At 55.6% G+C, this 60954-nt stretch overlaps 4 protein-coding genes across 6 annotated transcripts; 2 read left to right on the top strand and 2 right to left on the bottom strand.

Moving 5' to 3' along the window:
* The first annotated feature begins 5958 nt into the window (after positions 1-5958).
* On the top strand, positions 5959-9726 carry KRTCAP3 (keratinocyte associated protein 3). Of its 2 annotated transcripts, XR_013836591.1 has the most exons (7): positions 5959-6266; positions 6566-6750; positions 6851-6910; positions 7081-7278; positions 8245-8373; positions 8527-8695; positions 8726-9726. XR_013836591.1 is itself a non-coding variant. In XM_079969029.1 (6 exons), exons 1-6 carry the CDS (start codon positions 6263-6265, stop codon positions 8629-8631), a joined length of 681 nt encoding a protein of 226 aa, XP_079825155.1. In that variant the 5' UTR covers positions 5961-6262; the 3' UTR covers positions 8632-9726. The 2 variants fall into 2 exon arrangements, 1 of the variants encoding a protein (XP_079825155.1); XM_079969029.1 differs by having other exon boundaries at positions 5961-6266; positions 8527-9726.
* Positions 9727-10444: 718 nt separating this feature from the next.
* IFT172 (intraflagellar transport 172) lies at positions 10445-35069 on the bottom strand. Its single transcript, XM_079968412.1, has 48 exons — positions 34923-35069; positions 34594-34737; positions 33366-33478; positions 32962-33001; positions 32385-32450; positions 32077-32156; positions 31858-31945; positions 30938-31152; positions 30712-30835; positions 30487-30582; positions 28477-28638; positions 28172-28225; positions 27860-27963; positions 27681-27766; positions 27462-27574; positions 27182-27349; positions 26958-27094; positions 26156-26263; positions 25699-25783; positions 25400-25492; positions 25230-25307; positions 24889-25137; positions 24367-24445; positions 23912-24032; positions 23566-23710; positions 23387-23476; positions 21316-21413; positions 21076-21211; positions 20886-21002; positions 19046-19188; positions 18693-18786; positions 18545-18609; positions 18249-18429; positions 17987-18096; positions 17291-17420; positions 16933-17031; positions 16697-16806; positions 15559-15622; positions 15124-15210; positions 14595-14711; positions 14090-14200; positions 13423-13542; positions 13031-13126; positions 12297-12356; positions 12108-12206; positions 11799-11952; positions 10678-10769; positions 10445-10595 (listed from the first exon to the last, which is right to left on the bottom strand). The coding sequence occupies exons 1-48, from the start codon at positions 34959-34961 to the stop codon at positions 10506-10508; spliced, it is 5250 nt and encodes a 1749-aa protein (XP_079824538.1). The 5' UTR covers positions 34962-35069; the 3' UTR covers positions 10445-10505.
* A 215-nt stretch (positions 35070-35284) lies between these two features.
* Positions 35285-39542, top strand: LOC307211843 (low density lipoprotein receptor adapter protein 1-like). 2 transcript variants are annotated; one of them, XM_079968942.1, is made up of 9 exons: positions 35288-35454; positions 35657-35799; positions 36812-36924; positions 37447-37561; positions 37764-37836; positions 38096-38217; positions 38380-38438; positions 38634-38665; positions 38887-39128. In XM_079968942.1, exons 1-9 carry the CDS (start codon positions 35364-35366, stop codon positions 38994-38996), a joined length of 858 nt encoding a protein of 285 aa, XP_079825068.1. In that variant the 5' UTR covers positions 35288-35363; the 3' UTR covers positions 38997-39128. The 2 variants fall into 2 exon arrangements, with proteins under 2 accessions (XP_079825067.1, XP_079825068.1); XM_079968941.1 differs by lacking the exon at positions 38634-38665 and having other exon boundaries at positions 35285-35454; positions 38887-39542.
* Positions 39473-46844, bottom strand: FNDC4 (fibronectin type III domain containing 4). The gene is made up of 6 exons (XM_079969033.1): positions 46526-46844; positions 43117-43232; positions 42753-42957; positions 42352-42441; positions 41499-41632; positions 39473-40974 (listed from the first exon to the last, which is right to left on the bottom strand). Exons 1-6 carry the CDS (start codon positions 46602-46604, stop codon positions 40936-40938), a joined length of 663 nt encoding a protein of 220 aa, XP_079825159.1. The 5' UTR covers positions 46605-46844; the 3' UTR covers positions 39473-40935.
* Positions 46845-60954: the final 14110 nt, after the last annotated feature.

Genomic DNA, 60954 nt, shown 5'->3' with positions numbered 1-60954 from the left:
TGAGGCCTCTCCCCTGTCCATCCCACTGCGGGAAAGGGCTTGGAGGGCTCCTGTTGAGCTGGAGCGGCGCAGGAAAGGCTTTCCTTTTTTCTTCTTTTAAATAATATTCAGGTTTTAAAACATTACAACGTAAAAAAAAAACAGAAAACACAATACAGAAAAAGGGGGGCCACTAGGGGGCGCATCGGAAGATGGCTGACAAGAACATCTCTCCGACCCACACGAGGTAGTTTGGAGGCTATGATGGGGGTAATTAGCCTCCTTAACCCCCCAGGATTATGGGGGGGGGACGGCCCTTGCCTGCTGTGCCCTATACCACCCCCGAATTGGTGGGGGTGGGGGCACTAGGCACAAAGCCCTCCTGGGGGATTTTCGGCACTCCTCGACGCCGTCCCCGATTCGCGCCGCTGGTTGCAGTGATCTTTAAAAGAAATAATTTGGACATGATTAATTGCACATACATCAAGGAAAAAGGGGAGTAAATACTGCTGACAGAAGAGATCTCTGATAACAAGACAACAATAAAATACGAGAAGAGCGTCAAGATACGGTAATGACTGAGGGGGGAGGGGGGGAAAACGTGCCTCTACCTCTTTATGTGATTTAACAAGAATCCCCCTCCCCTAATGAGTCAGAAATTAAGGACTTAAGCTGTGGATTTAAGGCTGTGTGGAGATAAACTTTCGATCCATAGCAATGTTTCAAGATGAAGCTGGAAAGGTAAGAGTTTTGGAGTGTCGCACTCAGAAAAAAAAATGCCGTCGCCATTTTGTGAGGCATTGTGGGAGCTCTTGGGTCTGGGAGGAGAAAGAGAGAAATAGAGTTGTTTACATATCGTGAATCCACTTCTCGGTGGGACTTAAGAGCGACAAATGCCAAAATTTACGATGGAAAGAGTGATGTTATCTACGAAGGAGATATATGGAAACCATCTGGACTTAGTGGAGGAACGGGAAATCCACACAGGATTATTACACTTGCTATCGGCTTAAGGAGACTAACAGAAGAGATCGTAAAGGAAAAAGAGAAATTATACGAACAAGATATGATGTGGCAACACCAAGATAAGACTGGATAGAATTATGAACTTTGTTTGGACTGATTGGGACTGATTTGGACATTAACACAGTAATAAGAAGATGATCTGAATTCCCCTTTGGATCTTGAAGTATGGGTTCCCCCAACAAAATTTAAAAATTTGGCTTTGTAATTCGGAATTTATATGATGTGATTTAATTTGATGTGATTGGCCAGTTAATAATTTTTTTTAAAAAAAATAGAAAAAAGAAAACACAATACAGAAAAAAACCGAAACATTTCCAAGAAAAAATGCAAAAAATAGAAAAAGCAAAAAAAAAAAAAAAACAGATAAAAAATACAATCAAAACAGAAAAAAACAAGTTAAACCTTTACATAATTTTTTTTCTATGACTTATTTCCTTGACCTCCTCACACCTCCCCTCTTTGTTTTCTAGTTCAAATAGATATTTCAGCAAATCCTTCATCTTTATTTTTATCCTAATAATTTATCTTAATATACTGTAATTTTCCATTCTCTCTTTCACCAATTAGCCATCCACTTTTACTTTATTTAATCTTATTTCTCATTAAAACTGATATATTTAAACCTATTCTCTTAAGACATTTCCCCTAGGGTCATAAAAATTCCATTCCACGATTTCTCCATCTCTCATTAAAAGCAATTAAAAAAAATTTATTCTCAATATATACACTTTAAATTCCCAGTTTTCTTTCACCGTCTCCCCTCCCCGGTCTCGGCCGCTGCCAACAGTTCCATCAGCTTACAGCAGTCCATCAACCTGGAGATCTCAAATCCGAGGCTCTTAAGTCTTTTTCATGTCCCATCTGCCAATCTTCTTGATAATCTTTAATATTAAGAAACAGTTCTTGGGGGAGCTCCAATCCAACGATGGTCATATTCCTTCTTATCAAGTCTGCCAGATTTCCATAATTAAAAATAGGGCCCATAAAGTATTCCCGATCTTGTTTCACACTTCTTCCGAGTCCAAAGGCCCCAGAAACTTCGGTTCCCTCCTGGCTCAAATTCATATCCCAAAAGTCATTTGATCCCCACATAGGCTGATCTCTCCACTTTTCATTTTCCAAATCAAGCCAGGCTCCCATCTCCAAAAACTGGCTTCTCCTAATTACAGTCGTGTAAGGCCTCAACTTGTAATCCTCCAATTGTCTCTGTAGGGTTAAAGCTCCCCCTTGCCTCACTTTAACAACAACTTTGTCCTTCCCTGCTTCTTCAATTTGTTCAATTGAGAAAGATTCTTGTGCCGGATTCTTGTCGACTTCTTTACTGATGCCTACTTTTGTTCCCAAAATATCAACGCTGGTAGCCATGGCATCTATCTGTTCATGCAGCTTTCCCAACAGATAAAATGTCCTATTCAATTCAAGCATGAACTTTTTCTCCACCGACATCCTTGAAATGTCCAGGGTCAAAGCTAATTTCTCAGAGTTTTTATCTTTCTAGCTGCATTCTTATGACCATGTCCCAAAACTCCCTCTAGCGGAAAGCAGTCTATCAATCCTTCCAGCACAGTCCCAAAAGTCTCAAAAGTAAATTAATAACAATTCCAGTTACCTTTCCTTCTTTTTAGATGCAAAAATGGACAATGGAAACAAACTCTTTCTTTGTATCTTAACAGCTAGCTGTCAAATTTGACAGCTGTCAAATTTGACAGCTGTCAAACCTTTCTATTCACAGTCGATGGGCTCCTCACGGACCTCTCCCGGGTTTGGAGACATGACGCTTCAGTTCCTAAATTTTACTTCTTCAGCAGGCTTCCCCTGCTTCCAAAAGGAGTGTAGATAATAGTTTCAATCAGTGAAGTTTTAATCCTTTACGTAGAGCTTTCCAAGACCTTAGTTAACAAACTCTTTGCTTCAGTCTATTTACAAAAGGGGGAGGTGGACTTCCTGTTTAGACCTTCCCCCGTTCCTTGCCAAATTAAATTGTTTTAAAAACCTAATTTCCCATTCTACTCACGGGTTGTTATTTGAAATCCAATTGTCCACAAGAAGAAGTCAGCGCTCTCCGGCAACGGCTGTGCGGCTTCACTCCGTAAAAATAGCGGTCGATTCAAAACACCGCGCCGCTCACCCCACGTCGTTTCAAAGCCCCCCAAAAGGGGTTTCCCTGCGGGTAGGGGGGCGTTCCTGGTGTCAGCCGAATCCCACGTTCCCAGGCTTCCTCCGCCTGGGATTTTTAAGGGGTCTCCACCTTCGCCGCGGCGGCAAGACCCGAATTTCACGGAGCGGGTTCCTCTTAACCCGGAAGTCCGCAGGAAAGTCTTTCCTAGGCGAGGATCCCGCAACTCAAGCAAATAATAATAATAATAATAATAATAATAATATATTGCCCTATACCCATGGGTCTCATGGTGCTTTATCTATTTTTAGGATCTGTGGGATTAGCAGAAAGGACTCAGCCAGGCTATTGGGAAAGGTTTTATCAAGAACATCTTGCTCTCCATACTATTTCAGCTCAGGTTTTACTGGTAAAAGTGATATTTCATCAATAAATTGATGGATCCCTTGATAAAACGGAGCTAAGTGAAAGCATCTGCTATAAATAGGCACATCTGGCTACTTTGTTACCATTTTAACTGAGATGTTGCCATGGCTATTTGCAGAAGGGCTCCTACTACGTTACTATCCCTGTGCATTGATAGTGATATGTCATTATATTTCCATAAGAGTTGGAATCAAATGAAAAATCCATGGCAGATGACCACCCAACCTCTACTTAAAAACCTCCAAGCAAGGAGAATCAGCCACCCTCAGAGGCAGATTTGAAGATTACTGACATAACCTCTCAATCTTCTCCAGGCTCACAAATCAATTGTTTCTTTACCTGTTCTAGGACCCTTCCTGGTATCAAGCTGACTGGTCGGTAGTTGCCTGGATCTTCTCTCCCTTTTTGAAGAGGGGAGAACATTGCCCACCTCCAGGGACCTCACCTGTTCTCCAAGGTTCTAAGATTACACCTGCAAGTCTCTTCAGCACCCTTGAATTCTGCTCACCAGGCCCTGGAGGATGCAATTCATTTGAAGTCTCCAGATGTTCCCTTTCCCCCTCTTTTCCGATCTTGCGCTGCAGCTCCCTCTTTGCATCGTTTACAGTGGTACCTCGGGTTACAGACGCTTCAGGTTATAGACTCCGCTAACCTGGAAATACCACTTCGGTTTAAGAACTTGGCTTCAGGATGAGAACAGAAATCGCGTGGCGGCAGCAGGAGGCCCCATTAGCTAAAGTGGTACCTCAGGTTAAGAACAGTTTCAGGTTGAGAACGGACCTCCAGAACAAATTAAATTATTAACCCGAGGTACCACTGTATTCTGGGACGCGGGTGGCACTGTGGGTAAAACCTCAGCACCTAGGACTTGCCGATCGTCAGGTCGGTGGTTTGAATCCCCGCGGTGGGGTGCGCTCCTGTTGCTCGGTCCCAGCGCCTGCCAACCTAGCAGTTCGAAAGCACCCCCGGGTGCAAGTAGATAAATAGGGACCACTTACTAGTGGGAAGGTAAACGGCGTTTCCGTGTGCTGAGCTGGCTTGCCAGAGCAGCTTCGTCATGCTGGCCACGTGACCCGGAAGTGTCCTCGGACAGCGCTGGCCCCCGGCCTCTTAAGTGAGATGGGCACGCAACCCTAGAGTTGGACACGACTGGCCCGTACGGGAAGGGGTACCTTTACCTTTTTACCACTGTATTCTGTTATGACCAGGTTGGGCATCAGTTTTATTTTGGGTGAAGACAGAGGTGCTGAGCAGTTCCGCCTTCCCTCGATCACCCAAAAACCTTTATCCTCTTTTAATAAAAAGGTGGACACTGGGTGATAGAAGCTAGCTGGCCCCTGTCATCCTGGGCAGAACTGTTGGCGCTGTGCATTTCTTCCTTAAATCAGGTAGAAGGGAAGGAAATTCAGTGGTTATTTAATTTAAGTTACTAAGGAGTAGACCTTATGGAAATCCAGAGTGGAGTTGCTAAGACGGTTGAATAGCATCTTGTATGCCTCTTTCCTGCAACTCCTGGAGCCAAGCTGGTGTCAGACAAATGCAGGAGAGAACCTGTTTCAGACCAGAAACTGCATTCTGTCATTGACAGCCTGGGGGGGGGGCACATGCCTGCCTGGGTGGGGCTAAAGGCCAGGATGGGGAGGGCAGTGGATGTGGCTTTTGTACACCTGGCTGCCTTTCAGCCTTTCAAGTCAGAGGATTCTGCAGACATCCTTCTCTAGCCAGCAAGCAAGAGACATTATTCAAGGGTGATGTAGGTTCCCTCACTGGTCCCCGCAATGTCCCAGAGGCCCCACTGGTCTCTGCTGGAAGTTAGGCATTTGGGGTCCTCCCTCCCTGCAATGCAAAGGAATCCTCCCTCTTTTTTATATAAACAGTCATAGCCAATCATACAATTATCTGCATTGTTCTTTGTATCATTTTATTTTATGTTCCATGTTCTAACATCACAATAATAATAACAGTAGTAAAGTGCCCTGAAGTTTTATGATCTAGCAGTTCAGAAATACTTTTATAAATGAACAAGAATTGCAGCTCAAGGACCCATTCCAGCCAGGGGGAAGCAGGGGCGGTGGGAGCAGAGCTGGCCAGTGCGGAGAGAGGCATGCAGCAGCAGCCAGTCTGGCACAGGAAGAGGCCTGGGGGCCATATTTGCTCCCCAGCCCGGCCCGAGGACACCCCCGCTCTGCTCTAAGGCACAGCAGACCCAAGAGGTCAGCAGCGGCCTCTGTGGCAGAGAGTCGGCCTTTGAAGCGACGCTGGCCGCTTCCAGCCACCGCCTGGTTGCAGCTCTGCGGCGCCACAGCGGCTGCCTTGCAAGCAGAAGAGCAGCTGGTGGCCTCCCTCGCGATGTGCAGTGGCCGCCTCTCGGCGCCGGGGGTCGGTTCTGTTCCTCGTCCACCCACTTTCCCGTTCCCGCTGCAGCTGTGGCCGGCGGGATGAACCAGGCAGCCAAAACACTGGGAGGAAAGGAAGGCTTTTTCTGTGCCACCTGCCGCTTCCCGGGCAGGACAGGTGTGCGGGACCTTTGGCCCTCCAGGTGTCGCTGAGCCACAACTCCCATCAGGCCCAGCCAGCTGGCTCCGTGGCCGGGATGGCAGGAGCCGGAGCTGAGCCGCACCTGGCGGGCCAAAGGTCCCGCGCACCTGCGGGAGGAGCCGGAAGCGCAGCGCTGCGGGGCCAGCCGGGTCTCTCCGGGGCTGAGCGAGAAGCGGGATGGGTGAGCGCTTGGCCTCGCAGTCCCCTCTTTCCCCCACCCGCGGCCGCCGGCAAGCAAGAGCCAATACACTCCAAGTCCCACCCCCGAAAAGAGGCGTCTCAGCTCCGGGGTGGCTGCAGCATCACCCCATATCCGCCGCAGGGGCCCCTTGAGGAAGCCGGGCGCCTTTGCGCGTGGTGGCTGGGGCGCGGGGATCCCACGCAGCCCAGGGAGACTCGGATCCCGAGCTGCGCCCCCCGCTGCGCTCCTCCTCCTCCTCCTCACGTCTCTTTCTACCCCCCCCCCCATCCCCTCCGCAGATGCGGGACCCCGCGCGCGGCGCCTGGTGCGCAGCGGCATCTCGCTGGTGGTGCTGGGCCACCTGAACCTGGTGCTGGGCGCCATCGTGCACGGCTCCGTCCTGCGCCACGTGGCGCGCCCCGCGCGCACCATCACCTCCGAGTACGCGGTGGCCAACGTGATCGCGGTGGTCTCGGGGCTGCTGGTGAGTGAGGGGCGTCGGGCGGGCGGGCTGGGGGCGCAGGCGAGCTCCTTTGGGGCAGGAGCAGCCGAGAGCCACCGCGTGTTCCCCGTGTCTCCCGCAGAGCATCGCCGCCGGCGTCGTGGCCATCCTGGTGTCGCGGAGCCGCTCCCCGCCTTGGCTGGTGAGTGCGCCCTGCGAGGAGGAGGAGGAGGAGGAGAAGGGGCCAGGCGCCGCCGTGGCTCCTTTCCCGGTGTGGGCGGGAGAAAGGGCGCCCTGGGCGGGGGGCCCCAGGCTGGGCTCGGGGCCCCCAGGGCTCGCTCACCCGTTGCCTCCCTCCGCCTCCCTTCTCAGCGCTGGGTGCTGCTGGCCGCGGCCCTGGTCAACGCGCTGGTGTCGGGCGCCTGCTGCGCGGGGCTGCTGCTCGCCGTCTCGCTCACCGTGGCCAACGGAGGCCGCTTCCTGCTCGCCGGCTGCAACCGCTCGGCTCTGGCGACCGACGCCCGCACCGTGAGGACCGACGAGTGTCCCTTCGACACCACCCGCATCTTTGTGAGTTGCTGGTACTATTTTCCCCTAACAGAGATTCAAGGTGGCTAATAGCTAAAAACACGGGGGGGGGGGGGAGCGGTAATTAAAAAGCAATTAACAGTAATTGGCATTAATAGAATAGAGATATCAAAACTTGTAAAAAGTATTAAGAAAATTTCAGTTGTACAAAATAAAGTGAAAAAGGAGAAAAATAAAAAGTGCAAAGAAAAATATAAAAGGAATATATGTGCATGTTACACTTCCATCTATTATCTATATAATGTACTGTTATTGCCCTAATACATATATGATTGTGGATAACCTGCTATATTATGTATAAATTCATTCTAAATGTCAATATCCAAAGTCTTCATCTCTCTACAATCTGTTCCTCTTTTGCAAGGACTGTCATGTCTTCATTCCTTGAATTAAAGAGGACCAGATCTTTATTCTTCATGTTCATCCATACCAGTCTTTTGGTCATAGGGTTTTAATTGTTTTTTTTTGTCAACTTCCATACAGCAGGTATATAATGCAAAAGAATATATACTTCTGAAAATTTCATTTTTTTTCTGCCCAGTCATATTGATACAGTCCAGCACTTTCTCCCAAAACTTAGGGAGTAAGAACAAATGTTTCAAAGAAGCGCTGTCTTTATACATCTTCAACAAAAAGCTGCATTAGACAGTCCTTTTGTATACAAATTGTATGGAGTTCAATATTATTTTCTGTTGTATAAGTCGTAATTCAAGATCCATCAATGTCTTTGCTACAGAAACTGAAACACTTTCCCACTATCAAACAGTATAGGAGCATCCAATTCTTTCTTCCAATCGATTCTTAAAGTCTGCATCTCAAACTAGTAAATAACAAATATCTATAGAAAGTAATTGTCTGTTTTCAGTTTCAAAAGCTTTGACCAGTTCTTCTGATGAGGTCTTGGCCGCTCCCCAGCTGACCTTCTCTGCCTGCCTCTTCCCTCCCTAGGACACGGCCCTGGCCCTCTGGCTCCCTTCCTTGGTGATGGCAGCGGTGGAGGCTGGCTTGTCCGCCTGGTGCTGCGTGGCGTCTTTCTCTCTCTCGGGCCAGGGCCCCTCCTCCTACAAAGTGGCACTGGTAAGAGGGCACCTTTCTCCCTCCCCCCACATCCTCCCCACCCCGGCACTTGCAGAGCGACCCCTGGGGGCCACCCAGTGCGGCCCTCTTGCTCCCCGCTTTGCCCCAGACCCCTGGGCAGTTGAAAAGCTTCTCTTTGGGCTCCTTTTCCAGCTTCAGGAGGCTGTCCCAGGAAAGGAGGCGGCAGAGGAAAGCTCCGGAAGAGACCCTCATCACCAGCTCCTGCTTGACATGCAAGAAGAGGAGTGCAGCCTTTAGTGGGGTGGGGTGGGGAGAAAGAGCCTGCCCCACTTTTGCTGCAAGAGGCCCATGACAATGGGCTGTGCTGGGATGGCCAGACACAGAATGATAGAGTTGGAAGGGACCCCGAGGGTTGTCTAGTCAACACTGCAGGAATCTCAGCTGAATCATTCCTGACGGATGGCTATCCAACCTCTGCTTAAAACTTCCAAGGAAGGAGAGTCCACCACCTTCAAATGTAGCCCATTCTCCACTGTCAAACAGCTCTTACCATCAAAATGTTCTTCCTGAAGTTTAGTCCTTATCTCCTTTCTTGTAACTGGAAGCCACGGGTTCAGGTCCTCCTCTTTGGAGCAGGAGAAAAGCAGCTTGCTCCATCCTCTGTGTGACAGCCCTTCAGATATCTGAAGATGGCTCTCCTCTTTCAGGCTAAACATCCCCAGTTCCTTCCACCATTCCCTCATAAGGATTGGTTTCCTGATCATCTTGGTCGCCCTCCTCTGCACACAATCCAGCTTGTCAATATCCTTAAATTGCGGTGCCCAGAACTGGACACAAGACTCCAGGTGGGGTCTGACCAAGGCAGAGGAGCGCGCTACTTTACTAGCCAGGCAAGAATCTTCTCCTGGCTCAACTGGCACCCCTTTGCAAGGGGGGGGGGGAAGAGATGCTTCTTCCATACTAATTCCCTGCTCCCCATATTGCAATACTTCCTGTGTCTGGGGCTCCTCAGTGCAGCTGTGTGCTCCTTGGGAGTAGCTGCAGAGCGACTCTGTGACCCAGCCTGGCACTGTGAAGAGCAGCACTTGCACCTACTTTGCCATCAAAACTGCCCCCCAATGCCCAGATGCAGAAGGGGCATGTTGCAGCCATCACTCTAAGGAGAGCAGCACAGAGATGGGCATCAGACTAGAGAGAATTGGTTTGTGTCCCTTTGCTCTGGGGCTGGCCGGTGGCCTCAAACCCCATTGCCCAGCAGAACGTGGCTTCCCACACACCAGGAGGCCCTTTGACCAGAGCTGGGCCCCTCCGGCCCCCACCCAGCCAGTTGTACTGGACTTTGAGAACTCAGAATCCAAGTGCTGTGGCAGAATTAAACTGTACAGACTCAGAGTGGACAGTCCTTTCCTTCACATGACCCCCCCCGTCTCTGCTGCTCCCACTGGGACCCAAACACCCTCGCTTGGGGCTCTGGCAGTGCCATATGCTCCCCGGCTGCTCACCCTCCCAGGCCCCCAGAGGGCCCCTATCTGTACCTGGAGCACCCGCATGAGAGTTGCCACCTTCCTTTTAGGGCTGCTCAGCTCTGAGTGCTGCTTGCGCCACAAGCCCCAGACCAGAGGCAGCACACATGGCCACCCCCTTCCAACCTTGCTGGGGTGGGGGAGTGTCACATGTCAGCCATGGATGGGGCACCAAAAGCATGATTCTCCAGACCAGCTGAAAACCAGCTGCTGGGAAGTGCCAGTGGGCAGAAGGCTTGCAGGCTTCCCTTGCGGCATCAGGTTGGCCACTGCAACTGGGCCCAGCGCTTCGTATCTGAGAAGAACACCCCATCTGTGCCCAGAGACAGGGTCACCCTCCTTGTATACCAACACGCACACAGATGGAGAAGATGGTCCCTTTGGCGAGGGAGGGAGCGGTTTCAATCCTGAATGTGGTGCTGGGGTGGACAAAGGGGTTTCAACATCCCTGCCCAGCCCAGCCCCAGGATCAGCAGGAATGTGACTCTCTCCAGGTAACGGACAGAGTGACCCCTCCAACCCTCTGAGAGTTGCTTCGGCTGCTTCCAGTTCTTCCCTTCAGCTGGTTAGAAAGATGGCAAGAGAGATGTAGAAACGATAGCATTTAATTAGAAAGGAGGAAGGCTCCAGGGTCAGGTCCTGGCTGCGTCACTGGAAGGAGAAGTTGGTGCCGGGCAGCCCCCCGCACCACTGGTTGATGAACTTGAGCACGTCCTGGCACGAGGGGTTGTGGGACATCTGCAGGAGAGGGCGGGAAAGTCAGGGCAGGGTAGGGACCAGGCCAGACTCTGGACCCCCCCCCCACCACTCTTCCTCTCACCTTGACCGCCATCAAGAACTTGTTCCAGCTCTCCTTGTTGGCCTCTTTGCCAGGGCGCTTGAATTCCACCTTGTTCCGCAGCACAGGGTAGCCTGGCAAGGGGCATGGAGATGAGACCAGTTGGGGGCGCCATGACAGGGCACAGCTCTCCCCCAACAATGGCAGCTCCCTTGGGACAGCTGCTGCCCCTGGGCTCTGCGCATGGAGATGGTGTGGACCCCCTCTCTGGCTCAGGCTGGGAGGCCTCCCCAAGAGACTCGCAGAAGACCAGCAACCTAATCTGCGGGTTGCCATCTGATTGGATTTTATTCTGATCCTGATCTGATTTGAGGATGTATTTTAATAGATTGTCTGATTTTATGTTAATGTGTTTTACATTTGATGTTAGCCGCTCTGAGCCCGGCTTTGGCTGGGGAGGGCGGGATATAAATAAAATTTTTTATTATTATTATTATTATTATTATTATTATTATTATTATTATTATTATTATCATCCCTTGACTGAGGCTCAAGGAAACACACTTGCAAGCAGCTAATCTCTCAGTGCATTGAAGGCAGGCAGAGATGATTTGGGTATAAAATGCATGGCATGGGGGACAGAGGAAAGTTTTTCTCCCTCTCTCACAACACCAGAAATTGTGGATGCCCGGTGAAGCTGAATATTGTTAGATTCAGGACGGGGAGCACAGTTAAAGTGTGGAACTCCCTCCTGCAGGAGGCAGCCGCAGCCACTAAGCTGAATGGCTCTGAAAGAGGACGGGGCAAATCCATGGAGGAAAAAAAGGCTCTCCAAGGCCCCCAGCCACAATGGCTCTGCTCTGCCTCCACAGCTCGAGACAGGGATGCTTCTGAATCACAGTTTCTGCAAACTGCAGGAGGGGAGAGTGTTGCTCTGGGGCTTGAATCTGCTTGGCTCCTGTGAGAAGAGGATGCTGGACTAAGTGGGTCCTTGGCCTGATTCAGCAGGCTCCTCTTATGTTCTTACAGGATGGGGGCACAGCAGTGGCCACCCCCAGCCAGCTAGCCAGCCAGCCAGCCAGCCAGCCACCTGGGGAGCAGGGGGCAGGGGGCAGGGCTGGGTGGCCCCCAGGGTCCCCTGCGAGGGTCCTGTTCCCCCTCACCTGTGATCAGGCAGGGCAGGGAGCGCACGCCGGTGCTGGCTGCCACCAGAGAGGCCTCGTAGGTGTCGCGCTCGTCTCGGGGCAGGACCTGCTCCAGCCGCTGGTCCATGGACACGGTCAGGACCCAGTCGCGGGTCTCCTCACGCTGCTCCTCCTGCCATGGGGGGGGGGGAGTGTAGGGGCCTCTCAGATGCAGGCAGGCCGCAGGGCAAGGGCAGGGTGGGGTGCAGGGCTGCCTTCCCCTCTGTGTCCCCCCCAGGGAGCACCTTCCCTCCCCCTCCCTCCCTCCGGCTGTCGCTGGGCACCCACCGAGACGTGCTGCTTGGCAGGCAGTGGCACCTCAAAGGGGATGTCTGTGTTCTGGAAGTCGGAGTGGTCCAGGGCGTCCAGAGAGCCCTCCTCAATCGCCTGGGAAGCAGACACAGGAAGGCCTTTTTCTTACCAAGGCCGTCCCCCCCCCAAGCCCCCTTCCCAGCCGCCTCCAAAGGAAACACTCACGTCCGTCAGGTCCAGAAAGTGATTCAGGAAGATGAAGGCCATGTTCTCCCACCCAACGCCCTGCAGGGAGACAGGGGCAGCGTGAGAGGCTGCTCTGGCTGCCCCTCCTGCCCCTGATGCTGCCAGCTGAGGGATGCCAGCCTGGAGGGCGGGGAGGGCGGAGGGATATTGGGGGCAGCCCAAAGCCCTCTTGCCCGCTGGTTGTGCTGGAGGTCCCAGGCTCCACCCCATCCCTTGCCTGGCAGCCAGATCAGAGGCTCCTGGGCCAGGCAGACAAAGGTGGGGGAAGGAGCCACCTCAGAACAGCAGTGCTTGGGCAGCCGCCCAAACCCCGAGATGGAGCAGGGGCTAAGAATGGGGGTGCCGGGGGCAGGCGGGCGTCCTCATCCCGTCACAGCACACAAATTCTTTCCACCTGCTGGGGGGGGGAATAGGTGAGGGTGGAGGAGTTGAATGGAGCTGCAGCTGCTCCAGGGTCCTTTCCGGCTGGGGTGGTGCCACTGGGCCCTGGAGGCTGCTCTGGAGGGAGGTCTTTGGGCACAGGGGACCAGGAGAGGCTGGCTCCGATGGCTGCTGTGTGGCTCAGAGGGTGGAAGGAAAGGCCAGTGGGAGGCAACTGCCTCTTGGGTCCCCAACTGGGCTCTCTGGGCTCCCTCAGGGGAGGATGGGGCTGACTGGCCAAAGCCCCACCCCCAGCCGCTGGACCCAGGCGCCCCCTGCCCCGCCTCTCTTGCCTTGGCTGCCGACCCGGCTTCATAGAAGGCCTTGTCTGCGGGGATGAGCTCCGTGTGGCGCAAGAGGGCAATGGAGAGCTTGGCTGCCACAGTGTCCTGGAGGCAAAGGGACAGTCGTCACCCTCCCTCCCCATCGCTTGGATCCCACCCCACTGGCCTCCCACCTTGGAGGAAGGTCCCCTGGACCCAACTGGCTGCCTCTGGCCCTCGGGAGCAAAGGACTCTGGGCCAGGGGAGAGCTGCGGCGCAGGATGTGAACCTCCTTTCATGGGAGGAGAAGCAGCTGACAGCCTGGCTCTTTCCTCTCTTCCTCTGGGGTGGGAGAAAACCAGAGCTGAGGGCAAGACCTTCTCCCCTTCTCCCCGCTCTTTAGGCCTGTGTCGTTCTCTCACCAGCTGCTTGATGCTCTGGGCTGCTGACCGCGTGGCATAGTAGTGCGCTACCACCAGCATGGTCTCAAACTCCTCGTGCGCCGGCGTGTTTGCTTCGCTGGACTTCACAATATTCTCACACTGTGGGGAGAAGGGACCCCTGGGCTTGGCACACAAGGCAGGGCAGTCGGGGACGGGGAGGACCCCTTTGCTGCCTTCAACGGGAGGGCCAAGAAATACAAGCAGCAACTGCAACTGCTGTATTCACAGAATCATGGAATTGCAGGGTTGGAAGGGACCACAAGGGTCATCTAGTCCAACCCCTGCTGTGCAGGAATCTTTTGCCCAAAGTGGGGGTATTGCAGGGGGTTGGGCTAGATGACCCTCGGGGGTCCCTCTATTACTCTGGGACAGGATTTTCTGCCTCAGAGCAGAACGTGTTTGGTGGGAACCTGGATGCTCTCCCCCCCCCCCCAGAGCGAAGCAAACCCACAGCAGGGGAGGAACCTCCATCTGGCAGGCCTACAGAGGTCCCCATTTGGCCCGGAAGGCGGTTCACCCCAAAGATGCCGTGGAGAACCTTAAACGGGGGGGGGGGACACCCAGGATCTGCCCCCCGGCCCCAGCCAGATCCCAGCCCATCCTGAGGCACTTTTGCAGCTGCTGCTGCCGCCGCCGCCGCTCTCACCAGGTTGAAGAGGACGTCTCGCAGGTCGGCCCAGCTGTGATAGGCCTCTGCGCAGTTCATGCCAGGCACGTTCACCATCTCCACAAAAAGCCGCTTGTAAATGTTGAAGTTCTGAGGGGAAAGGAAGGAGCGAGAGGGGAGGCGGGGGCAGCTCCACTGAGACGGGACCCTGCCCTGCTGGAGGGTCTCTGCTCTGGGGCTCAGGTGCACTGCCTGTCCTGGGTGGGGCTGCCCCCTTGCCTGCCCCACTGCTGCAGGACCCACCTGTCATTCTGATCTCTTTCGTTGACCATGGCAGCCTGGGCTGGCACAGCCAAGCTCCCCTTTGCCCTAGCGAGAGGAGAAGCCAGAAGGATGCTGCAAGGCTGCCCCAGGGCCACCAGGCCCCTCTGGGCAGGCTTCCTTTTGCCTGTGCCTCTTGCGACTCAACCCTGTCATGGGCACAGGCCAAGGGCTGCCCGGCCAGGCTTCCCATAGGCAGAGCCTACCGGAGGTCTCCACTTACCTGGGCATTGGAGGGAGCGCCGTGCTGGACGTAGAGGCTCAGAGCTTTGTCCCAGCATCCTTCGCGGATGAGGTGGGTGGCATAGAGGGCCACGTACTTGTGCAGCACCTTGTAGTTCTGCAAGGGGGAGAGGGGGACACACGGTGGGCTCCGAGGGGCAGAGGCCAGGCCCCTTCTTTGCTGGTGGGGTCCATGCTCAGCATTTCCACTTTCCTGGGGGCGGGGAGAAGGGGAAGACTGGCCAACCCCTCCCCGCAAGTGACCCAGGCTCCCAGCTGCTCTGATGTGGGAAGTCGGAGGCCAGAGGTTGTGCCTCCCGCAGCCCAGAGGAGGGAGCCTACTCCCAGCCCCTTGATTGTGGGCCTTTGCCCCACATCCCAGCACCTTGCCTGCCCCACAATAGCGGGTGGAGACACCGGCCAGTATTGCTGGGTGGCAGCTCTTGGCTGCAGGAGAAGCAGAGGCAGGTTTGCTGCTGAAGGCAAGCGCCCCCCCCCCCCATCCACCCCTCTGGGTCCCTGCCCCATACCTGCTTGGCAGCTGTCTCCAGGCACTTCTCCCACTGCTCCCTCTCCACGTACATATCGAGGGCAGCCATGACATCAACTCCCACCAACTGCCGGAGGGGAAAGGAAGCGCTGAGCAGATGGGCCAAACCAGCCTGGGCCTTGGTGGGTGGGCAGCCTCCCCAAAGCCAACCCAGAGGCTGCCACCTTTTGCTCTGGCACAAAGACCCCCCTGAAAGGCCCTGACCCTGGGCTTGGCTGGTTAACCACGCAGCTCTTCCCATGGCAGGTCTCAAAACCCACCACCAGGGGCATGTGGGGCAGGTTGGGGTCAGTTCCTTAGGAGGCCCTTGGAGAAAGCTCTCAGCCATTTGCAGCCTGAATGTGTGGGATGCAGAGCCCCCCAGGGAACAAGAGGGGCTGGCTGTGCGTTTGAAATCATCCCCCCCCAATCTCACCGAGTCCACCTTGCCCTGGTCCTTGAGATACTCCTTGTAGTGTTGATCCACGTACTCCTCGTACCTGCCGCAGGGGAAGGGGCTGTCACTTGCAGGCGGGCAGAGAAGGGCCCTTGCAGCTACCTGGGGCCCAACCCAGCCTCTGGGCCCCTAAGTGAAGGGCTGGGCCCTCTGGAGCAGGCAGGAAGCCATCCAGACACCCCCCAGCTCTTAGAAGTAAAGCACGGAGGGGAAGCAAGGGGGTCTGCTGGGCACCCCACCCCATGCGCAGCTCTTCAACGGCTCAGGACTATAAACCCAGACCCTGCGACTGTCATCCAAGCCCTTCTTCCTCATGAGAGGTCCAGAGGGTGGCAACATGACAAGGGGCCTTTTCTGTGGTGGCTCCCCAATTGTGGGATGCACTCCCCAGGGAGCCTCACTGGGTACCTTCACTACAGATCTTCAGGAGCCAGGCAAAAGCGATCCTCTTCTCCAAGCCCTTTGGCCTTAAGCTATCTGTGGGCTCTCGCAGGGTGTTTTTTACATATTATTTCAAAGGGGTGTGTGCGTTGTTTTCATTTAAATGTATTTATGTGGGATTTTGTTCTCTGCAAGTCACTTGGAGTTGTCTTTGGCAAGAAAAAGCAACCAATTAATAATAGTACAGTGGTACCTCGGGTTAAGAACTTAATCCGTTCTGAAGGTCCGTTCTTAACCTGAAACTGTTCTTAACCTGAACACTTTAGCTAATGGGGCCTCCTGCTGCCGCAGTGCCACCGGAGCACAATTTCTGTTCTCATCCTGAAGCAAAGTTCTTAACCTGAGGTACTATTTCTGGGTTAGCGGAGTCTGTAACCTGAAGCGTCTGTAACCTGAAGCATATGTAACCCGAGGTACCACTGTGGTGGTGGTGGTGGTAGTAGTAGTAGAAGTAAATTAAATGCTATACTGCCCTCAGGGTGGTTTACAATAATAAAAACACAAAAATATGTAACATAGTAAACAGTGCAACACCCCCCCAGTTCATATGGCGATAGGCGAATATTTCATAAATAATAACAGCAATAGGTCAGACACCCTGATCTGGAGGACGCTGAGGGCTACCTGGCTGGCCTAGAGGGAAGGGGGTTTCCTGGGGGATCCCCCCCCAGCCTACCTGGGGTCCAGCTCCTTGGCCACCCGCTTGGCTTTGTTCCACTCCTCTCCCTCCATGAAGGCATCTATGGCTTCCTTGATGAGGTCCAAGTTGAGGTAGAGCTCGGCTGCCTGGGAGGGCAGAGGTGGGGGGCTCAGCCGGGGCCAGGAGTCTGGAGGCCCCCCCCATGGTTCATCCCAGGCCAGCCCCCTCCCCCAAGAGATGCCCAGCCCCTGCAAATCCTGGCCCTTCCTTACCACGTTGAACTTCCCAATGCTGACCAGCTGGGGCCCCACCAGCCGCATGACCTCGATGCTCCGCGGCTGGCCAAGGAACTTGATGGACAGCTCAGCCGCCTGCAAGTGGGGGGGGGGGGAGGCACAATCACAGACCTGTGGGGTTGGGAGGGGCCCCCAGGGTCATCTAGTCCAACCCGCTGCACCACAGGGATCTCAGTGACAGCATCTCGGACAGACTGTCGCCCAATCTCTGCTAAAAGTCTCTGGCGAAGGAGAGGACACCGTTTCCCGAGGTGAGTTGGGCACAGCCCTCTGGCTCCAGAGGCCCCCATGGGGCCTGGCAGGGAACGGATCCTGCAGCGAGAGCAACACGCACCTTCATCCAGCACTTCTCCATCAGGGGGTTGTTTCCGGGATCCCGCACCTTCAGGTAGCAATCCACGGCCCGGGCAAACTCGCCCGCCTGCTCCCACTCTCTCGCCTGCTCCAGGATCCCCTCCACGCCCCTGCCGGCCAACAGCACCCAAATCAACGCCCGAGGACAGGGGAGAGGAGGAGAAGAGCTGGGGGTCCCTGCAACCCACCCCCCCAAAAGAGCAGACTTGTGGAGGGCGGCTCTTCACTGACTTCAGGAACCTTCGCCCTGGACAGGTTCAAGGGGTTTCAGGGCAGGCTCTCTGCCATGCCCTCCTCGGCTCCCTTCTTAATCTTGCCGTGTTGGAGGCTTGACATTTTTGTATGCTGCCTTGAGTCACACAGATGTCTTAGGTGGAAACAAGAACGCCCAGAACTGTCAAGTTGGAAGGGTCCCCCAAGGGTCATCTAGTCCAGCCCCCGGAAACGCAGGGCCTGCAACTAAAGCCTCCCCGGGCAGGCACTCATCACAGGCGTTGGGGGCCACTGCAGTATCCTGAATCAGGCAGCCTCAGTGGTGGAGGAGGGGGCCGTGCAGTTGCTGGACCCCAGAGCAGCAACTGGGTGCAGGCCTTTAGCTGAGGGGGCTGGGGGTCCCCTGGGAACAGCTGGGCAGCCAGGCCACATGCCCCCTTCCCCGCCCCCCGGCTTTGCTTGCCTGGGCCCCTTCTTGGCCACCTCCTGCTCATACTCCTCCTGCAGCGCCTCCAGGTCTCCCGGCAGGAACTCCTTGCAGACGCGCAGAGCGTCACTCCACATGGCAGCCTCCTGGAGAGAGAGCCAGGGCAGGGTCACAGGATCCCCTCCGGCCTCAGCATCTGGGGAGGAGGGAGACACCAGACGCCACCTCGGAAGGCAGCTGCCCCAGAGCAACGGTGCCCTGCGAGAAAGGACCCTCCCCACCCTCCTCAGCCCGCTACCTTGTAGTGCTTCACGGCTAGGTCCAGGCGCTGAGCCCGCAGCAGCAGCGCCTCGGCCTTCTGGAACTCCTTCTGCTTGAAGGCGGCGTCTGCCTGGCCCACCAGCACCAGGACCACGCTGTCCGGGTCGTGCACCTCGGCCACTCGCTGAGCGGCCGCCCAGTTCTGGGCATGGGCGTACCTGGGGGAGCACACAGGGTCAGGGCGGGAAGGAGAGGCGGCCGGGAGAGGAGCCACAGAGGGCATCCTCCCAGGTGGCCAAGCCAGGCGTCTTGGGGGACGGGGGCGGCACTCACATCAGAACGGCCTCCTTGGGCTTCCCGGCCTTCACAAACTGGACTTCAGCCTCCTCAAACTTGCCCTACATGCAGAGGGGCGGGGGGCGGGGGGGTTAGCCTCTGTCTCTGCCCAAGAGAGCAGCTCCCCCCCCCCCCGCCTTCCTACCTCATCCTCCAGGAAGGAGCCATATTTGAAGTGGATCTCTGGCAGCTTCTGCTTCAGGGAGAGCCTGGCCAGCTCAAAGGCAAAGTCAAACATGCTAAGGAGGAGCAAGGAGAAGATAAGGGGCTGGGCAGTGGAGCCACCACCCACAGGCCCCTGCTGGGAGGCAGCCCCAGGGAGGACAGGGTCATGGGGGCCACTGGTGGGTGTTGGAAGGACCCTGCCCTACCCAGCCATGTGGGCAGAAGACGGCACTGAAGCCCTTCTGCCTTAGAGTCACAGGGCTGGAAGGGACCCCTGAGGGTCATCCAGCCCAACCCCCAATGTGGGACTCGCAGCTGAGGCCATTCACTCACTTGTTGTCGGCTGCGTGGTCAATGGCCATTTCCAGGAGCCCAAACTTGTTGAGGAGCTTCACGGCGGCCTCCCCGCCAAGGCTCTTCGCCCACAAGAAGGCCACGTGCTTGTGGGAGTTTGCCCCACCATGAGCCTTGGCCACCTGTCTCGGACCAGGGCAGAAAGGAGGCCACAGGTCAGCAAGCTTCCTGCCCCCCAACTCACTGCCCCCCAAGGCAGGATGGAAGGCCTCCCACCCGCCTCTCTCTGTGGGGTTTGCAGCCAAATCACAACTATGTTTTGCTAGACAAGCAGAGGGCAAGAGCACAGAGTTCTGAAACTCCCCAGAAAGGACCCTCTGTGTGACCCAATTTCCTTGCCTTCTCTGGGCAGGAATTCTGTAACCAACGAGATAATCCTTTAACTTCCTTCCGCCTCTCAGGAGACTGTCTTTTCACCACACTTCCAAGCTAAGCAAACGTGCTTTGCTGCAGCTCTTTTTTTCTGCATACTGCTTTGCTGCATTTGCTGCCTGCACTGAGTAAGTAAACCTTTTTGTTTGTTTGTTTATCTTGCTAAAAACAAATGGCTCATTCTCTGCAACAGGGGTGAAGAGATAGAGGTCAGCAGACCACAAATAAAGGGGATAAAAAGGTGCAATTGCCTAATTCCTAAGCTTTAGCAAACTGCAAAACCTTTAAGTGTTTTACTCTGCTAAAATGCTTCACAGCCCATTGACTTTTTGTATTCCTCCCACACACATAGGAGGGTGTAATCTACGAATTAACCCTCAATCCTTCAGTTATGCTGTGAACCACCATGAGGTCTATAGGCATAGGGCAGTAAACACAATTAATAAATAATAGTAATAAATAAATCCCCCCAGGAGTAAGCCTGTACAGGGCATGGGGGGGGGGGGAGGGACACGGGAACCAACTTTCCTCCAACACCCCCTTTGGACAGGCTAGAGCAGAGCTAGCCAAACTTTTCATGTTGGTGGCACACTCCCTAGACACGCATCATTTTGCAACACAGCAATTCAGTTTTCCTAGCAAAGTGGAGGTTAACCTCACCCCTTTCCAGCCCCAGGAGGTGAGAAGGGAGCTTTCGCATGACACATCTACATCCCGCTGCCACTGGCGTAGCTCACCCTGCTGCCACCTGGGACGGGCGGGCACAGGCACGGCTGGGTGAGGACACCCAGGGGGCGGCACGGAGGGAGCACAGCTGGGGAGAGGAGCAGCAGGAAAGGAATGCTGCCCCCACTGCTGCTTCTCCCCTCCATCGCTTCCACCCCTCGGCAAGCCTGGCCTGGGAGTGCTCAGCCTGGCGGTGCTGAGCCATTGTGCAACACACAGCCCAGCGGGGGGGGGGGGCGGAGATATGCAGCCGCTTCCTCTCCCCTCCGCTGCTTCCACACAGACACACCCGCCAGGCATGACCCAGGAGTGGAACTGCCTAGCTGTCATATGAGGCTGGGAGAGCAGTGCCAGAGCCACCTCCTCCCCAGGCCTCCATCGTGGCCCGGCCCCGGCCTCAGCCCTCTCGCTCTTCTGCCCTCTCGCCCAGCCCAGAGGTGGGACGTGGTGCAAGTACAGGCTGAGAGGAAGAGCCGCCGCCACCACCAGCAGCAGCCCAGAGGGCAGCCGGGCGCAGCTTGGCCTTGCCTCCCTGGAGCTGTGCCACCCTCCCCCCACGTGCTGCCTAGTGCGCCCCCCCCACCCCCGGTTAGCTCCGCTGGTGAGTGCAGCAGACCCGCTAACGTGTCGCGACACTCCGTTTGGACCGCTCTGGGTCAGAGCGATGGCTCAGCCCCTTGCCCCCGTGGAGCAGTGCATGCTGGGAGCTGCCCTTGCTTACCCGGTAGGCTTCGTCCCACATGCTGTTGACGCGGTACATGTTGACGCTCGCCTTCCAGTCCTTGGCCTCCAGGTAGTGATATTCCGCCTCCTGCAGGCGCCCCTCAGCTTCCAGCTCCTGGGGCACAAAGAAGCCAGTGACGCCCCTTGAGCCTGGCTCCTCCTTGCCCCCCTCGCTGTCTTCTACATACCTTGCCCAGGTGGAGGTGAGTGTCGCTGAGCAGGTCCTTGTGGTACTTGCCCAGCAAGCGGATCATCTCATCATACATCTTGCACTTCTTGTACATGGTGATAGCCAGGTCCGGCTCGTCCACCGTGATGAAGAGCCTGGGGAGGGCAGAGCTGGGCACTGAGGGCGAGGCCCCCGAGGAGGAGGAGGAGGAGGGGTGTGTGGGCCCCCCACCCCAGCAAGGAGCCTGCGCAGCACCCACCTCTCGGCCTCCTTGTACTTGCCCTGACGCTCCATCTCCTGGGCCTGCGTGATGTACAGCACAGAGACGTCCTCGGGCCGCATGCACTTGGACGCCAGCTGCAAGGAGAGTCGGGGCTGGGAGCAGGCGCCAGAAGGAAAGAGGGACCCCCGCCTCCCCCCACCCGCAGGAGAGAAGAGCACCCCCAAGAATGCCCGCCACTGGGGCAAACAGGGCCAGCCAGTCCGGCTTCCGCGCTGGTCATGGGACCGAGACGGCTCTGGTCGCCCTAACAGATGATCTCCGCAGGCAGCTGGATCGAGGCGGGTCAGGGCTGCTGATTCTTCTAGATCTGTCAGCAGCCTTCGACATGGTCGATCACAAACTCCTGGACCACCGCCTTGCCGACGTGGGGATCCAGGGCACAGTCCTTCAATGGCTGCGCTCATTTCTCTCTGGTCGGGGACAGAGGGTGGCGCTCGGGGGGGGGGGATTGTCATCGCGCCACTCCTTGGTGTGTGGAGTGCCTCAGGGTGCGATTCTCTCCCCAATGCTTTTTAACATCTTTATGCGCCCCCTCGCCCAGCTTGTCCAGAGTTTTGGGCTGGGCTGCCATCAGTATGCTGATGACACCCAACTCTATCTGTTGAGGGATGGCCATCCTGACTCGGCCCCAGACACACGGGCGAGATGTCTGGAAGCTGTGGCTGGATGGTTACGTGGGAGCCGGTTGAAGTTAAATCCTTCGAAGACAGAGGTCCTCTGGCTGGGGCGGGACGATATGGGATTGAGGGGGCAACTCCCATCTCTTGCAGGGGTGCAATTAGTGCCAGCACCGTCTGTTAAGAGTTTGGGTGTAATCTTTGATACCTCCCTCTCTATGGAGGCGCAGATTACAGCTATAACAAAGGCGGCATTTTTTCATCTCCGCCAAGCTAAGCAGTTGGCCCCTTATCTCTCTTGCCCTGACCTAGCCACTGTGATCCATGCGACGGTCATCTCCAGACTGGATTATTGTAACTCGCTCTACGTGGGGCTGCCCTTGAGACTGACCCAGAAACTCCAGCGGGTGCAGAATGCCGCGGCGAGACTCCTTATGGGGTCTTCGCTGCGAGATCACATTCATCCAGTACTATACCAACTGCACTGGCTCCCGGTGGAGTACAGGATCAGGTTTAAGGTGCTGGTTTTAACCTTTAAAGCCCTATACGGCCTAGGACCCTCGTACCTACAGGGCCGCCTCTCCTGGTATGCCCCACAGAGAAACCTACGGTCTGCAAATAATAACATCCTCAAGGTCCCAGGCCTCAGAGAGGTTAGGCTGGCCTCAACTAGAGCCAGGGCCTTCTTGGCTGCGGCTCCAATCTGGTGGAACGCTCTGTCACAAGAGATTAGGGCCCTGCGGGACCTGACATCTTTCCGCAGGGCCTGCAAGACAGAGTTGTTCCACCAGGCCTTTGGTCAGGGCTCAGCCTGACTCCCTCCTCTGGCAACCTGCACAGAATCTTGCTTAAGCGGGGGGCAGTGGAGGACAGGAGTGCCTGGCGTTCTCTGGTCCATGGGGTCACGAAGAGTCGGACACGACTAAACGACTAAACAACAACAACAACAACAAATTTTTATAATGAAATATTTCTGAATGTGTGACTATTTGATTGTTTGATTATTTGATTATTGTTAGCCGCCCTGAGCCCGGCTTCGGCTGGGGAGGGCGGGATATAAATAAAATTTATTATTATTATTATTATTATTATTATTATTATTATTATTATTATTAAATGCCACCCCTTCCTTCTCCTTCTGCTTCCCAGAGACCAGAATAGAGGGAGACCCTGCAAGGTCTCTCAGTGCTTTCGTTGTGATTTCTGCCCTGCAGGGGGCTGGATTAGATGACTCTGGGGGTCCCTTCCAACTCTACCAGTCTATGATTCCAGAGGGCCTCATAGCTGCAGTTCAAGGAACAGCCAAAGGACACCATCTGTGACTCCTGCACTGCCTGCCATGAAGGCCTGGCTGCGGATCTGTGGGTTTTGATGGCCATCTGCAGCCGGAGCCTCCGAGTGGGATGGGTCCCCCGAGCGCAAACCCTCACCTTGTGCGCCTGCTCCCAGCGTCCCGCCTGCGTGTACATGTCAATGGCCTCCTTGCTGTGGTCTCCCTTGACATACAGATCCTCCGCTATCTGGAGAAGGAGGAGGAAGGAGGTTCTTGTCAGGCTCCTGCCCACAGGACAACTGCTGGTGCTCGGGGCGCTAGGGAGGAGGCTCTCACCTCATACTCCTGCAGAGCGGCATAGTGCTGGGCGACGCGGAGGTAATACTTGCTGGCCGTCTTCTTGTCCTGCGTCTCCAGGATGTAGATGGCCTTCTTCCACTGCCGTGCCCCAATGGCTGCCTCAATGGCCTTGATGGCGCACCTGCATCGTGGAACCGAGGAATTGGAAGGGCCCCCCAGTCGACCCCCCTGCAAGGCAGGAATCACCTGGAAGAGGCCAGGCTTCTCCCCAGGGCCAGGTTCCCACGGCAGGAGAGAGGAGCCCAGGCCAGGCCCTGCCAGCTGCAAGGGGGAGGCTGCAGGGCCAGCAGGCAGAGTGCCCCCACCCCAGCTGCCTTTGTACCTGGCCTCAATGTAGTGGTTGATGGCAGCATCCAGCTGCTTCTGCTGCACCAGGTGGTCCCCCCAGGCCTCCTCTAGCTTCACCACCTCGGCGGGGAAGACGGAGCGCGCCAACTCCACGGCTGCAGGGAGGGGGAGACGGAGACATGGGCAGGCAGCCTGGGGCCAGGATGGGGCCTGGCCCAGGACTAGCACTCCAGGGAGCAGAGAGGCAGCCAGGGCTGGGGAAAGCAGGGCAGCCAGTCTGGGCAGGAGGGGCCACAGCTGCAAATCACAGGCCAGACCCAGCAGCCTCCACTGCTGTTCCTCCTCGGGTTGAAGGGAGGGGGAGCTGTGCCCAAGGACTCTGTTGGCTTCTTTTGCCTCGCTCAGGGGAAAAGGTGTTGGTCAACTTTAAATAAATATATGAAATGCCCGCCCACCCACTGGAGCTGGCCAGGGGAGGCCCCGCAATACCTTTCAGGAAGGAACTGCCCTTGCGGTAGCACTCCAGGGCCCTCTGGGGGTTCCGGATCTTCTCAAAGAGCTCCCCAGCCTGAGACGGGGGGGGGGGGAACAACAGAAAGGTGAGCAAGCGAGGGGCTGGGGTGGTGCACGTGCCCTGTGCCCAGGGGCGAGGGTGGGGCCAGCCGGGGCAGGACGCTCCGCATGCCTTCTGAGGAGTCTGCCTGCCTCCTCCCCTCACTGCCTTACAACTAAGGAGGCAGCGGCAGGCAGGCCATTTGGGGCAGCGCGAAGCCTGCCGGCACCCAAGCCACCGCGTCACTCCCAGGAGAGACACGTGGCTCAGGTACGCTGCAGGCCCCGCGGTGAATGCTGCCCGGTATTTTGTCACCCCCCTCAGTGGTGACACCTGGGGCACCTGCCCCCACCACACACCCATTCCTCCGCCCCTGCCAGAAGGGCTCCGGGGTGGAGCAGGGAGCGAGTCTGCAGGCGCCCGCGTCTCCCCTCCATGCAGCTTCTCTCAGCCCTCACCTGCTCAAAGAGGTCCCCGCGGATGAGGGCCGTGGCGATGCGGTTGACCAGGTCGGTGTTGCCCAGCAGCTCCTCCCGGCCCGTGGCCAGACGCGCCGCCTTGGCCGGCAGCCCTGCTTTCAGGTAGAGCCCGATGGCCGCCTGCAGGTCCCCCTGGCCCTCCTGCACCTCCGCCGCCCGCTCCTCCTGCTGGGTCTGCAGTAGCCACTCGTAGTAGCCCTGGCGCAGCTTCTCCAGCGCAGGGTGGCCCTGTGGGCAGAGGGAAGGAGGGTGGCAGCACACAAGGGGCCTGGCTGTGACGGCTCCCCAGTGGCCCCCTCCCCAAACACCTGCCCCCCTACCTTGGCCTCGGCCACCGAGATGCACTCGTCCCACATGTGGAGCTCCTGATACATCTCCATGGCTTCCTCCACAGCGTTCTGGAGAGGAGAGGAGACAGCCCAGCGTGAGGGGGGGGGATGGGGGACTCTGGAGCTGCCCACAAACACCCCCTGCCCACTTCTGGGCTCACCTGCTCCAGGAAGATCATCTCTGCCAGCTTGTAGTTCTTCTCCAGCATGGCCAGGCGGACACGCACCTGGTAATAGTCTGTGCCGTCCCCTCCCTAGAAGAAAGCGGGCAGCTCTGTCAGGTGGGACGCCAGGGCAGGGGGCGGGGGCTCTGCCGTGGCCAAGAAGGGCAGGGCACGGGGCAGCACAGGCACCTCCTGGCAGGGAAAGGGGCTGTGGGGGCTGCGGGACGGAGGCGAGGCTGGGGAGGGGCACAGAGGGGCGCAAAGGGGCAGCCCACCCCACCCCGGGACCCACTCACATATTCCTTGGCCACTTGGTCAGCAATCTCGTTGGTCTCGTGGAGGAAGCGGGCCTTGGAGACGTGGCCCAGAGCAGCAAAACACCTGGGTGGGTGGCGGGGGCGGAGAGAGACACTGTCATGGGGGTCATGTGACAGTTTGTGCAGCCTTAATCTCATGCAGAAGCAGCAATGGGGAAGGGTGTGGGGCGGGGTCCGCTCGCCCATCCTTGCCCCACACAGAAACACGACTGAGTGGGTGACTTGGGCAGAGGTGCAGCTCCCTTTGGAGGTGAGGATGAGCAGAGTCCCAGGACGCCTGGTTGGTGTGTAGAACTAAGCAAGGCCGTTTTCTGGTGCAAGGGGGCAGAGAGCCGTGAGGAATCCCCCGACCAGCCCACAGGCTGCTGCCTCACTGCCGCTGGGCTGCCAGCCGCTCTCTGGGGCCAGCCAGGCCTCTTCCCCCCTCCCCACAGACCTCTCTGCAATGTGCAGCTGCTTGGCCTCCAGAGCCAGGCGGCTCAGCGTCTTCCACATGGCCTCCGTCTCGGCAGACATCTCCAGCGTCTCCAGGAAGGCAACAGCCCTGGGAGTGGAAGGCAGAAGGGGGTGAGGATCGGGGCCACTAACAGGGAGGGGGAAGTTCAGCTGGACAAAGCAGCTTCCTTCCTCCCCCCCCCCCCATGAATTCATTATGAAAGCTTTTTGAAAGTTCATAAACCTTTTTTTGAATCATGTAGTAAGGGAAGCGGTGTATGAAGTATGGGGGAAATGTAAAATTTTATGAGAACAAAAAACAACCTGGTGGCTCAAACCCACTGGATGGGATATCCTTAAAAAAAGCAAATATGAGAAATGACTGGGTATCTTATAAAGAATTATTAATGGAAATAGATCATGAGCTGAAATTTAAAAGGTTTGAAGATATAAGAGGATTATAATAATTATTAACTGATTGTTTACAATACTATCAACTTAATGATATATTTGAGATGATCATAGTTAAAGGTTTTTTATACTATATGTGATCATATATTGAGGTAATACTCCACAATCCTTTTTAATAATAATAATAATTTATACCCCACCCATCTGGCTGGATTTCTCCAGCCAGATGGGCGGCTTACAGGAGTCTATCTATTCCTTGGTCTGCACCCCTTCTGTATCTTCCCATATTGCTCCATCTCTGCCAAGGCCTGGCCAGGGACTGTTCCCTGGCCGGTTCCAGCTTCCTGATGGTGACGCAGCCCCCCCCCCAGACTCCTCTCCCAGCCGCCCACCTGTGGTAATCGCCGTCGTCAATGGCGGTGCCAAACTCGATCAGCCCTTCGTCCAGGGTGTAGGACACGGTGTTGACCCCCTCAGTCACAATCACCTCCGTCTTGCCGTTGCTCCTCTCCAGGTCCACGATGTCGCCCTGCCGGGAGCCAAGCCCCAGGCTTTAAGCCCTGCCTTCTGCCCCACCCCAGGCCCTCTCAGCCCTTCGGGACAGAAGCCGCCTCACCTTCATGGGGAACATGGTCACTCGCTCGGGGGTGTCAATGTTGTACCACACGCAGAGGCTGTTCCGGTTCTGGGCCACCACGACGTCGCTCCCGGGGACCCACTGCACGTAGGAGCAGTAGCTCAGGATGCTGGTCTTGGTGGTGCTCTCAATGTCATAGAGATGCAGCTGGGGGGGGGCAGGGGAGAAGAGGCGCAGGATCAGTGGAGGTGGGGAGGGAGGCAAGTCCGCCGGCCTTCTGTGCCTTCAGCCCCCCCTCCACCCCTGGCCTCCCGCTCACTTTCATCTTCTTGTCCCGGAAGAGCAACTTGTGCCCGGTCTCATTCAGCTCCAGCCAGTCAATCTTGCTGTCGTGGCTGACGGTGCCAATATTGTAGCTGCCCACGAGGTCCACTGAGAAGAGGCAGAGAAAAGGCAGGTGCCTCAGGAGAGGTGCCTGGGGCCAGCCTGAAGCACTGCCAGGGGGGTGGGGAGTTTGGGGAAGGGGGTCCTCGCTCACCTGTCGCTATTGTTTTGATGTCCACCAGGTAAGCCAGACGCTTGTTTTCCTCCATTCCCTGCTGCCTCCTTTCATTGATGCGGACGCTGGGAGAGAGAGAGAAAGGACATAATACATGGGGGAGCACTGCTCCCTCTTCTTCTTTTTCCCCATGGGAGAAAGAGGGCCTCCTCATTCACCTGATGAGATGGGGGTTCATAAACTCAGTGCGCACGGAACCCAGGATCTCATTGCTCCCATACTCCACCAGGGTCAGCTCCCCTGCGTTGAATATCATGCAGACCTAGGGAAAAGGAGAGGCTGGGAGAAGGAAGAAAGGAGCCACCCCTGCCCCACAAGAGGCCCTGCGGTGTAGGGGAAAACCCCCAGAGCAACCCACGGGGCTACCCTCCCCCAATACCATTGCTCTCCTTGCAGACCAGCCAAAACCTTCATCCTTGGAAGGAAGGAAAAGGCTTCTCCTTGTACTACTGCAGGCCCTGCCAACTTACATTCTCATTGTCGAAGAAAAACTTCTCATTCCCGCCAGATCCCTGCCAGGCGACCTGAGAGAGACAGGGGAGAGGGCAGGTGCCCATGAGCTCCAGGCCAGCCACACCACGTCTCAGCAAGGCTGCCCCATCCCCCAGCCCACTCCCCGCCAGACAGACCCAGAGACCCCCACTGCCCTCCCACCAAGCTGTGCATCAGCCAAGCCGCCCCACGTGTCTGCAGTCCTCTGGGCTCTCTTGCGTGAAGACCCCAGGAGCCCATTGGGAGCCTGCCAAATTCCTCCCCGCAGGCGCAGGATGCTCACCTCGCTGAGCTTGGTGGAGCTGAGGTCCCCCAGGAGCAGCGTGTCGGAGGTGTGAGCCACAAGGTAGCGCTCCTTCCCCAGGATCTTCACCTCGTCAATCTCATAGCCATAGTGGGATTTCAAGACGACCCGCATCCCGGTGGAGAGGTTCTTCACAATCACCTGGGAGAGGGGGATGGGTGACACAACTCAGATCCTCTCCTTCCTCCCCGGCACACAGGAGGGCAACTTGCAGTCCCTTCCCCGCTCTGCAGCCCAGAGGAAAGCAAGGCTGGCTGACAGGAGGGGCAGAGCAGCTCTGGGGCCAGGAGGAGGCAGCCTCCTTCCGAGGAGACAGCTGCTTCCACAAGTTTCCTGTTTCTATTATTAAAGGTATACTTTAAATTTGAGTCATATAGGAAAACGCCAAGCAGAAGAAGATTCCTGTGGCACCTTAAAAATTATCACCCTGGTGGCAGCAGGAGCTTCTATGGGCTCCAGCCTGGAAAAGCAGCTGGGACTAGAAGTGAGGCTCTTCACTTGCCCCAGTGAGCGAGAGGGGGAATGGCCAAATGAAGCCTGAGGGGCTATAATCCATTCAGAAAGATTTACTTTAACTACATCAGCAGAAGACTAGTGATTGCATTTTAGTTTATGAAAGACAGAATCAATATATCAAAGAGGAAAACTAAGAGCACATAATACATAAATGCATCTTGAGGGGAGAATCTAAGAAATGATTAAGTAGAACGATGTTGATTTAGAAATTAAGGGGTTTTCAGCTGTAATGATTAGGTATTAAGAAAAGAACGATTAAAAGTTAAACAGAAATTAGGGGAAGGATTTGCTGAATTGATTCAATTAGAGATTGGAATACAGGAAGGGGAGGTATGAGGAGGTCGGGAAAGTAAGTTTTATGAATATAAGGGATTGAAATTATACTTGTTATTGTATGTGTTTTGTATGTATTTTTTTCCTCTTTCTTGTTTTTTCTATTTTAGATAACTCTTTGAAAACTTTAATAAATATTTTATAAAAAAAAAGAAAGAAAGAAATGATTAAGTAGCTATTACATGCCAGGTTCACAACATACAGGATTAAAATGAATCCTACAATGGCCCAGCTAAACTCTGCCAGCCCTCTCATTAATAAGCTGACTCCATGATCCCAGCTGCCCTAATTAGTTTAATTAGCTGCCTTTGAGTTTAAGAGAAGAACATAGCTACCAATCAAATCCCAGGGAAAGGGCTCTCGGAGTCTTAGATGTGTGCCACAGGATCCAGAAAAATCCAAACACAATATTAGTCGAGGCAAAAAGCAAAGAAAGTAATGTTTTAGTAAGAAAATAGTGAAGCCTGAAATTTGGTGAGAGAAATGGACAAATAAGAATGAAGAAAATCTGGGGTTACAAAGGAGGATCAGGAAAAAAACTGCACTCAATGCTACAACCTCAGAAAGGGGTGACTTTTGAACAAAGCTGGACGGGCATCTTTCAGAGATTTGGAGCCCAGCTGGCCCTTTCCTGGAGTTCTTGCTTTGATCTTGCTCCTCCCTCCGTTTGGGAAATGGCTCTTACTCATTTTGAGTCAACCTTCTTGGGCCTGAATATTTGGCTCATGAACAGTTTTGGATGGACACAGCTTTTATTTTCCCGAAAATTGGCTCAGACCTCACTAACTGTATTTAATACAATTTTTCGGAACAGAGTGTAGCCTCTGCAGTTTGCTGATCACTCTTTCGGGCCCTTGGCAAATCAAGGACCTTGCTTCCATCTTGGTCTGCAGGAAAACCGACCTTTGCTTAGAGAACATTTTCTTACACTTATCCTGAGTAAGAGAAGCAAGGAGTAAAAGGAGCAGGGCAGGCCTTTCTCCGGGCAACCTGCCCGCCTGCCCTCCCTCCCTCCCTCCCTCCCTCCAGCAGCAGCCATGTGCTCTTCAGCAGCCCCCTCCCCCTTCTTCCACCCCACAGTCCATGGCCAGAGCCCACCACTGCAGCCTTAAGTCACTACCCTACGGCCGCAACACATACCTGGCTAGGCCCCACGTAGGTCATCTCAAACTTGTTCTTGTAAATGCTCCTGCGCAGGCAGCAGTCAAACTGCTCCACTCCGCCACAGAGGGTGCCCTGCAGGAACAAAAACCTTTTCAGCCCACAACCCCTCAGTCCCTTCCTGCCCGCCAAGCCGAGACGCCCTGCAGGGAAGCTGCATCAAGTGGGCATGATCCGGCAGAGGAGGCAGCCTGCTCCACTCACCGCGCAGAGCCGCGAGCCGTCCCGCTTCCAGGCCAAGGCGGTGATGGTGTACAGGTGAGGGATCTCCTTGGGCTTGGCTTCCTCCCAGGCACTCCGGCGGGGGCTCCAGTTCAGCACCCTCAGCCTGGGGAAATCAAGGGGGCAGGCAGTGAGGGTCCGAGGGGGAACAGGCCTGCCCCCCAGCACAACGCCCACCCCCCGTCCCGGCCCTCTGGCTCAGCCGCACCTGTCAAAGCTGCCGATGACCACGGACTGGCCCCCGGGGCTGGCTGCTGCCACTGTGAACTCCTTCTCGGAAGAGTCCCGGCTGTAGTCAAAGGTCTGGATGACGTGGCCCTCCTTCCCGTAGGCCACCATCTTTTTGTCGCAGCCGGCGGCCACAATGCTGTTTGAGGCCCAGGCCATGGCGTAGGGGGGGCAGGGGTGAATCACCAGCTTGCCCTGTCCAGGCACCAGGAGCAAGAAACAGGGAGCAATGAAAAGCCAGAGAGAGAAAAAGATCTGCTCCCCCTGGTGCTAAAGCCAGCTGAGACCCCTAGGCAGCGGCAAACTCTCTGCTCTCCCCACCTAGCACAGCCAGGGGGTGGGGTTTTGCTTCTTTGAATGCCAGGGGAGGCCTGCACTGCAGCACTAGGTGCAGGTGGAAAACCAGGAGGGCAGGAAAGACTTTAGTGTGATAGTAGGCGTTGCTGGAGGGTGGCGGGGGCAGCCTTGCTGGGACTAATCTCCCCCCACTTCATTTAAAGGGCTGCCTGAGTGCTTGGCACAAGCAAAGAGCACATCAGGGCTTTGAAACAAGTGTGAGACAGCCACCCCCATGAGCTCCCTGCTCCCTGCTGAAAGCAGCCCCTCCCCCCCCACCTCAGCAAAACGGCTGCTTGGGAATAATTTTCCTCTCTCAACAACACCTCCCCAAACCGAAGGTGCTCTCTGGTGCCCTTCCATGCCTCAGAGGCAGCCAGTGTGACCAGTCTCCTTAACTGGAGGTTTTTAAGCAGAGGTTGGGTGTATTTTGTGCATTGCAGGAGGGTGGCCTAGATGGGTGGCCTTGGGGTTCCTCTCCCTCTATAATTCTATGAGTCCCCCTGCCCTGGTTTCCACGCAGGCCTGGTCTAGGTTGGTGGGGAAAGGGGCTCCTGCCTGCACCTGCGACTCCCCAGAGCCTTCATCGTCAAAGAAGTAGCGCACGATGGTTCCGTCTGCGTGTCCAGAGAGGATTCCCTTCCCTGAGATGCTGTGCGGCAGCAGAAGGAAGACAAAAGGAGGTCACCAGGGAGCCCCAGTGGGGCCTTGCCCTCAGTTCAGAGAGACTTGAGGGGGGGGTCAGAGCTGCCCCGTGGGGCTTCCTCACCCTCCCACACTCACTTGGAGGCCAAGGAGACGACGTAGGACTCTGTCCCATAAATGGTGGATGATTTGTTGGTCTTGGTGTTGGCCAGGCGAACCTGCCAGAGAGAAAAGTCTGGTCAGCCTTTGATGTGCAAGGGAGCAAAGCGAGAGGAGAGGCACCTCCAAAACCCCACACTCCCTCCAGGGCAACAAGCCAGGGAGAAGACGGAGCCCCAGGAGACCTCAGGGCCAGATGGAGGGTCCCCTCTGCAGGAGGCTCCAGGCAGGCTCTTTCCCACTCCAAGAGCTAAGAGGTGGAAGCCCGGCAGCCAGGCCACTCCTACCTTGCCCTCAACAAGCCCAAAGACAATGGTGTTTTCCTCCGGCCACAGCAAGCAAGTGACAGCGCTCTGGTGGGGAACAGGGCAAAAAGAAGGGGGTCAGGAGGGGGAAAGGAGGCAGGGAGGAGGCCCAGCTCCACCTCTGATGGGGCTGCAAAGAGGCACCTGACTCCTCTGAAGGAGGTGTCTGGAAGAGGAGGCTTCTCTCACAGAGCCCTTTTGATGCTGCCCCCTCCCCTCCAGCACCACAGGAGAGTGGGGGTCCTGCCCAGCAGAAAAAAGGAGGACAGGAGAGAAGAGAGGAGAGACTTTGTCTCTGAGTCACGTTGGGACCAAGACTGGTTCTCTGCGCTTGGCCTTGGCTTGTCTGGACTGAGCTTTATCTGCAACTCTGTTGGTGAGTTCTTGGGTGAAAGGCTCATGTTTTCTGTAACTGGGAACCATCCTGCAGCCACTGGGCACATCCCTTGGAGTTTGATAACTCCCAACTGCCCAGTAATGAAAACCTGGAGATGAGGAGGCCCCAACAGCAGCCTTGAGGGTCTCCGCAGGCACATGGAGACTGGGGGCTGGGTCTTACCGTCTGAATGAATTTGTTGCAGATCACCTTCTTGTCCCCCCTGAAGAAGAGCAAACAGAAAAAGAGTCATCCTCAAAGACCACTGTGGTTCTAGGAAACATGTCATAGGGCTGCTAAGGCATCCCACTGCATCAGATAATGCAAAGCATCTAGCAGTCAAGAGCAGCACTGCGCCCCCTCAACTCTGCCCCATAGCAAGTGAGGCTCCAGAGAGGAAAGGAAGCCTCCATCAGCAACAGCCACCTGGGCTGCGAGTGCAGGCAGCGCTGTCCTTGAGGCAGGAAAAGGCCACTGTGAGAGCAGAATGCTGGACTCTTCCATCCTCTTGGGATGGAAAGGGGGTGGAAAGAAGTGGGGAAAGGGGCCACCCCAGACTGGTCTCCCCACACCATGCAGACTCTTACCATTCCTCCCCAATCTTGTAGACGAAAATTATGTTGTCTGTCTGCCCAACAGCAATCTTTGTGGAATCTGGGGAGAATGCCATGCCCTTCACCACATAGCTCTTCCTGCCATACTAGGGAACGAGAGGACACAGGGGAAGGGCGGGAGTGAGGCTGGCCCATTCTGAGACTCCACAGACTCACCTGCCAGCCTTGCCACAGGGAGCAGTCCTGCGTATTTGGTTTAAGTCGCTTTGCAAGTTTACTTCCTACTGCCTTCAACTGTCACTGAAGTGTCCCTGGGCTTGGGAGGGCTGTGGGGTTCATTCTGCCCCCTCCAGCAGAGGGTCAGGGCAGCCGAGGGCACACACGTGTGGCTGGCGGCAAGCTATGAGTTCAGGAGCTGCTCTTGACCTGAGGGCTGGGAGACATCAACACCTTCACCCCACAGTTTTGTGTTGCCCAATGACAGTTTTGTCTTTTGACCGGCTCCAGGTACAGGAAGACCCAATAGCTCCAGTGCCATTAAACACTTTTCTCCTGCCATTGCTTATCAGCTGAATTACTGCCACTTGTGTGAGTATTTGTGTGAATGTGAGTATTTGAACCTCTTGGTACCAATGTATTAATGTATACTTGACTATAGGAAATAAATGTTACAGGAAAGGTGTAGAAACCCAGATGTGGTCTCTGATGTCTTATTGAAAGTCCTATAGCATATGGGATATCACTTGTCTCTCCGGATTTCAAAAGAACCAAGTTACCACAGTTTGGTGACACTAGGAGCATTTTTTAAAATTCCGTTTCTGTCCTACCTCCCAAAGGAGCCCAGAGCTGGCAACCACCCCCTGGGGCTCAAGACTGAACCCACAGGCTCTGCAGCAGCCCCTTCTTGAGGTCAGGGATGGGGAGCAGCCCTTGCCCGCCAAGGGTTGTTGGACTCCAAACTGCCACCAGCCTGAGGTGTGGGGCACAGCCAGTGTGCAGTTCAGCCATATCTGGGGCGGGGGGGGGCACCCTGGCTTAGGGCAAGTCGCCTGCTCTGTGTGTCTCTTTCCTTGAGGGGCTTGAGTCGGGACCTGTTCCCCGGAGGCTCTGGGGGTCACCCCCTTCAACAACGACCGGGGCTGAGAAAAGGGCTCAGCTGCCAGAGCCATGTCTCCCGGGGGCTCCGATGGCGGCTCCCCTTGGGACTGAGCAGGGCCCGGAGCCTGAGTCGCGGGGGGGGGGGAAGCGCTGGCTGAGCTACCTTGGGGTCGGTGGGCTTGGTGGAGAACTTGTCCCGCCGCTCGCCGTGCTCGTCGTAGAGGAGGACCACGCGGTCCACGGTGCAGACGGCGAACTTGGCGTTGTTGGGGGCCCACGCCATGCACGTGACCTTGGCGGCCCCATCCTGGGAGGAGGAGGAGGAGGAGGAGGAGGAAGATGCCGAGGCTCAGCGACGCCGCTCAGGCCGGAGCGGCCACTCTGCGCCCCCCCCCCGCCCCGGGACCCCCTTCCCCGCCTGGCCCGGCCCTCTCTCTGGGCCGCCCCCCGCCCGGAGGCTGATGCTGGCGGGGCCGGGCGGGCGCCTCCCACCTGCGGGGTGAGCAGGGTCCGGACGTGGCGCAGCTGCATCGCCTTCCCGTCCCCGCAGGCCGCGCGGCGTCTCCGCCCGTTGCCCCAGCAACCGCCCCGGGAAGCGGCCGCCTCTGATGACGTCGCCAGCGCCGCGCGGCGTGGAAGGAGGAAGGGCGCGCCGAGGCACAGAGATCAACTAAAGCATAGAGTGGCGCCCGCCCCCATCTGGATGGGGATTTCCGGGCTCGTGCAGGGGGGAGTTCTCCTCCGAGTCCTCCCGGCATCTCTCCCTTCCTTCCTATCTCGGTGGGTGAGGGGGCTGGCCGCGCATGCGCCCTGGCCCAGCCGAGGCGGCGGCGGCGGCGGCGGCGTCTGGGAGCCCCTCCCTCCCTCCCTCCCTCCCTCCCTGCCTGCCTGCCTGCCTGCCTCTGTCCGTCCGCCCCGTCCGGTCCCTTCCCGATGGAGGCGCTGCGGGCGGCGGGCCGGGCCGTGCTGCGGAGCCCCAGCCTCGCCCGACACCGCCTGGGCGTCGCCCGCCTCCGCCGCCACCGTGAGTCCCTCCCCCGCCGCTGAGCCCCACGTGGGACTCGGAGGGGGGCGCGGGGCCGGAGCAGCCCTGGAGGAGGCTCCCGGCCGGGCGGGCGGGCGCGGGGAGCGGGGTCTCTCGGGGCTGCCTCCTCCGCCCTGCTCGCCCCCGGTGGTCTGACGGGGCCCCGCGCCCCTTCCCTGCCTCCCTCCCTCCCTCCCCGCAGAGCTGCCGGAGTCGTGGTCCGACATGCGGGAGCCGCTGCTGGAGGGGATGGGCTTCGCCCTCAAGTACCTGGGCATGACGCTGGTGGAGAAGCCCAAGGGGGAGGACATGGCCAGCGCCGCCATCCACCGGATCCTCGCCACGGTAGGAGGCGAAAGGGAGGGAGACCCGAGGCTCGCGGGAGGCGGGGATGGCCACCAGCCGGGCGGCTTTTGGACCACAGCTCCCACCATCCCAGACCACGGACCCGGCTAGCTAGGGAGGATGGGAGTTGTAGTCTAAAGACAGCTGGGAGCCATAGCTGTCAACGTTCCCCTTTTTTAAGGGAAATTCCCTTACTCCGAATAGGATTCCTCGCAAGAAAAGGGAAAAGTTGACAGCTATGCTTGGTTTTCCCTTTGAGGCCTCTGGTCTCTCCTGTTTTCTGCTTTCAACTGAGCCTCGACATGATCAAGAGCAACCAGGGAATCTGGGACAAGATTGGAGGAGTCACGTGCTTGGATCGTTTGGTGCCAGAGAAAACTGTCAACAGATCAAGCTGCTTTTAAGGGAAGACCTACATAAAGAACGTTGCAGCTAACATGTTGGGAAGTAGCTCAGAAAAAGCTGTCTTCTTGAAGGAATGTTCTGTGAAAGTTGGCTGTTTGCTGAGGGTCTCCCTGAAGGTCTTGTTCCCCTCAGACAGACTCACTGCTGATGCCGCGGTGGCTGGTTTCAGGAGCCACTGGCTACGCATCTTGGTGGAGATCAGATCTGTTCTGGTTTCCCAACCTAAGAAAATAAGCTACTGTAGAGCCAGAATAAAGGGGGCAGCCCAAATGGTGCAGGGATTGGAAGAAACCTTACTGCATCTGGGGCTTCCTGATTTGGAGAAAAGGGTTTTGTCCTGACATGCTGTCTCCAGGTGTGATGATGAGCACCAGCCTAGATCTATCTTTGAAAGGGGATTGGACAAATCTACGGATAAGGAGATGGAGATGCCTCCCAGTGGGAATTCTCTGTCTGAGTTCCTTCTGTGCTCCAGCCTGCCTCTTTTACAGGATGAGTGCAGGGTGAAGAGCTTCTTGGAAGTCTGCTAGGAGCTGAGGGCTGGGCTAGGGGGTCTTCTGTGATTATCCAGGAGACCTCCTTCCCCATCTCTACCTTCACTCCTCAGGCTCGGGTGGGGCCCAAGAAATTCCGGAAGGTGATCTTGACTGTCTCCCCACGAGGCCTCTCTCTGCAAGACGCGGAGACCAAGGAGACCATTGAGACCATCTCCATCTACAGGTGTGTGAGGATGCTTCTGCAAGGTAGGGCTGCTGGAGGCCAGGGAGCTGCCTGGCTCAGCCCCTCTCTGCACGGCTGCCTGGCTGAGGACTTGCCCACTGGCTGGGCTGTGAGCAAGCATAAAAAGCAAGCAGACAGGCACCCAGTTGGGCACTGGGGAAGCCAAGTGAGGGGCAGCCCGCAGGCGTCTCCTTTGGAACAAAGCCCTGCTGTCCTGGGGAACGTGGTTTGCTGGGGAACCCCATCATGGTCGCTCCCTGGGGGTGTGTGGAGGGGCTGCTCCCCGGTTCCAGCTTCTGCTGCCTGCAGGACAGGGACATTTTCTGCTCTTCCGGTTTCCGTAATCCACTGCTAGGGCAAAATGCTCTCGTTGTGCTGCGTCTCTGCCTTAGTCCTGCATGCCCAGTAACTTGGCCATCTCCCACGGCCCCCTGCCCCGTCCTGAGGCCTCCTGCTCTTGCTCTGCCAGGGGTGCTTGGTGTGGGGATGCCAAGCGCTGCCTCCTCTCCTGCCCTCTTTCAGGATTTCCTATTGCACCACAGACAAGCTGCAGAACAAAGTCTTTGCCTACGTGGCGCAAAACCCCCAGAGCGGTGCCCTCGAGTGCCACGCCTTTCTGTCGCCCAAGAAGAAGATCGTAAGCCCTGCATTTGCCCCCCCCCCCCGGGGAGGGCTGGGTCCTGCACTGCTCTTTTGGGGTGGGGTTTGCTCGCTGGTTGGCTCCTCTGCCCCTGCATGCCCTGCAGAAGGGTTCCCCACCTCCCTCCCGGGGCCCCTTGCAGGGCGCTGCCTCGCCAGCTGCCCCGGTCGCCTTTTCTTGCCTCGTGTCGCCCATGCAGGCCCAGGCTGTGACTCTGACGGTGGCTCAGGCCTTCCAGGTGGCCCTGGATCTCTGGGAGGCTGCGCAGGCAGGTACGGATGATGGCCGTGCCCCTAGCCATTGCTATGCCAAACCCGTGACCTGCTCCCGTCTGGCTTCCTTGGTGGCTCGGTTGCCCCCCCCCCCCGCTGGGTGCACCCTTCTTTTCCAAGGTTGTGGGGTGGTGAGGATGGCGGGGGGCACAGGAGGGGTGTTCATGTCAAGGATGTGAAGTGCCAGCAAGTGGGAAAGGGAGGGGGTGCTGTTGGGGGTCTTGGGTGTTTCAGCCTCTGGACATTTTTTCTCCACCAGGCTCCAGGGAAGGGGAGGGGGAGAAGAAGCCCTACCTGAGTCCGCTGTGCCCCCCTGTGGAAAGCACCCACCCGCCTGGCAGGTCACCCCTTGGCAGCCCCCCCTTCAAGACCAACTTTGAGGTAAGGTATTGGGAGTGACCTGCTGCCACACTGCCAGGCTCCCTTGGCTCTCAGGGCCAAGAGGCTCCCTCCCTCACCAGCCCCACCCTTTGTATGTCAGCGGGGGCTGCCTGCTCTCTCTCTCGAGGGGCCTGGCAGCCACCTGGCTTTCTCTGGCCCTAGGAGGAAGAAGAGGAAGACGAGGAGGAGGAGGAGGAAGATCTCAACGAAGCCTTCTCTGGGTAGGGGCTGGTGGCTGCGTCAAGGTCCCCTGTTGTGGGGGGCAAGGCAGTCAGAGGTGTGGGTTTTCTGTTTCTGGGGGGACACATTGAAGGGCTGTGGCAGGGCTTGTGGAATAGAAAATGGTCTGGCTGGGGGGGCTCTCCTTGCTGCTGCTGCTGCTGCTGCTCTGATCTTTGTCTCTTCTCTGCCCCAAGCCGCGTAGAGGAGAGGGGCCACCCCACCACAGGTAACCATTGACACCCCCCCCCAGCATGGCCCTGCCCTCAACCTTTGCTTGGGATGAAGGGGTGGGGGAATGCCTTGGAAGGCTTTTCATTTCCCTTCTTCCAGGGGAGCTGGGGCTTCCCCTGCATTTTCACATGGACTCTTCCATTTGTAGGTTTCTCTCCCTCTCTGTCTTTTCCCTTCCTCTTGAGTGGCTCCTCTCGATGCCCTTGTGTGTTTCAGGTGTGGGGGGGCTTGCGTTTGGGGGCTCCCCAGTTGCCCGCTTCCAGTCAGTGGCGGCCTGGGGCTGCAGCCCCCCCAGCAGCTGCCTGCCTCCGGGGACATTTTTCTGAGGCTGCTTCTCCTCATCTTTCTCCTGCCACTCACCGTGTCTTCGCTGCTCATCTCCAGCACAGCCTCTGCTGCTGCCCCTTGTCTGTCACCCACAAGGACCAGCTGCCCCCACCCCTGGGAACCTGGTCTAGCCTGCCCAGGCCAGCCCCTCACCCTACTGGAACCCCAACAGCACCCTGCGGGGCATTCAGCAGGGATCCTCAGCCCCAGGACCTCTTCTGCGGGGGGGGGGGGCAGCATGAGTCTTGGGGGTGGGTGCACCAGGCCTCCTCATGGTGCTCTTGAGGCCTGAACATTGGGGGGGGGCAGCATTCAGATTCTCATCAGTCCTCACCCATCCCATATTGAGGAGGGCTGTGTTGAGTGTAGATAAATCCTTCCCTCTGCTGCCCCCCCCCCGCCCTGCTGTCCAGCTCTGGTGGGAAGGCAGCCCCCTCCCCTCCCCACCAGCTGCTCATCACTGCCAAATCACAGCTTTGTAGCAAAAAGACTAGTTTTTAATGTCCTTTTCTAAAGGGAAATAAACCATTTCTACTGTTGTTGTACTTGGGTGTCTTTCCTTGCAGAGGCCTCAGCCCACGGGGGAAAGGGGGCAGCGAGTGGCACAGCCGGCCTGCTCTGGGGGAGCCTGACTGGCACACAGGGGGTGGGGGGCATAGCACCGTCCGTCTCCTTCCTGGGCCGGGATTCCTGGCTCACCTGCCTGGGGCTCACCAGTCCGGCACCACCTGGAAGCCACTTCCAGAGCTCTTCGGGTGAGCTATGCCAGGCAGGCCCTTCCCAAGGGGGGAGAAGCAAGCCAAGTGGGCCTGGGGGGCAGCCCTTCTGTGGGGTGGGAAGGTGGGCAAGCAGGGGATTCCACAGCCCCCCACCATTGCTCTTTGCTGTGCAAGGTGGGGGGGAGCCTGCGAGGGTCTTCACTTGTTAAAGTAGGTTCTCTGGCTGGGGGGCGGGGAGTGGAGCAGCAGGGCGGCAGAAGAGGGTCTTTTGCTGCCCAGCTGGGGAGGCGGAGAGCTGCCTGTCCTGAGGGAAGGGTGGGATGGGGTGGCTTGACCTCCAGGCAAAGGGCCCTGAGCTGCTCTCAGCCCCACTGCTGGAGGGAAATAGGCAAATGGGGCTCTTCTCTCTGCCAGGACCGAAAGGGGGCTGCAAGCTCTTCTCTCTCTGCCAGGACCCAACTGCCACTCCCAACGCAGCGCTCTGAGCTGAGCCTTCAGGCCGGAAGCGCTGGATTCCTGGAAGGCGGTGCTGGGTGCTCGTGTGTCACGGGGGGGGGGGGGGAGGCTCCTCCTGGATGTGGCCAGGGGGAGGTGGTGGGTGGCAGTTCTCCAGCTGCCAGGAGGGAAAGGACCCCTCCTGATCTTGCTGAGAAGGAAGAAGGTGGAGGTGGGCTGGGGGTGGCTTTGGCTGGAGGGGGAGGGCAAAGGCAGTTGGCACACAGCTGGTACCTCCCCAAGAGGAAGCCAAGGGCAGCTGGCAGGAACCCTATAATTGCGGTGGGAGGGGGCAGGTGGGAAGGCATAGGGGCTGAAGGGAACTCTTGAGGGAGGCGACAAAGTCTGCCCAGCATGGTCTTCTGGGTGGTGGCCCCGCTCAGGGCCCAGTCCAGAGTTTCCATGGTGAAGCTGCAGGGGGGGGGCTGGACGAGGTCGTGGCTTCAGCTCCCGCAACGAGGCTCGTCGGATAGTAGCGGTGGGTGGTGCTGGCCTGCCCCATGGGTGGCGCTGCTGCTGCGCTCTCCGTTGGCGGTGGCCCCAGAGAGAAGGGTTGGGCGAGAGGGTGAGCCCGGCGTTCCGCATGCACTTTGGCCCCGACGGGCTCCATGCAGGTCTGCTCCTCCTGGGGCGAGAAGAAGCAGGAACTCTTTGCATGCAGGGAAGCAGGAGGCTGCGACGGTGGTGGCAGGCGGAGGCCACTGAGGTCCCCCGCGAGTTTCAGCTACACCTCGATGATGTTGACAGAGGGCGATTTCATCTTCTGAAAAAGGGAGAGAGAGGGTCGTGGGAGCGAGCAGGACCCCCAGAGCTATTGGGGGCCCCGACGCCTCCCACTCCCTCTTGGCCAGGCTGTGCCCCTCCCCCGCAGCTGAACTGCGGCGCCCCCATTGCCCTGGAGAGCGCCCGGCACCTTCGCTCCTTCGAAAAATGCGTGTCCAAAGTCAACCACCTGTCATTTTCCCTTGCAAGATGGCAACCCGCCCTGGGTGGGTTCGGTTCCGGCGCCCTTTCTCCCCCTTCAGGCCGGCTGCTGCCGACGAAGAGCGCTCCTAGTGACCCAACTCGGCCAAAGCCGGCTTCCCCGGAGCCCCGACGGCTCCCGGCGCCGCGCTTTTGCTCCAGCCGCGCAACCAGCAGCCGGAGGAGAACACAGACCCGCTCCAGCCGCCGAAAGCCCCGAGGACAGGGCGGCAGCTCCGGCCCCGCTGTCTGGGGCTGGGCTGCCCGCCGTCGAGCTCCGCCCTGGCCCTCCTCCCTCTTCTCCCCTTCCGAAACGGCCCCCACCTTGCTGCGGAGGAGGCCGCCGGTGGGCCGCTCGGGCGTGCTGTGCTCCGAGGCCGGCTTGCTCTTCTCCTTGTTGTTGTTGGAGTCGTTGTCCTTGATGATGTCGTATTGCTTGCAGAAGAGGGCGATCACCGCTGCGGAAGCAAGGAGGAAGGAAGGTGACGAGGGGCCTCCATCGTGCAAGCGTCTCGCCTCCGCCCCCGCCCCCGCCCCCGCCTTTTGACATGCTGGAGTCAGTGGCTGGTTGCTTCCCAGATCTTTTATTTGCGCAAAAGTTCAACACAGCTCAGTCAGAAAAGGGAATTCGCGTTCGTTCGGCCCTGCGCCCCGAAATAAGCATTTCTACCCAATCTCCCGCGCGTCGCCTTGATCCGGGGACTCTTCAGATTCACGGCGATTTTATCCTCTCAGAGCTGTTGCTTCTGCACAATGCTCGTCAAAACCCAAACCCAGATGCCAGCTGCCCATCGGGAACTTGGGGTGCGCCCCCACCATAAGCATCCGACCGGGAATCACAAGCGGAGAGGAGGAAAGGGTTGCGCTTTGCTCAGGTCCTGCTTGCCAACTGGGTAGCCACTTTTTGAGGTGCCCCCGCTCGCTTGGGCCTGATCCTGCTGCTGCTGCTGCTGGGCTCTTCTGACGGAGCCGCGTTCAACTGGATGCTTCAAGGCTGTCAGGCGTGGCCCCTCCGTGCAAAGAACGGTAGGCAAAAGAGGCAGCAGAGAAGAAGGAACTTTGGCTGTGCACCCAGAGACAAACTCCGGGCCAGCGCTAGTGGGATACTCACACACCCGCAAGGGACACAAGCAGAGCGTGCTGGAGCAGGCCCAAGGGAGCTTCCCACCCGCCTCACCTGCCCACATGAACAGCACAGCCACGATGATGACGATCTCGCCCGTCTGCAGCTGCCGCTCCTTGTCCAGCCCCTCCATGGTGATGTCTCCTGCGGAGAGAGAGAGCTGTGCCTCGGGAGGGACGCCCCGTCGGGCGAGGCAAGGGGCAAGGAGGGGAGAGCAGCTGCAGGCTGAGTAGGGTCTCGCCGGCCCCTCCGCCTGGGCTGCCCACAGGTCCCTGAGGGGCCCCACCCGCCCAAGGACGGAGGCACCACGGAGCTTCCTGGCCCCCGGAGGAGGCCCGGGACTGACTGGGAGGAGACAGGCGGCGCTGGAGGGGGACAGGGGCGCCCAGCCGGTCAGCAAGGCTCCGGAGGGCTGGGGTGGGAGAGGGGAAGGTCCCCGCGGGCGCCTCGCCTACCCTGGCTGGAGCTGTTGGACGGCAGGCGGTCACTCTGCTTGAGGGTGCGGAAGTGGACCCTCTTGCTGGCCTGGCTCTCGCCGTGCAGGCCGATGCTCTGCACCTGGATGACATAGTCGGCATCCTCGGCCAGGTCCCAGAGCACGCACGCCCGCGTCGTCGTGTTCACCTCCCGGATGAAGCGCTGCATCTGCCCGTCCTGCCGCTGCCGGAAAGGAGGGGGGGGGGGAGGCCGTCAGAGCGGGTGAGGGCAGAGAGAGGGAGGGAAGAGAACATAGCTCCCCTTGGCTGACAAAGGGGTTGGGGAAGCAAGGGGGCGGTGGGGCTGCGGGACAGAGGAGTGGTGCGCCCCCGCCTGCCTCACCTGTTGCAAGATGGCGTAGCCGATGACGACGTCCCCTTCCGGGACATCCCAGGAGACCATCGCGGAGTTGGCCTTGAGCTGGGTGACGGTGACGTTGACGGGCGACGGGGGCCGATCTGTGAGGCAAGCAGGGATGGAAGGGTCACGGGTGGCTGGGCAGGAGTGGACTGGATGACCCCAGGGTCCCTTCCATCTCCGCCTCGGGTTTCTCCTCCCTCCTGGGGGCTGGCACAAGTTGGTGCTGCTGCGGGGAGGACTCTGTCTAGGGAGCAGCTGCCTTTCCAGGGGAGTTAGCACCCGTAGAGACGGAGGGGAGCAGGGCCTGGAAGGCAGCGTCAGCGTCCTTGATGCTGTTATACTGAAGGTGTCATTTTAGGGCGAAGTTCTCATCTTGCAGTGCAGTGCTTTCGTGCAAGCTGCTTTGAGCTTTAGTTTTTAAAAAACCAAAAAACCAAATAGAACTTAATCTGAAAACTAAAGCCATTTTCCCTCTAAAAGTGAACTCCGGTGGTGAATACAGATAGAAACTAGACCCAGACAGAGCCGATTAAAGGTTATGAGCCCAGGACGCTTCATTTGTGTTGAAATACGGACTAAACACCATGATGGAAGGGGCTCATAGAATCATAGAATCATAGAGTTGGAAGAGACCACAAGGGCCATCGAGTCCAACCCCCTGCCAAGCAGGAAACACCATCAGAGCACTCCTGACATATGGTTGTCAAGCCTCTGCTTAAAGACCTCCAAAGAAGGAGACTCTTACTGTCAGGAAGTTCTTCCTAATGTTTAGGTGGAATCTTCTTTCTTGTAGTTTGGAACCATTGCTCCGTGTCCGCTTCTCTGGAGCAGCAGAAAACAACCTTTCTCCCTCCTCTATGTGACATCCTTTTATATATTTGAACATGGCTATCATATCACCCCTTAACCTCCTCTTCTCCAGGCTAAACATGCCCAGCTCCCTTAGCCGTTCCTCATAAGGCATCGTTTCCAGGCCTTTGACCATTTTGGTTGCCCTCCTCTGGACACGTTCCAGTTTGTCAGTGTCCTTCTTGAACTGTGGTGCCCAGAACTGGACACAGTACTCCAGGTGAGGTCTGACCAGAGCAGAATACAGTGGCACTATTACTTAGAATCATAGAATCATAGAATCCTAGAGTTGGAAGAGACCACAAGGGCCATCGAGTCCAACCCCCTGCCAAGCAGGAAACACCATCAGAGCACTCCTGACATATGGTTGTCAAGCCTCTGCTTAAAGACCTCCAAAGAAGGAGACTCCACCACACTCCTTGGCAGCAAATTCCACTGTCGAACAGCTCTTATTGTCAGGAAGTTCTTCCTAATGTTTAGGTGGAATCTTTTTTCTTGTAGTTTGGAACCATTGCTCCGTGTCCGCTTCTCTGGAGCAGCAGAAAACAACCTTTCTCCCTCCTCTACTTCCCTTGATCTAGATGCTATACTCCTATTGATGCAGCCCAGAATTGCATTGGCTTTTTTAGCTGCTGCGTCACACTGTTGGCTCATGTCAAGTTTGTGGTCAACCAAGACTCCTAGATCCTTTTCACATGTACTGCTCTCAAGCCAGGTGTCACCCATCTTGTATTTGTGCCTCTCATTTTTTTTGCCCAAGTGCAATACTTTACATTTCTTCCTGTTAAAGTTCATCCCTAGCTCCCTAGGCCCGAGATTCTGACTGCAAGCTGAAGAAGAAAACATGGAAACTGGTGGTGGAACGACAGGAATATTCCTTTGAGGAGGATAATACTGGGTCAGTGAGTTCCAAAGATCAATTAAGAATTGTCTGAAAAATATTGTTTCAGCATATTTTCTTTTCTTATTTTTTGCTCCATGTTCACTGTGCCCCCCTATTCATCTTTTACTCGGAAGGGCGAAAGGTCGTTGCCTCTCCAAGGGGAAACCAGGAGAGTGGCTCAGCGGAGGGGGAGAGCCTTGTAGGGAGCCTTGACACAAGGAAAGACCCTCCATCCCGCAGAAACACCTGCTCCTTCCAGGGCTTCTCCTCCTCCGAGAGTTTCCACATTTGGACTCCGCAGTTCGCCTTCTCTTCCAGCCGACCTCCCCGCCGGTGGCGCGCGCCCTGGACTCCGCTTGGTCCCCTGGCTGTGCCCCCCCTTCAGCCACAGAGGCCCCCATTCTTTGGGGGAAAGAGGCAGCAGGTTGCCTCTTGCCCTGGCTGGGCTGCGCTTTCCTGACCTCGGCCACAGGGCCGCTCCCTACCTCCAGCTCGCTCTCCAGCGGAGACCCGGGGTGGAGAGTGAGGGGAGGCTATGAACCCTCTAAGGATCCCCTTCTGCTCCTGCGCCATTTCTGCAGTTGTATTTTAAGCCATTCATTTGAGAAACTTCTGTTTTGAGGGCACCAGGCAAGAAGCAGGAGGGCCATCTATTTGACCAGTAAACGAATAAATGTATTTCTTGGAACTCTGCGGGCTTGACTGCCAATAGGTCCCCCTCGCTATACCTGCCTGCTTTCAGACTCCCCGGGATTGGCAGCTCCTGACAACCACCTACTTTCCTTGCAAGCTGCACTTACAACTCCTAGGGGCCTCGGCTCAAAGTCAGCTATTATGCATTAAAAAGACGGACCCGCCGAGCAGGGGAGTCTGGGGGGCGGAAGCCGGCGTGTGGAGACAGGTCAAAAGGTGTCCTCCTCCAAGCGAGGGAGAGTCGGGCCCTCGTCTTGGGCAGCTGGAAGTAAAGCAACAGCCGCCGGTTTGGGGCCGGATTCCGGGCAAAGCAGGCCAGACTGAGGGGATCGTGACCGTGCGTGGGGTGTCTCATGAGTCAAGTGCGGTTTGGGGGCGTCGGGCGTCAGAATGGGCCAGAGTCACCTTCTTCTCGTGGGTCAAGGGCAGCGGAGTGGCCGCAGGGTGCCAGGAGGTGCCCCCTGCCAAGAGACCTTTGCCACCTCGAGAGAAGGCGGAGGCCGGGGACGTGGGCAGAGGCTCCTTCTCACCCAAGCGGGGCCAGCTGGCAGCCGCGGCCTTCCCTGGAGCCAGGCTTTTACTCTAATGAAATTGGCCGGGGTTCCGCTCGCGGCTGCCGGGAACAAGGCGCTTCGAGAGGGGCCCGAGCCTGCCTTGGCCGCGGCGCTGCTGCCCCGATCCGGCTGCTTCCGCGGGTAATGGGCGGCCAGTGACGCAGCCGAGCAGGGCAGGGCAGAGCTGGGGCCAAAGAGACCCCCGCCTTTCCCGCCCACCCCCTCCCTCGCCCTCCGACGGCCCTCGTCGGGGTGCGGAGCAGCCCGGGTTCAGCACCAAGGCCAGCGGCCCGAGAGACGGCCAGCCGGGCCTGCGCTTGTGGGGAGAGCGCGCTGGTCTCGGGCGCCGATCCTGACCACCGGGGGCTTTTTCTCTCCCGCCTCCCGCCCCGCCCGGAGCCCCGGCACTTACTTGCGCGCACGAGGCACAGGTCGCAGCTGACCAGCACCAGCACGGCCGCCGGGCTGAGGTACGCGGGGAGGGAAGCCATGGCCGCGGACGGGCGCAGCACTTGCTCATGGAGCCCGGCGAGGCTCCGGGCGCTCAGGGGGCGGCCAGAGCGGGGCCCCCCGCAGTCTCCGCCGCAGCGGCTCCCGCCGGACGGGTCAGTGCCAGCGCCGCGCTCCCGGCTGCGGAGCCTCCTGCTCTTCTGCCGCCTCGCGGCTCCATCCAGGCGGGCCGAGGCGTCCGCAGAGCCCAGCGGAGGAGCCCTGCCCAGCGGCCGAGGTCCGGTTCCGCTGCGGAGACTGCTCGGGCGGCGGCGGCAGCAGCAGCAGCAGCGGCGGCGGCGGCAGCAGCAGCAGGAGAGGCAGCGCGGTCCCTGCAGCAGCACCAGCCGCGCTCGGTCGTGGAGACAGTCTGCCCGCCCAGCGCCGCCCAGTTGGCGCCGCCTCCCCTCGCCTCCGCGCGAGGGCAGCAGCTGCCCCGGACCTGAGTGGCCACTGGCCGGAGCCCGGGAATTCGGGCAACAAGGAGCCCCCGCCGACGTCACGCCCCGGCCAGGGTCGAGGGGGCGCTCTTTGGCCGGGTTCCGACCTGGCGCCCTATGGGTTTATTTGGGGGGGGGGGGGAGGCGCAGAGTAAGGAAGAGACGCGCAAAGAAGAACCAAAGTTGCACGTGGGGAAAGCCCTCCGGGATTATCGGTGGGGCAGGGAGGTTTGCAGGGGGTTGGACTCGATGACCCTTGGAGCCCCTTCCCGCTCTGCCCTTTTCTGATTCTATGATGTCATTCAGCCCCAAGAAGGGCGGGATCAGACCCTCCCCCTTGCGATTTGCATACGAGAAACGTCGCTACCGTGAGGCAAGGCGTGTGCGGGGGGGGGGGTACATTTGCCAGCTCCTTCCGCCCCCGTCCAGGACCCTCCGGGCTGCCTCTCCTCACCGGCTCCCCTGACATACTTTCTCGGTCCTTGACGCGGCAGCTGTTCAAGCCGCGCTGCGGGCGCACCTGCCTTGGGGCCCTTCACAATCCAGTTGATCCTTGGCCGGCCATTAGGGCTAAGCAGCTGATCATTCCCCAGAGGAGCCGCAGCGAAGCATTGCCACCCCAAATATCTGTTTGGGGCGCTGGCAGCCTGGCTCCTCCTCATCAGAACTCTGCTGGACCAGGCCAAGGGGGAGCCATAGATTCATCACCATCACCACCACCGCCATCAATTAAATGTGAGCCGCCCTCCACCTATAGGGCAGTTCACAGCAGGGCGGTTCAGATCATCCTTTTCCCACAGTGGCCAACACAGGAGCCAACTCCCAGAGGCTGTGGGGTCTTCGGCCCCAACAATACAATATTTGAGGGGGCTGCTCCCTCAGCTGATGGGCATTGGCATTCAAATGTGGTGCCTTCAGCCTTCTGAAACAATCCAAATGTAAAAATCAGTAGCCACTAGGCCGTTGACCATCTTCGAAAACCTAGTGACAGCAGAGGGACACAGTAAAGGGATGGTATCCACAAGATACAAAATATGGCTCCAAAATCCCACAAACCCCCTTGACACAATCAAAGAACAATGGGAAGATGACATAGACTATGAAATTAAGCCCACCCAATGTACTAGAATGTGGCCTAAACCTCCTTTTAGGTCACTATCAGCCAAAAGAAGGGAACTCACTCTGAAACTCACCTGCAGGTGGTACTTAACACCCTGGAAACTGGCACTGATATGCCCAGGATTTTAATGTTTGAAGTTTTATTCTGTTTTTAATGTTCTGTTGAAAGCCGCCCAGAGTTTCTGGGGAAACCCAGCCCGATGGGTGGGGTAGAAATAATAAATTATTATTATTTTTTATTATTGGAGAAGCTACTGCACCTCCACAGGCACATACCTCCACATGTGGTGGGAATAACCTAAAATCCAACCCTTCGGGATAGCAGTTCTACAAGAGATATGCAAAAAAAGTAACAGGTATTATAACTCACCCCAGAATTGGGCATACTGAACATCTTCCAAGATTGAAATGACCCCATACATTATAGAGAGCTTATAACCTACCTACTCTCAACAGCCAGGAGCCTCCTAGCCAGACACTAGAGGGACCTGTCAGGAATAAACATGGACCAAAGGTATCAAATTGTATGGGAAATGGTCTTGCTAGAAAAGATAACCAATAAACTGAAACTGACCTGGGGACAAATCGAAGAGGACACCTTCACCCCAGTATGGCTCATCTTTATCACATACCCAGCCCAACAAGACAACAAGAAGAATCCACTGACAGCATAGGAATCAATCCAGCTTACCTGACCCAACAAGCCCCCCCCCCAAACAAGCCCCACTGAAAACAACCACAGACAACCAACCCCACCCTGCCCCCCAACACCTCTCACTACCAAGGAAATGTAATAAACAAATGGAAAGAGAACCTACCCAGTTGACGCTGACACAAAACCCCACACTTACACTAAACAAATGTACCATATAAGCCTCCCCACCCCACCCCTCCCCCCTCTCCCTCCCCAACCTTGTTCTATATTCAACACTCATGTCTTCCCACAAATGGAACCGATCTGGAAGAAAGGCTGTACAACCTGGAAAAAAAGAGACAAGGCATGTACTTTTGCAAACCCAGAACATCTTTAATAAAAAGGAAAATGTCGTGCCGGCACCGCCTCAAGTGCTCAGTTATGCGGGACACGGCTTACCTGCCCCCCCCCCCGTGGCCCATCGGGGGCCCCAAAGGGAGCTCGGCCCGCCAGGAGGTCTGGAGCCCCGGAGCCTCGCGGCCTGGAACTGGGCCCGCCAGGAGCCAGGAGGGAGCGGGCGGGCTCCGAGGCGGCGAGGGGGGCCCTGCTCTTGGTCCCCTCCCGGAACGGGCGCCATTTGGGGAGAGGCGCGGAGGCAGCGGCCCTCTCTCGGCCCCAAGGCGCCATCTTAGCAGAGGCACGGGGCGCGGGAAACGCGTCCAAGAGGGGGCGGGTAAGGCGCTGCCGCCATCTTGGGCGAGGGCACGGCGTCCTGCCGGAATGAGCGCCATCTTAGGAGAGGCCGGGAGGCCGGGCGGCGGCGGCGGCGGCGGCGGCGGCTGTCTCTCTGCCTGCCTGCCGGGCGCGGCTGAGCTGCGCTGTCTCCTCACTCCGGTTCCGGGATGGGAGCCCCCGTGGCGTAGATATAGGCGGCTAAGTCGCCGTCTCGGGCCTCCTCAGTGGCCCGAGCAGCCCAGGTAGACTGCCTCTGAACTTGGAGGCTCCACGGAAGCCGCGCCGCCTGCAGCTTCGCCTGCCACTCCGGTCGAGCTCGCAGAAAACGACAACTCCCGTAGCCTGGGCGTCCCCAAAGGATTCTGGGAGCTGTCATTTGAGAGAATACCCTGATTCCCCTGGCAGATCCCTTAAGGCAACACCCCTGGCAGATCCCTTAAGGAACTGTAGTTTCCCAGGTGGCAGAGAATATTCCCTGCAGCCTTTCCCAAGGGGACTCTAGGAGTTGTACTTCTGAGAGGGTCTCCTGGACACCCTGAGCAAGCTACAGTTCCCAGCATGCTTGCTCAGGGCATTGAGGGTCGGGATACCCTGCACAGAACTACAAATCCCAAAACAGGTCTAAAAGCCCATTCCTCTTCCTAGATCACTCTGGGAACTGTAGCTCGGTGGGGGAAACAGCCCTTGGTGTCCTAAATAAACTATAGTTCCCACGATTTCTGCCAAATGATCCTGGGAATTGTAGTTCAGGGAAGGGAACTGGCAGCCTCCAAACAACTCCTGGCGCCCTGAACAAACTACAGTTCCCAGGATTCTCCCAAAGCATCCTGGTAGCCCACTCTGGTAAGTGCAGTTCCTCTGGGGGTAAATCACAAACCCCCAGCACCCTGAATATGCATCATTCTGCATTTCCCTTTGGACTTGTCACTAGATGGAGCCAGAGGAGGGACAGAGGACTGGGCCCCTTCTACAGTTTTGTTTTCTTTCCCTGCAGGCCTCCCAGCTGTCTGGATTTCTTCCGCCACCACCCTCATAAAAAAACATGGATTTTTAAAAGATGCATGAAATAAAGAGTAATATATTTACGTGGTCCATGAAATCAATTTGGAACTACAGTACAGACTTTGTGTGGGCACAAACAAGATCTCCATCTCATCCATTCAGACATTATGTTTTCCCCTCCCTGTGTGTGCAGGCAGATGTGAAATGACTCCCAGCTCAGTTTTTTAAAAAATGTGTCATAAATTCAGCCCCAAGAGAGGCATTCAACCAAATCTCTATACTTTTAAAAGAAGTGGGAAGAAAAGTGGGAAGAAAAATGATCTGTTTCCTTTTTGTCCTCCTGGAACAACTCACCCAAGCCACTTCTCAGAGGGACTCATTACCATCTCTCACCTGTGTCAGGAAGGAGGTGGAGACAATAAATAAGCTCCTGGGGATCCATTAAATTAAATCCACCAAATGCAGAAGTTACCACAAAGAAATACACAAGCATGATTTATTTGAATGCAGCATAGAAGGAAACAGAAACTGGTTACAGGTCAAATAAGAATTTAATGTGAAAAAAATTCTCTTTATTTAATAAATTGTCCTAGCTAAAGAGCAGCTATTAATATTACAGTTGACATAGTATTAGAATCAAAACAGCCAGCCTTCTGTACTGCTCTGCAAAAACACCTTATAAACACATTTTCCAGGGAGGTGAACAGAAGGGGGGGATGCAGGGACGACCACAGCATGCAGAGCAGGCTTAGAACTTGCACTACATTTAACTGTATTTACAAAGTCAAATTTGCAATCTTTCTTATTCCGAAATGCTCAGGATCGCATACAACATGATATTAATAACAAAATTATACATACACATATACATTTTTTTAAAAAAATCAACATTTTGAGCACAGCGATTTAAGTTTGCTTTCCTTTTGTTACCAGAAAGGCCAAAGCAGCGCAACCTGTCTTCTTATAAGGCTGTTCTCAAGGACTTAGCATCTGCTGGTTGCAGTACATAGTGAATCGAAACCACAAAGAGGCACAGCAGGACAAAGGGGCCGGCTGATGAAAAAGATGTTGACAATCTAAGAAGACAAAGTGCCCAAGTGACAGCTGAGCAGATCACTGGAGGCAGACTTTTTATCCTTCTCCTTTGACAAAAAAATAAATACAATGGCGCGGGGGGGGGGGAGGCTTGTAGGGTAGCTCACAAAACAAAAGCAAGACAGTCTCTCGCACTCAGGCTTACCATCTAAAAATACATGGCACAAAATGAAAATGTATTTGTGGGGTGGGGAAGCAAACTGATAAAATATTTTTTTTGTTACAAAGTTCCTACAATGACCAGCTGGAAAGGAAACACCACAGAAAGACCTGAATACATCCACCTGCTTCTGTGCCAAACTCACTGGCAGAGGCTCCCCACTTGGATGGCATACTGTGTGAGGCGAAGCAGGAATAATAATAATAATAATAATAATAATAATAATAATAATAATAATAATTCATTTATACCCCACCCATCTGGCTGGGTTTCCCCAGCCACTCTGGACGGCTTCCAACAAAATATTAAAAATACAATAACACACAAGACATAAAAAACTTCCGTAAACAGGACTGCCTTCAGATGTCTTCTAAAACTCAGATAGTTGTTTATTTCCTAACTGAGGAAAGGGCCTCTTCGCTGGTGTGGAGTGTTTCTGCTCATGGAGCTCTCTCCCTAGGAAGGCTTGCTTGGCTCCTAATCTGGTATCTCTTCAGTGCCAGGAAAAGACTCATCTTTTAAAGTCCTAAGTATATTTTAACTACATCTTTCTTGATGGCTGTTTTACAGTCAATTTGCGTTTCCTTGTCTTGCATTGATTTTATTGTTGATTGTATTTCATTATGAGCTATCCCGAGCATCATTAAGAATGGCATACTAAAATACAACAACCAAAAGCCAAATATTGCAGTGTCTCTCCAACTTCAAAAAGGAGACTATAGGCGAAATCCAACATCTCGGGATAAAAATCAATAAAGAGTTGAAAAGAGAAAGAGAGACCACAGCAAAGGGAAGGCCAAAAATAATCAACTGGTGGGACTAATCCCTCCAAATGCAACAAATTGTAACTTGTATTGAATATACTGTGGGACCTCGGGTTAAGTACTTAATTCATTCCGGAGGTCCGTTCTTAACCTGAAACTGTTCTTAACCTGAAGCACCACTTTAGCTAATGGGGCCTTCTGCTGCTGCTGCGCCGCCAGAGCACGATTTCTGTTCTCATCCTGAAGCAAAGTTCTTAACCTGAAGCACTATTTCTGGGTTAGCGGAGTCTGTAACCTGAAGCATATGTAACCTGAAGCGTATGTAACCTGAAGCATATGTAACCCGAGGTAACACTGTATTCTCATGCAAGAGTGACTTACAGTGTAGCTAAGCTATATAAAGGAGATGGGGAAAGTTGCTTTTGTCCTCCTTGTTACCTAGAAGCACAGGCACTCCTTAGCAGGGGGCCATGCCCCTCTTGTGGCGGCAGAGTGGCACCTGACCTGCTCCCAATTCCATCTCTGGCATCTCCAGGAAGAACTGTCTGCCAGTCAGAGCTGACAGTGACTAGCTTGAAGGAGCAGTGGTTGGACTCAGCACAGGGCAAATTCCTGTTTTTCTGTGTAATCACATTCTGGGCAGCACTCCAAATTGCAGTGACCCTTGTTGGCTAGGAAAAATGCAATTCCACCCCCCAACAGGTGCTTTGGGGGGTCTGAGAAATGATGCCTTAATCCCTTGCAACAAGGGTGCATGCACTATAAACTAAAGTGGCAAAGAAGAAAGTTCTTCAGAACAACAACAACAAAAGAGATACAGCTGTCCAAAGTCAGTCTAGGTGATTTCCCCTGCAGTTGGAGAGTGGGGCAGCCAGGCCTTGAATGCAGGCAGGAAGGAGCCCTGGGCCAGAGAGCTCAAAACATTCCCCGTGTCTCTAGGAGATGAAGACAGGAGAAGGACTGTGTTATGTACTGGGTTGAATAGGATCCAAACTGCAGCAGTCTGATTGGCCCTAGAACAATAGGATCCAAAAGGCAGCAGCCTGATTGGTCCTAGAACAATAGGATTCAGAATGCAGCAGTCTGATTGGTCCTAGAACAATGCAGCAGTATGATTGGTTGGCAGGAACTACCCAATCATGCTCCAGATAGAAGTGAATCCACAACCTGATTGGCTTACAGTAGAATTCCGGAATTAGCCAATCATGTGCAGCCCATTGTGTAAATAATGTATATAAAGCAGATACCTTGAGGGGACTTTCATTCCTCCTCACCACTATGAGCTGAATAAAGAGCATGAAATCACTTTGCGACTCTGAGTATATTTCACTGGCGACGAAGGTGGGATCCCGCTGAGCTGACTGCCACACACAGCACCGCAGCACCGCCACCTGCCGCATCGCTGCCTCGCACCGTGTATCCAGGCTTCAGCTCCGGGACACAAGGAACTCAGAATGGCAACCAACAGCAGCTTTTCACCGTTCAACCCAGCATCTGGAGACTGGGAAGCATACGCCTCCCGTTTCACCTTCCTCCTAGAAGCCAAAGGGGTCACTGATGAAGAAGACGCCAAGAAGAGGGCAATATTCTTCAGCGTCTGCGGAGAGGAGACGTTTGAAATCGCCCGGGCTCTCCTTGCGCCTGAAGACGTCGCTACTGTTCCATACAAAACAATAATGAAACAGCTGAAGGGGCACTTTTCGCCGCAGCCCTCAGTGGTGGCTCGTCGAAATGCCTTCTACGCAAAGCGGCAAGCCCCTGGGGAAACCATAACTAGGTTTGTGACCTCTCTCCGCCAAGCCGCCCGGTTCTGCAACTTCTCAGAGCTGGAGAACATGCTTCGTGACCGCCTCGTCGGTGGCCTGAGGGATGAGAAGCTGCAACGACGCCTCTACGCTAAGAAGAACCTAACGTTCCAGGTCGCTCTGGAGGAGGCCCTGGCAACGGAAGCTGCCGAGAGGTCGACGCAAGAGGCACGGCCGAGCCTGCCATCCCAACCGAGGGTCCACCATGAAGACCTCACCGACGACTCAGGATCCAACAGGGAGGAGGTGCACCGAGTACAGCAGCGCACTCAAGCAGCCCACATACCACAGCTGCCTCGACGAGAAGGAGGGAACTGCGCAAGCTGCGGAGAAAGTCACGAGAGGAGGACCTGCCGTTTCCGCAACGCAGAGTGCAGGCAGTGCAGAAAATCGGGACACATCGCCCGGGTGTGTCGGGCTCGGCCCACCCAACGCCAGGCATCAGATGACCAATCCAAGAGCCCCAGGTCCCGGGGCCCAACGCACCAAGGCAACTCGACTGAGCTCACGGACTTCCAGGTATACCAGTTGCCCCACCCCAACGTAGAGAAAATTTATGTTGACGTACAGATAGAGGGGGCCCCATGCCGCATGGAGCTTGACACGGGTTCAACTCTATCCATAATCTCGGCAAGGACCTTAAGGAAACTGTGTCCTACTGGGGGTCCCAAACTCAGGCCGGCCCCATTCACCCTCCGGGACTTCCAGAAACGTAAGGTCCCCACAATGGGGGTGGGGACCTTCAGGGTGCAATACCGAGGGCGGACGCGGCAACTGGAATTGCTGGTGGTCAAGGGCCCCTACATTAGCTTACTGGGATTGGCATGGTTTGGACCACTGGGGCTAGCCGTCACCGGGGTGAACCACACTAGCTTACAAGTGGACGTGGACGCCATATGCAAGGAATTTCCGGGGGTTTTTGATGGGAAATTGGGACAGTATACGGGGCCCCCCATTGCTCTACAGCTTGACCCCGCAGTACGACCGGTCAGGCTCAAGGCCCGCCGGGTCCCGTTCGCCCTGAAACCCCGTATAGACGAGGAATTGGACCGGCTTGTGGAGCAAGGAGTGCTGGAGCCGGTGCCTAATGCCCCCTGGGAAACCCCAATTGTCACACCCGTCAAGCCTAATGGTTCGGTCCGCATCTGCGCAGACTACAAATGTACCATAAACAAGGCCCTTACGGCCCATGCATACCCAGTGCCAGTGGTCAGCCATGTTCTTGCCACCCTGGCTGGGTCGAAAATTTTTGGCAAGCTGGACTTGGCCCAAGCATATCAACAGCTGCCAGTAGATGAGGCCACAGCAGAGGCACAGACGATTGTGACGCACAGAGGAGCATTCAGGGTAAAGCGGCTGCAATTCGGTATCAGCGTGGCACCAGGCATATTCCAGAATCTAATGGACTCTCTACTTAAAGGGATTCCTGGCGTCACCCCCTTCTTCGATGATGTGTTGATTGCCGGGCCCACACCAGAGGAGTTTGAGGACCGCCTCCGCACCGTTCTGCACCGTTTCCAGATGGCGGGTCTCAAGGTGAAGCGGGAAAAATGTCTTCTAGGAGTGCCTCAGGTGGACTTTCTGGGATTTATGGTGGACGCAGAAGGGGTCCACCCGACTGGGGACAAGGTACGGGCCATTTGTGATGCCCCAGCGCCCAAGAACAAGACTGAACTTCAGGCCTTCTTGGGACTATTGAACTTTTACCATTCCTTCCTTCCCCACAAGGCGGCGGTAGCGGAGCCCCTACACAGACTCCTGGACAAGCGGGCCCCTTGGGTGTGGGGCCAGCGCCAGGAGGCCGCATTCCAGGCAGTCAAGGACTTGCTTGTCTCAAACTCGGTCTTGGCACACTTCGACGAGAGGCTGCCGGTGGTGCTAGCATGCGACGCCTCGCCCTATGGAATTGGCGCTGTCCTGGGACACCAACTCCCGGATGGAAGAGAGGTACCAGTGGCATACTTTTCCCAGACACTCAACGCAACCGAGCGGAACTACTCGCAAATCGACAAGGAGGGTCTGGCAATCGTGAAGGGAGTAAAAAAATTCCATGATTTCTTGTACGGGCGGCCCTTCACCGTGGTGACTGACCACAAGCCGTTGCTTGGCTTGTTTGCCCCTGAAAAGCAGACCCCCCAAGTGCTGTCTCCTCGCGTCCTCAGGTGGTCAATTTTCCTTGCCAGCTACCAGTATGCACTGATTCACCGTCCGGGGAAGGCGATGGGCCATGCGGACGCCCTCAGCAGGCTACCACTACCGGAAACAGGCCCCGACCCAGCACCTGCACAAGAGGTTATGAGCCTGGAGCTGCTTCCTGACCGCCCCATTCAGGCACAAGAAGTTGCACACCATTCCAAGAAAGATAGGGTCATCTCCCAGGTCCTGGACTGGGTGTGGAGGGGATGGCCCAGCAGCAGCCCCGGGCCAGAATTCGCCGGCTACACAACCCGCAAACATGAACTGTCAGCCCACAAGGGGTGCCTGTTATGGGGAAGCAGGGTCGTTGTTCCCCAGCCCCTCCGCAAAAGGGTCCTCACAGCCCTACACGAGACACACCCAGGAGTAGTAAGAATGAAGGCCCTTGCCAGGAGTTATGTGTGGTGGCCAGGGATCGACGGAGAGATAGAGGCCTGGGTCAAACACTGCCAGGCCTGCCAAGAATCCCGCCCAGATCCCCCAAGGGCCCCAGTCCAGTCCTGGGAGTCCGCCCGAGCACCATGGTCACGCCTGCATGTGGACTTCGCTGGCCCCTTTCAGGGGAAAACATTCTTCATAGTGGTGGACTCCTACACCAAATGGCTGGAAGTCGCACTGGTACCGTCCACTTCTACGTCCGCAGCCATCCGGGTACTACGCAGGCTGTTTGCAACCCACGGGCTCCCTGACACTCTCGTCTCAGACAACGGGACTGCATTTACGTCAGGAGAATTCCAAACCTTCACAATGCAGAACGCCATCCGCCACATCCGTTCGGCGCCATTCCACCCTGCCACCAATGGCCAAGCAGAACGCATGGTGCGGACCACCAAGGACACCCTTCGCCGTATGACACAAGGGGATTGGGAGTACCGCCTTGCCACATTCCTTCTAGCACAGCACAGCACCCCCAGCTCAACGACTGGCCGGAGCCCCGCTGAACTACTAATGGGTCGGCGCCTTGCAATCAGATTGGACCGCCTTCACCCCGATAGAGCTCAGGATGAGGCAGTGGTGGGGGAAGGCAAGAACCCCCGGACCTTCGAGGCTCAGGACCCAGTGTACGCAAAGAATTTTGGGGCAGGCCCAGCATGGGTACCCGCCACAGTCACCAGGGTCACTGGCCCCGTGTCGTATGAGGTGCTAACGGATGGGGGGCAATGCTGGCGCCGCCACTGCGACCAGATACGGCGACGATTCCCAGGAGAAAACCAGGAGGAGGAAAGGGCAGAGGAGTCCCAAGGGAACAGAGGGGCAGTGAGGCCCATAGAGCACGAGGGGCCAGCAGGAGAGGCAGAATCAGTAAATACAGAGAGGACCTGCGAGGCCGAAAGGACACTGGAACCAGAACCACGACTGAGTGAGCCAGTTGCGCCAGACCAAACAGCCCCATCACAGCCAGTATCCTTGGAACACGAGCCAGAACCTGAACCCCGGACCAGGGAACACCCCAGGCCGCAACGCACACGTAGGCCGCCGGCGTACCTCGAGGACTATGAATGCGACCTCCCGGGCAGGACTGGAACTTAGAGGGGAGGGGTGTTATGTACTGGGTTGAATAGGATCCAAACTGCAGCAGTCTGATTGGCCCTAGAACAATAGGATCCAAAAGGCAGCAGCCTGATTGGTCCTAGAACAATAGGATTCAGAATGCAGCAGTCTGATTGGTCCTAGAACAATGCAGCAGTATGATTGGTTGGCAGGAACTACCCAATCATGCTCCAGATAGAAGTGAATCCACAACCTGATTGGCTTACAGTAGAATTCCGGAATTAGCCAATCATGTGCAGCCCATTGTGTAAATAATGTATATAAAGCAGATACCTTGAGGGGACTTTCATTCCTCCTCACCACTATGAGCTGAATAAAGAGCATGAAATCACTTTGCGACTCTGAGTATATTTCAGACTGGGTAATGAATGTGGAGTTTAAATAATTAGGACAAGGAAACCTTTGGCAAGCTCACTTAGCGAAAAGCACTCCGTATTAGGCACAAGGAAGGAAGGATGAGGAAACAGTGATCTGCAAGGCTGCTCAGAACCAGGTTTGAAGGCCAGCTCAGTGGCAATGCAGGGCTAAGGGGGGGGGGGGCACCGTGGCAAAGGAGCGACATAGAGCAAAAGAGAATAAAAGCAGCAGAATTTCTATTGTTTGGGGCGGCCTCTTTGTTTTTTTTTTTTTAATAATATTTATTAAAGTTTTAACAAAAAGAAAAGAGTTACAACACATTAATCGATAAACAAAAAACTGCACAGAGAAAAATACAAAACGGCAAAAACAATCACCAGCATACACCAAAGAAAAAAAAACCTGAAAATAAAAACTCCAATTTTTGAATTCATATTTAAAAAACTTTCTTTCTTGACCTCATGCCTCCCTTTTTTGTGTTCCTCTTTGTCCAATCAAATACAGCAAATCCTTACCCTCTTTCAAAACTTATTTCTAATTATTATAATCACTTCTATTATGTCTCCGATCTTTCCTCCTTATAATTAAACACCTTTAACATATTGTTTACTTTTGACATAATATAACCTTGTTCTTTCACCCTTTTTCTGTTACATTTTTGCATATTTTTTTAACACTGTATCACTAATGCCATATTATTTTTCTATCCAACATCATTTTAGCATTCATAAACTTTGCAGTGTTTCTGCAGATAGTTCTTAAACTTCTTCCAGTCCTCTTCGATCGTTTCTTCTCCCAGGTCTCGGATTCTGCCAGTCATTTCTGCCAGTTCCATGTAGTCTATTACTTGCATCTGCCATTCTTCCAAGGTGGGCAAATCTTGTGTCTACCTGTACTTTGCGATGAGTATTCTTGCTGCTGTTGTCGCATACATAAAAAACGTTCTATCTTTCTTTAACACCAATTGGCCGACTATGCCCAAGTGGGGCGCCCTCTTTGGAGCAGGAGCCCAGAGGAGACGGCCCTCAATGCACTGTTGACTCCGCTCTAGTAAAACAAAGTCGCACCCTCGTGCCCGTTGTCCAGCCTCTCTCTCTTGGGGATAAGGGGTCCCTCCAAAGAAGAATCGGGGAGTTCCCCCCTCATTTGTCTAACAATTCCCACGCAAGGCTTCACTACCAACTCCTACAACTTGCTGCCCGTGCCGCGTGCCCTTTTATTTTCTTTTAAACAACAGCATTCTCCTATTTTATATCAGCCAGTTTCTTTCAAGCAGCTGAATTTGCTAATGTCTGTGGACAAATCTCCCCAGACAACCAGGGCCTTTGGAAGACGGCAGGGGAGATTCTCAGCCCCCTTCAAATTCAGAACAGTTTCCAAGCGACTAAGAGAAGAGAGAGTCTGGCTGCTGTGCAAGGAACCTGCTCCCGCGTTGCTCTCACCTAAAAAGATCTTAACATGCCAAATTCTTTTCACAGGTAAATATCAAAGCGCTCCCACTGTGAGTTCCACTCTTGACTAGTTCTGGGATTTAACTTTTATAACAGGCTTTGTGTGCATTATAGGAACAGCATTCCTCACAGAGATTTTCACAGGAAATAAAAAAATTTCCCTTTCAAACAGGATACGTGAACCCCTAAGAGAATTTGGACCCACATAAGCAAAATGTTTAATAACTTGCCAATTTTGTTCAAATTAACAAAGGTTTTGTCCCTTCGTTTCTTCCACAAGCAAACTAAGTGAAGGAGAGCAAACAAACTTAGCAGATAATAACAGTAATTATATGGAAATGTAATAATAATATTGAAATGAATAAAATGCTTAATTCGCTAAGATTTTTATTATTTGCAGCTTCCCACGGAAACTGAAGGACATCCTTTTTTGCCTTTCGCCCCTTCCCTTTTCTAACTGTCTTTTGAGTCCCCAAAACCCTGCCCCTTACAGGATATCACTTCTACAGATCCAATGAAAAGCTTCGCCACCACAAGACCTGTAACAACAACAGACACCAAAGTTTTCAAAGTGGCCACAGCTATCTCTTTCAAAGGATATAGACTGTCGGGGGAGTGGGGCTGACAAAGGGGGGTGGAGTTGAATTGCAAGGACATCTTCTCACTTTTGAACCTCAAGACTGTGCTCCAGGATTCAAAAGATACATACATAAATTATCCCAATTGTATCAAGATATGCAACTGACATTTAATTAGTTTGTTTTGTATTATGTGTTATTACGTAGGAATGTTGAAATGTGTCTGACAGTGTGTTATTTCCACAAAAGGGGGGCTATTTTTGTGTGTAATTGGTTTTATGTTTAATGTCTTATTCCTTACACCCCAGTGGAGGATTCTCATACATTTTATGCTTTTTAACAGATCAGTCTATTACGTAGTCCATTGTTTAGAATTAGATAAATTTATAACCACATTTCGTTGTTTCACCTGGCACTCTGCCAACTTCCCTACCCATTTTAAAAATGTGCTAAAACTCACTTTAC

Source organism: Podarcis cretensis (assembly GCF_951804945.1).
Source record: "Podarcis cretensis genome assembly, chromosome: 3".
Lineage (NCBI taxonomy): Eukaryota > Metazoa > Chordata > Lepidosauria > Squamata > Lacertidae > Podarcis > Podarcis cretensis.
The sequence above is the reverse complement of the archived record's forward strand: the minus strand, read 5'-3'. Positions and strand labels throughout refer to the sequence as shown.

Bases quoted from the DNA above. Each gene is read 5' to 3' on its own strand.
- KRTCAP3 (XM_079969029.1), top strand. The intron at 6,751-6,850 runs GTGAGTGAGGGG...TGTCTCCCGCAG, and splicing joins CGGTGGTCTCGGGGCTGCTG to AGCATCGCCGCCGGCGTCGT. The intron at 6,911-7,080 runs GTGAGTGCGCCC...CTCCCTTCTCAG, and splicing joins GCCGCTCCCCGCCTTGGCTG to CGCTGGGTGCTGCTGGCCGC.
- IFT172 (XM_079968412.1), bottom strand. From the start codon at position 34,961: ATGCAGCTGCGCCACGTCCGGACCCTGCTCACCCCGCAG. The intron at 26,264-26,957 runs GTGGGCGGCTGG...TTCCACTCCCAG, and splicing joins GACGACGGCGATTACCACAG to GGCTGTTGCCTTCCTGGAGA. The intron at 10,596-10,677 runs GTGAGAGGAAGA...CCTCTCCTGCAG, and splicing joins AGTTCTTGATGGCGGTCAAG to ATGTCCCACAACCCCTCGTG.
- LOC307211843 (XM_079968941.1), top strand. From the start codon at position 35,364: ATGGAGGCGCTGCGGGCGGCGGGCCGGGCCGTGCTGCGGAGCCCCAGC. The intron at 37,562-37,763 runs GTAAGCCCTGCA...TCGCCCATGCAG, and splicing joins TGTCGCCCAAGAAGAAGATC to GCCCAGGCTGTGACTCTGAC. The intron at 38,218-38,379 runs GTAAGGTATTGG...CTCTGGCCCTAG, and splicing joins CCTTCAAGACCAACTTTGAG to GAGGAAGAAGAGGAAGACGA.
- FNDC4 (XM_079969033.1), bottom strand. From the start codon at position 46,604: ATGGCTTCCCTCCCCGCGTACCTCAGCCCGGCGGCCGTGCTGGTGCTG. The intron at 41,633-42,351 runs GTGAGGCGGGTG...TTGCTTCCGCAG, and splicing joins TGTGCTGTTCATGTGGGCAG to CGGTGATCGCCCTCTTCTGC. The intron at 40,975-41,498 runs GTGGGGGCCGTT...TCCCTTTTTCAG, and splicing joins GCGGCCTCCTCCGCAGCAAG to AAGATGAAATCGCCCTCTGT.